The sequence below is a fragment of the Mixophyes fleayi genome, chromosome 6 (genome assembly GCF_038048845.1).
Source record: "Mixophyes fleayi isolate aMixFle1 chromosome 6, aMixFle1.hap1, whole genome shotgun sequence".
NCBI classification, from domain to species: domain Eukaryota; kingdom Metazoa; phylum Chordata; class Amphibia; order Anura; family Limnodynastidae; genus Mixophyes; species Mixophyes fleayi.
In genome coordinates, this window is record NC_134407.1 from 155,243,370 (window position 1) to 155,315,458 (window position 72,089).

Here is a 72,089-nt window from a genome sequence, read left to right on the forward strand (position 1 = left end):
TCCGCTACATAAAAAAAAAACCACTATTGTAAGTGAGAGCCACCCTGATCTCACTGTCTAAGTGTGCTCTGCCAGCTAACAGAGCATATTGCTGCAACAATTACACTAAATTTTAGGAAAAATAAATAAATATAGAATTTCTTTTTTTCATAAAAGTAAGCCCAACTCCCTTGGGCACTTAATTAAAACTGGAGAGGCTACAGGGGGTTGCCAGCATTGATACATTAACAAAGTTAGCCTGTTCAGTGCCAACTTCACCTCCACTATCACAACCCATGGTAGCAGTGTCCCCCAGATGGGATGAAAAATAAATGTTTGGTTTTTTTTCTCTTTAAAAATACCACAGTTACTGCGTTCCCCCCCATTACTTTGGGGTCAAATAAAAAATATAAATGCCTGCATTCCGAGGGATAATATAGCAAGTAACACAATGCACGGGGCTGTGATCATACGCAGAACATTAGAATGAATTATGTGAAGTATTTACATTTATTCATTTTGGCAACAAAATGCATGTAACAGTATCTCCAGCTTGTAAATAATGCACCAAATTATATGTGTCTATGCAGTTGTACTGTGTTCAACGGTTAGGGATGAGAGCCACTGACATGCAAATAACTGATTCAAACAGCTGTTGGTTTACTATTTTGAATGTTGTAGTATGAGGACTGCTGCTAAATGTTTATTCTTGCAGTTGGTTCTGAGGAGTGGATTACGAGAGTGACGGGAGAATTCAATTACATGTAAAGTACCATCAAGCCTTGCAGGATCTTAGGGTGGTGGAACAGTGCTGATTTACTAGCTGTAATACCTGGAAGTGCGCACACCATGCAAAGCTCTCACTGACTTTTTATTGGAAACTCCTTTTTCAAAACATCTGAAATCATTAGATTACTCCAAACAAAAATAATCCCCAAAATACCTAACACCTGCCAAACTGGAAGCCATTTTGGACACAACCGATGTTTAAGACTACAGCCAATCAACTCACTGTGCATTGGTGACATTGCTGCAGCACAATGTGCTTCATGGTCCTGTAGTGTCACTTGACATGGGTGGTTGGTTCAACTTACAAACTGGCTGCCTGCACTGTAGGCAGTGGACAGGTAAACTCTAAAATTCAGAGTAGATAAAGGTAACACTGAAGTGAAGTTCAATTTGTGAATACTGCTATGCAGAGCACTCCTTAGAACACCAAATGCACACTCTTATTTCATTGTTTAAATTTAAATACTAGTATGACATTTCTGTGGATCAAGTCACAAATATTTAATTGTGTGTGCCCTTTCTCCAATATATATATCTCTTACTTGTTTGCCCTTACAGCCAATTTGCTATTATTCTTAAGATGTACATTCCAAGCAAACTACTTTGTGATATTCTGTGACAAAGCATGTCTTGGTAGGATTTTACAGCATCAGCTGTAATATCAGTCACAACAATCTTTTCTTTGTCACAGGTAGTAGACATAAAAAACTAAATTACAAAAAAAAATGCACATGTACATCACCTTTACAAATAATTATAAGCTGCCTTTAGATAAGGGGTGTGTATTTCCAACAGGTTAAGGGTCCTTTCAGTTAGCAAATACCCTTTGCTTTCCCACGCACATGATTGACACCTGTGTAGAAACAAGCCTTTGGCCATTTTGGAGAAGTGACCTGCCCGGAAGGTAATGGTGGTGTATGAGATAACTATACAGTGCTATCCAGGTTAACAAAGAATTTCTAGAAAAAGATCTAGTATAGTGTGCACTCAGTCTCTGGGAAAAGAAAACACATTTAGAGTGAGAGGACGCTGTTGCCAACACCAGTGCCAGCTCTGTCTGCATCAACTCAAATGGTTTGGTGATAGATTTCCTTGTGCACCTACAATAAGTAGGACCCTAAAAAAGGTCCGTGCTGTGTAAACATTTACAGTATTTGATTCCCCCCAACCCCTCCATTTTTTCTTTAAAAGTCCCAATCATCCACATCCAAATGCTCCAGGTCAGATACCAATCCCATCATAGCCTGGGGGGCCAAACTCCTGGCTCCCTCAAAGTTGGTGATAGGGGACACAGGACGTAGTAACTCAGGGAGGGCTTCTGATGCTCTGCGCCTTATCTGTGAGAGACATGGCAAATATTTATTGCAGGTCAACCTTTTAATATTACCACCTCCCACCAACATCCACAGCTACAGACTAATTGCTAAATGGAATGTTACGTATTCCCCTTAAAATTCGCTTTGGCATCATTTATGCAGTGTGTTGACAATTACCTGTTTGAAAAAGGAATGATTGAGCAGCGCGCTAGCATTTGGCCTGCAAAAGAGAAAAATGGGTCATTAAAGGTCAGCAGTTTCCCCTCTTGACAAGGAGATGATTAAGTTTTAGTTAATCATCCACATGAATGACAAAATATTGTGACTTGCAATGGAAAAACAAAAACCTAGCTACCAACAGTACAAATGAAAGATTGGCAGATTTTGCTTAGGCTGGGTACACTCCAAAAAATTTCTCCCACCGAGATATCGTGAATGATTTTACCAACAACTGAAAGTCCCAACCAGTGTGTCGATTCATGTGTACACAGTATACACGTTTTAGAAGATTTACCTTCAGATCTGTGCTCTTCATCTGTCATAACCATCAGCTGAACAGATCATGACTCTAAACTCTACGGAGATCTGCCTACACTGCTGGTCGTGAGTGCATACACACTGCAGAATATGCCAGACATCAGTCCATCGTTTAGAACATCAAATCAAACGATACGCTTTGGAACGATAAAAACATAATTGTGGGAGCTTACACACTAATGCAATATCGGACCGAACGGTCATTTATTGTGCGATTTGGCACTATAATCGGATGAAAAACCTGTAGTGTGTACCCATCCCTTACACTTGCTACTTTAGAACACACACCTAAATAATGAATCTATTTAGTAGTCAGTTATGTTTAGTTCTCACACTACCTACAGGTTCTGACAGATGCCTTGCTCCTATACGAGTACCAGTTTCGGCAGCATAAATCTAGCATATATGTCTTCTAAAAATCCTATATAGCCCAGTTTGAACAGACAGTACATGTGCTTACACAAACCATTGGTTTTTCCTAGAGATCTATAATGTTAGACTGCCAATTCACCTGAGCTCAGGGTTCCTCTGTAGACATTGCTCTACCAAGTTATGGAAATGTGGGGAAAAACTGCGGTTGTAAGGATGCATGCTGGGCTCCCCATTGGATGGACGACAAGAGGTCCCCTCTCCAATGCCAGAGTCTGCTCCTGAACGAGAGGTCTTCATGGTGAGTTCAGCTGCTGGGATAGTAGCTGTGTCCAGCAAGCAGGGCACTGTGCCATTCAACTTTTCTAGTAGCATCTAGGGAAGGAGAAGTGATTGCAGAAATTAAACAGTTCAGCTGTTGAGACTTTGCTGAGAAAACCAAAACCATGCTGTGTATGGACTCCATTTCCTCACCTGCGTAGCTGGCATGTCTTTGAATGGCACGTGGCCATTTGCCAACTCACACGCCGTGATCCCTACACTGTAGATGTCAGATTTGGCATCATATCCCTGTAGGTTCTAGGAATAAATAAAAATAAAATTAAATACACGCTTACAACTAAACACAGTAAAAGCCAAAGTATTTACTGACCCATATTCTCACCTGCTGCAAGAGTTCTGGACTAAGCCAAGGGAGGACCCGGGAACTGTGCTTTGGGAAGTCATGAACGACTTTAAGACGCTGTCCATGGTTTATCATGCTAAGAATGCTGCGCAGGCCAGAGAGATACACCTTCCCGTCCACAGAGATCAGGATGTGACTGGCTTTTACGCTCCTAGAAAGGACGCAGGTATTAGGGGCAGTGTGACTAAATTGTAAGAGTTTGGGTAACTAAGAGCAAGTAGAAAAATATCCACTATTCTGGAGCACTGATTTATGGATAAGCCATTTTATAGACCAACAAAATATGCACTGCAACATTACATCTGGATGCTAAGAGCTACCAAGCTTCTACTGTCCTCAATGTTCCAAAACATCTGCACGGTCACTTCCTTGGTTTCTGCAAAATTTTCGATATTTTAGGGATGAAAATATCACAAGATAAAGGAAGGGGTGATGGTGGGGAAACAATCATCATAACGTGAACTAAAATGTTTGTTTTTTTTATTCTGAAATTAGCAAAGTTTTGATACAATATCATTTCCTCTCTATCTTACCTGTGTACATATCCCATGTGATGTATGTAATCTAGGGCTTTCAGTACTCCAAGCAGGATGTAGGCAATTGCCAGCTCGTTCATGCCATCTGTGAAGTGGGTGCAGATCAGGTCTTTGGCTGATCCTGTGAGGAAAGCCACCCGTTATACTGTCAGCATATCGAGACATGTTCCCAACAGCAGCCTAGTGTCAATGTAGTCATTCTACTATGTTACTGGTTGTATTCTTATGTTATTGCTGTGAATGCTGAGTGTCTTACAATAAATAATGCTTTATTAAAATGTTACGATCTCCAACACACAGGAGAGGCAGCCATTTTGTAGCCGGAACCAATATTTGGGAGAATGCCTGTTAAGTTTCTAGCGTCTAGTGTACAGACAGGTTGCATTCTCTTGAATATTGTTCAGGACACAATACGGCTGTATGTACAATGGTTCACTTTAATGATTAAGCTGTACTTATTTTTTTTCCTTACCATGTGTCATGTATTCTACTCACCATATGCCATAAACGGTGTGACCACCCAAAGCTCATTATCTGCTATGAATGTTGCTCTGTAAGGGAGGATGTTGTGGTGATTGAACAGCTTTGACACGTGGAGTTCAGTCTGCAAGAACAGTCAATATCATGGGTAGGAGAAACGTATTCCCTAGCAACAGCACAGATTCACCCTCTCAGTCAACACAATATGCAAGACCATTCTGCTTTTATTGTTCTGCATTTACTGATAAGGATTTTTGGGTAGTATTCACTGCTTGGCAAATTAGGGTGATGGAGGTTATACTGACAAAACAGTATATTGTAAAATTACATAAATCTAGACAGAATGACTACTATATAAACAAAGGTTAATATACTGTGCCCTTGTGGTGTTCAGGAATAAGTTTTAGTAGATACATGTCATACATAGATACAGTATGGGTTACCTATTCTTGACCATTAAGATTAGATTTATGTTAATCCCAATATTTCCTACCCAGTAGATCTCGCCTCTATTACCATAATATTGCCACCTGTAGCCCACCAGTTTTGAGGAACTACATACAATTCCTTGTCTGGCTAGTAGGGCATACTAGACAAGTGTTTCTCAAACCAAGTCCTCAGGACCCCTAACAGTGCATGTTTTCCAGATGACAAGGGAAATAATTATACTACCTGTGGATCGGTTACAATGTGTCCGTCAGTAATGAATACACCTGTGCTAAAGCAAGGAGATATGAAAAACATGCACTGTTAGGACCAGGTTTAAGAAACTGTTCTAGATATCCTGAGGTTGCCCACATTTCCTCTATAGGCTGAAGAAATAAGGGCTTAAATGCTCCTATATCACTACATAAACAGCTAGCTTATTTCACCACACCCAGTGTTTAAGTTTACCTGTAAGAAAGCAACCATGTCATTAGTACAGGATTCCATATTAATCCTTCTGATACACACATATTCTCCCAATGGTTTGTAACGAGCTAAATTGACTGTCATCAGGTCCTCAAAGCCTTTTCCTGAGTAAAAAAAAATAGTGTCCGTGAATCATATGAATCAATCAACACTTCATTGTATGCACTCAACAACAGTGATTTGTGAGGAACTGTGAAGCCAAAAAGGCCAACAAAACATTTTCTATTTAAATTATTTTTTTCAACAATAAATTATTTCCAGAACCAGCAACTGTTCTACAATCCTAAATATTTTGACCCTGGAAATAGAAGGATCCAAACTGTACCTCAGCCACAATTCTGAATTTTCAAACCACACCAAAGCATATTAAATTGTTAAATGGAAAATATATCATGAAATTACTATTGTTTATTTGTATAGCACCACCATATTATGCATGTAACATTCACATCAATCCCTGCCCCATTGGCGCTTACAGATTAAATTTCCTACCACCCAAACAAACTAGGGCCAAGTTTTGGTAGCAGTCAATAACTATATTTTGTTTTAAATCTACCCTAAAAAAAGGGAATTATTCTGAGTAGTTAACTATATTCCTCTGCGCTAGTAGCACGCTCAGAGGAAGCAGCCATTTACTGAAGTAACAATGTCAGTAGTTTCTAGTGAATGGATAGGCTTTCTCCACTACATGCACTTTAGTATGTGAGGTAACTGTCATGTCAACGCTCAGATGAGACTATTTTCCATGCACCGCAGAGGCAAAGTGTCCCTGGAAACTAACACCATAGGACAGCGGTTCTCAAAGTGTGTGCCACGGCCAGGGGACAAAAAAAACAACTTACCAATCTGGCGGGGCCCAACACCCAGCATCCTCGTCACTGAATGTCGGGTGTGACGTCATCACGTCCGACATATTCCGTGAGAATATATAAGAGAGAGGAGGATGCTGGGTCCGGGTGCCGCCGCATTGGTAAGAATATTGCAGAGAAGAGAGAAGAAATAGAAGAAAGAAGGCCGAGTATGGTAAGAAATGGAGGGGAAGGTGAAAGGACACAGCATTGGAGGGGCAAAAGAATGAAGGAGGGGGCGTAGTGAGGATGAAGAGGGGCAAACAGTGTGATGATTTTTGTACAAGTTGTTTTATTTTGTTTGATCTTATTACTCTTAAATTCTTTTCCCTTGGATTTATGTATATTATTTTTGCAAACAACTTACTAAGTATTTCTGTCCTGACCTAAATACTCATTACGTTATTTTGACTCAAAACTTAAAAAAAAAACACGGGACTGCTCGGTAATTATTTTCAATGGCTGCCTTGAAAAAATTATGGTGCCGCGAACTTAAAAAGTTTGGAAACCACTGCCATAGGATATTTACAGCAAATCACAGTAATGGTACAGCATTCAAAAAAATAAAGTTTGCTTATTTTAAATAATTTTTTTAAAATTTTTTTTTCCACTTTACAAACTTATAGTATAATAGTCTCTTGGGATTCGATGATACAACGGATTTAGGAGGTACATGTAGCAGTTTAGCTATACAATCCTCACTCCTACAAAAGCATATGATATCAATGTCCCTTCCTCATGTGAATGGGAACAACATGGGAGGAGACAACACGGCCGTTAGATTCGGGGAAGAGGCTCACAGCACTGCATCTATATGGGAACCTGGGGAAATGCCAGTCCCCAGGTACTTAGCATTCAGTGCTGTAGTGAGGCTTGATAAATTCCTCCAAAAACTGAATGTTTACTGAAAAGATACAGAAACATCACTTTTGGATGAAGGTATCATGTCATTTTATGTTTTCAATTGGTAAAGAATAAGCTTTGTACTTGTAAAGTGAAGCTATTGTAAAAATGCAAACACATATAATAAAAGAATATGGGTAAACAGGTGTTTCATACTGTGAAACAGGAGAGCCACCTTTGCTGGCATGATTATCTCCATCAGAGTGATGGTGCTATATTCAATATACCAAGAGTAGAAACATAACAACACTTTCCTTCATAGCACATCCAAATATTGTTGTTTTATTTCTATTTTACAATTAGGGATATTCAATGAATAACCTTGTATGCTAGCATCTGGAATAAAACCATTTTGGTCATATCTGGTTACCTAAATCTACTAAAGTTTTCAGCCAACCAAAATAGCTGCTAATTGCAACCAGGGTCAAATCCATTTACTATTGATATTGAAAGACTGCAACTGTGCAAAAAAAAATGATTCACAATACACTATTTAATGATAAAGAGGAGCAACAAAGCTTAATTAAGGTTGCGCAATTTGTTTTTTATTCTGCATTATATTACAAGTCACATTAAACCCAGGAGTGCTAGTAACTCCAGACAGCTGAGAGTTGGTGTGGACTTGCTGAGCTAATTAGAACTGAATGGCAAATACTGCTCAAATGAAATGTGGAAAAAGGCATTGCTGAATTACAAAAAAACACACTAACAAATCCTATATACTAAAAAATATCCAACACATATGAAGACAAAAGTTCAATATATATATTATACATTATACAGCTCAAATGTTCTAAATATACAGAACAAGAAGGGTAATGTACTTGGCTCTAAAGGAATTGTATTCAGTTACAGATGGTGTCAATGAGTCTCAAATCCAACAGGAATAAGGATGCGGGTACTTGACAGAAAAGATGATTATATCAAATATAGTTAAACACATAAATAGACATTATGAAAAACAAGGCTGTTACATGAAAATTGTATCACCACCCAGGAGACAGACGGCACAGTCTCATAGTATTAGCAAGTAATGTTTTTGTTGTCTACTCCCATAAGAAATTCTGGCCAATAAGCAACACAAGTGACTAAAACCCTATACTTTAAGATGGAAACGGTGTCTGAGCTCATAAATGGCTGATTAACTTTTTCATAATGCCTTAACTTGTATTCCAAACTACATACATATCATTACACCAATTTCGTATTCCTGAATACTAGCTCACCAACTACATGTTTAATTTTCTGCTCTGCCACAAGCACTATAAGCAGTGAGGGGGGTCACGCTATATTCAGCAGATCTTGTAAAAAGAAAAGCATCTCCTGTCACTAAGGCTAGGGTAATGAGAAGGTGAATTCTGTCTTCAACAATCAATCTAATTATGTGTTGTTGAACGGTTCAAAGTGAACCTATTTACATGCAAGAAGTGTCATTTCCCCCCCTTGGTCAGATACAGCCACTTACCTATGATAGTGAGCAACTCATAGCAACTACTGTCCGGCGTGTATATCCCCATGGTGTCTGGACTACGACAGGATGCTATAGATTCCACGCTAGCTGCTTCATTGGTCTGATGATTGGGCAGGAGAAAGATCAAGATGGAGACATTAGTCTTATGGTTTATCATTGGAGGGAATGGCTTGAAATGAAATGGAAGAATAATGGAGATATTGTCATATTTGTAATTCATGAAAACAACAATAATATAAAACCCATAAGTTCTTGAAAAATGAGTACAAACAATACTTTGCATTGGAACAGATACAAGTGTTACATTAATGAAATGTAAAGGCATACAGGAGCTGAGGATTAGAAAATATGTTCTAGCTCAGACATAAGCAATAGGAGGCTCTGCAGCTTTTGTTGTTGAACTACAAGTCTCATAATATCCTGCTGGCCAGCAGTGCCTGCCTCTGCAACGGAAACACGTGACCTACAACAATGAATGATATGCATGCTCAGTCTAACACACAGGAATACAGACAATGAATATATATATGAATGGGTAATATGTTAAGGGGAAGTAATAACATCCAAGTGATTTTCACTATATAATATAATTGAATTATTTGCAGCTTTGTTACTAATGACTTTACTGGAATGCAGCACCTTATATTAGCCAATAGATGGGACTCATGCGATGACAGTCTACAGAAAGCATTTGACTGACATTCATCATAGAGCTCACCATAGGCAGCAGTATAACTCTTGAAAGGTGCATCACAGAAATGGTAATACTTTTGTATCAATCAGAAGGAATAGCACCAACATGTATGTACTAACAGGCATGTGTTCCACTTTAAATTGGAGCTTAAATTATATATCTAAACAAGGCACAGGCAGATATTTTGTAGATTTAGAATGTAGCCTAACAATTCACTAAGAACCTGTAACATCACAGAAGCATTCCATGTGCCACTAATCATGAGACTGCAGCCTAACAATAAAATTAAAACTTTTAGCAACAGTGATATCACTGGTTACTATGCAGCATTCCAAGCAGGATCTGCTTAAGTTAACAATATGTCAGCTTCTACTGTGTGTAGCTGATGGGTGCACTTTAAATGTATTCAATATTACAATAGTTGGGAAATACCGCATGCTGGTCAATAAATACATATGCAGCAGTAACAACACATACATCCAAATGCATTACAGTGGCTGCAACACTCTCCCCGTTATTGGACTTTATTAAGTACAACAATAAAAAGAGCTGAGAAGTTTTACTGACTCCAATAATAACCACTGTGCTGGCTATAATACATAAGGCAAACATATGTATACACATACACCAATCATGCATACACATGTATAAAAGGTACAAAATGCAGATCCTGCATACAATGTATTTGCAATATAAATGACTACTACAGAGATAGTGCCAAGTTTAACATAGGAGAACATGCTCATTCACCTGCAGACCTCTCACAATAAACACACCCACCTACTGAATGTAGAAGGTAATATAAGCATTTCTCAACAAGGTATTAGGACTTTGTTCTCTGACCTAGAGCAATACCAGCACCAACATCTTAATAGTTTCTTACACAAGGTCAAATACTAGAACAGCCTTTGTTAAGTACAACTGCACCTGTGAGCTCCAAGATGTTGAGAGTTCATGAGAATGAGATGACAGACGTCATAACAGTACAATACAGGCAGCATTTGTGTGAGCACCACAGTCTGATCCCAGCAGCTTCATCTATTGGAATCTGTCACTTTACCAAACCTCATGCAAAGATAGAATAAAGGAACCATTGCAATACATTATAATGGTTTTCCATCTTCAGTAACTAAGTTATTGAATTGTATGTGCCCTCTTGCAACTTTTATGAAACACACTGTTTAGATTTTTGCCTCCCTTCTGCGCTTTTTGTCCATGAATTTGTATAATTAGGTAGGTGCTCACTTTGGTTTGCCCTGAATATGACACAGCTCTGTTGTGTCCTTGATAATGTATCCAAAAAGCAGCTGTGTGCTGTATTCCAAGAACATGAAAAGCAATAACTCTGCCTAATCACATAAAACATGGCTGAAAACAATATTTAGATGGAAAAAAGTAGTGCATTTAGTAAAAATTGCACATGGGTATGTAACTGTAAAACTGACTGTACATAGGCCAGCTCTACTTCTCGGCGTGAATGAAGAGATCAATGTTAGGTTGGATTGTTAAACTGGATAAAAATAAGTCATTCATTCTAACATTTATTCATATGCTCAACAATGATCCGGCCATCACCAAACAATGCAGTAGTTTTCATGCCAAACATGCTACGGTATTGGGCCAAGTGCCAGATTTCTGCTTTACTATCATACTCTGAAGAAATACAATTCGGCGCGAGTTGTCTCCGGAAAGTCAGCAGATGCGCCTCGCGCCGATGTTATAGATGGAATCTCTGCTTAAAAGTCAGCGGCGATTCCTACCGTAATTGCCGACAATGTGCACAGCGTGAGGTTTACGCGCCACATCGCCTGAAATTTAATCTCTCCCTGTGTGTCAGCATTAAACTTCATATGCCAGAACAGGTGATTTCACATTATCCAATTGCAATGTGCTATGAAATATGCTGGCCCTATGTAAATATATGTTAATAATAATACATGTAACCTTCCTATCTATGTCACTACAAACTATTATCATGTTATCAGCCATTATAGACAATTGGACCCTATGGTGTCCTTCAATAGTCTTACCACATGCATTACTTAACCTACTCAGGATGCCATGGGTGCTAACCTTTCATAAATCTCTACAGAAAACTCTGAAAGTCCTCTGGTGTCTAACACTAGTACATGCATGAGGAAGTTAGAGCATGGGAAAGGATTGTTTAAATGTCAGAGAAGTTTTAATAAAGGCCAATAAGAACAAAATTCCATTTATCAATATTCATCACAGGCCCAGCTTGACATGCATTGTATGTCTTGTGAATATGAAAGCTATATACATCCAACCGCAGAAGTAGATTTATTGACCAAGATCACAAACTGACTTGATTATAGACCATGAACAAGGTTGAAATACTCATGTAATTTACAGGCCATATTTGAGCAGAGTGCTAAGGATAAAACTCTGCCCCACATCAAAGTGCCTCCATGCCACACATACAGACACATGATGCAGAGAGAGAAAGTCTCACTTACTTTCCTTCGAGAGTCCCCTATATGCGAGTCTGGAGGAAGGGAGAGGAGGATCCGCTCAGCTTAAAACAGCACATTAATAAGATATAAGATGCGCCTCTTTACCATATGAATTACCCTTGTATGTACAACACATTAGACAGAATAAGTGTAGCATGCATAGTGGTACACTGCAGCCTTTCTTGAACTAAACAGGTTAAAACAAATTAATCTGGGAATAAAGAAGATTTTTGCCCCCCTAAAAAATAAATAACAGCAATATTAATAGACAAGAGGATACTCCATATACTAACTTTCAAGACCATGGGCTATATTTACTAAGCTGCGGGTTTGAAAAAGTGGAGATGTTGCCTATAACAACAATCTGTCATTTTGTGATTTTCTGATCAGATTCTAGTTATTTATTTAGTACATTCTCCAAAATGACAGCTAGAATGTGATTGGTTGCTATAGGCAACATCTCCACTTTTTCAAACCCGCAGCTTAGTAAATATACCCCCATGTGTTTGACAACATAAGAGCAGTCCAATTGTCTCCTTGTTTTCTCCAGGATGTTTTTTTCATTCATTAGACTACCCAAGTGAATTTAACTTTATTTTTCATGAGAAATATCAATATTTTTGGAAGCATATTGGAATAAATATCACTTTATTTCATTGGGATTTTATAGTGTGTGAAATATATCTAAAAAAAAAAAAAGGAAGTTAACTATGGTTTTGACCCTTTTTATTTTTATGCTGTTAGTGGAACACCACACATTATTGCTAAATTTATTTGGAGACTGTATATAAATGGTGTGGCTGTTTTTTTGTTTCCCAATTTATTTATTTTTTTTACTTTTAATATAAACAGCATGCGTTTACAGTGACCATTAAGCTCCAACATTAGCATGTGTTAGCATTAGGGCCGGATCCTTTCTAGACAAAAGGCTCAACCTCCTATACTGAAACTCCAGTTATGACTTCACCAAGGTTTCTGGGAGAGCAGAGGGTGAGTCAATCATTTGTCTGCAAAGTGTTCTATATTCCATTATATGCAGGAGTGGTCTAATGGGGGGGAACCACTTGTTATAATTCCCGGCAGTTATACAGGAACAAGTAGCTGCCAATAACAGCCCAGTTCTGGTGCAAGTGGTCCTCTTTGCAAACGCTGCCCAAATTACTCCAGATGTAACTGTACACCCTGGTGCATGAGAGTACCGCCAGTAAGGGGTGTACATTTACACTCCCAGTGCAAAAAAAGGAGTAAGGATCAAAAATAACTTACCTCCAAAAAACTCCAACTCCCTCAAACCATCAACCAGGATTCTGTCTGAAACCCAACGCTGTTGAAACAAAGCAAGGTATGTTAGTCCTTAGCACTGAGGAGAGTTAAAAGGAACTTGTGACACAAAAAGCTTGTAAACCAGTGGTGGGCAACAGGCAGTCAAACAAGCTTTCAACAGTGGCCACCAGCTTTATGCTCCCAATCTGACTTTTACGCCTGCTTTATGACATAAAGCAGGAGATGACTGAATGGGAGCACCTGGCCTCCCCATTACGTGAACTCCTTACCACAATGCAAAGGTCACATAGCACACCCAATCAGTGGAGGAGGCAGTGCAGTGTATTCTACAAAATGTGGTTTCCCTCCTCTGTGGGCTTCGGCTGTGAAGGTAAGCCATTTTTCGGCTGTAGTTTAACCAGTTAGTAGGGGCATGTGAAGAGGTCTGAGTGGTATGCAGGGAGTTTTATCGCAAGTGAGGGTCTCGGTGCATGTGGTGGCATTTTGTGGCAAGTGAGGGAATTTTAGAGCAACTGAGTGGTATGTGGGGGCATTTCGGCCTGATTTTTCAATATTACAATTTGATATCATTAAATTATTTCAGAATCAGTGTTCTCCCTGACACCTATTTCCCGGGTGCTCCATCTGGCTGTTGTTACTTCCCACCCGGCTTTTGGAGCCCAACAGAGTTCTATTATAATAGAATAAACCATTGTTTTTCCTATTAGAACAGGCACTATGTGAGCACTACAGTCAGCAGTGTGTGTTAGACCACTGATCACAAGTCCTGGCAGGTGTGGAATAACCCCCAACATTTTTAAATATTATTGCAAAGTATTACACTGCCCCCACCCGGCTGGCAAAATTTTCTGAGGAGAACACTGGGAGTGCTCACTGATGTAGACTGTAAAAGGTTCTAGGGTTGCATTAACATATTGCAAAAATAAAAAGTGCACAGTTAACCCACAGCAATTTGCTATCATTAGTTTAACCTGTACTGAACTGATAAAAGCTTACTGCTGATTAGTTGCTATTGGTTACTGGACATTAGCAGTCATCCACCATGTGAATTGCCTTCATTGTAGCCAGAACTCATTTGTCCTCTGGTGGAATAAAATTATATTCTTATAAAAGATAACTTACAAGAAAAGACATGGGGCCCTCTTTATGTTGGATGGATGGTCAGAAGCCATAAACTACAACCTGTAGACAAAAGAAGTGACTGATTAGTTCTTATACATATAGCTTCCAAAGAACAGTTATAGCACATTTATGTTAAAACCAGAGCAATTGTAAACATGGAAGAATAAGCCAGTTTTGAACAATTCTACATTACCATATACCTGGTAACAGTAATTAGAAGCTCATGATATTTAATTCCTTTATCAACTAATGGAGGGAGAAGGATTGGGGGACAAAACTATTTCTCATTAACTGCTTTCTGTAAAAGCATAAAAAAAGTTTATATATTGCAAAATTAAAAGCACAGATGGTCTGCCAAAAATCATTTAAAATGTTTACCCAATAAAAACTGATCCAAATGTCAACCCTTACATACAAGATTGTCAGGTGAAAAGAAAATAATTAACAATCATCAAGTCCCATGTGACAAATAACAGATTTTACCTTGTCAATTATTCTACTACAAACATGCAAACACAAAGAAAATATGCGTGACAAAGGAAGTAATCCCTTACTGCTGCCATATACATAAAAAAGGTAATTTGAGTGAAGTTCTGCTTATCAAATGCACTCTTTTATTATTTTGTTCATTAGACGTACTAGTAAAACCTTTGTAAAATTAGTCTGAAGCATTAAGGTTCATGTTACCATCATGCCAAGGAGATAAGACATCTACAATGATCTCAGAGAAGCAATTGTTGGGTTAGAAGCTCATGTCCAACCACTTTGAAGTCTATCATTCTAATGTGAGAAAGATTATTTGTAACTGAGAACATTAAGTGCAGTTGCCAATCTTATCAAGAAGGCTCATCCCAGGAATTTCACCCAAAGATTAGTACATATGATGTGATCTCAATATGGTGAATGTTAACGTTCATCACTCCCATCAGAAATACTGAACAGATATTGCTTTCATGCAGCTAGTAGCAATCCCCTTCTCTCCAGAAAAACAAGTAGTAGTACAGCTTGCAAGGTTTCTAAAGTTGCTTGTGAATGAAACATAAGACTTCTGGAACAGTGACCATGGACAGACGCAAACAATGTAGAGTTGCTTGGTCTTAATGCACAGGGCCATGTTTGGCAAAAATCAACAATGCATATCACCACAGGAACCTCCTACTGTAAAAACAAGGTGGTTTAGGGGTAGTATTGTAATTTTAGTCACAGATCCTGGAAGCCTCTTAATTCATGAATTCCTCTTTATACCAGCACATTTTGGAGGAAAGTAAATCTAACCCCAGCGGGTAACTGTATCAAGCTGCAACTTTCTGGCAAGTTTGAAATGTGGAGATGTTGCCTAAAAGCAACCCATCAGATTCTAGTTGTCATTTACTTAGTACACTCCACAAAATGATAGCTAGAATCTGAAAGGCTGCGAGTTTCTGGTAGGTTGCAACTAGGGATGAGCGCGCTCGGATTTCTGAAATCCGAGCCCACCCGAACGTTGCGGATCCGAGTCGGATCCGAGACAGATCCGGGTATTGGCGCCAAATTCAAAAGTGAAACTGAGGCTCTGACTCATAATCCCGTTGTCGGATCTCGCGATACTCGGATCCTATAAATTCCCCGCTAGTCGCCGCCATCTTCACTCGGGCATTGATCAGGGTAGAGGGAGGGTGTGTTAGGTGGTCCTCTGTGCTGTTTAGTTCTGTGCTGTTTAGTTCTGTGCTGTTTAGTTCTGTGCTGTTTAGTGCTGTGCTGTTTAGTGCTGTGCTGTGCTGTGCTGTGCTGTGCTGTGTTCTGCAGTATCAGTCCAGTGGTGCTGTGTGCTGTGCTCTGTCCTTCTGAGGTCAGTGGTGCTGCTGGGTCCTGTGCTGTGTCCTGTTCAGTCCAGTGGTGCTGTGTCCTGTGCTCTGTGCTTCTAAGGGCATAGTTATTTCCCCAATATTCCCCTGTGTTTAAAAAAATAAAAAAAAGTTTTTTTTATAAAATACCAAAAACTACTTTAATATTTTTTAATTACCACAAAATTTTCACAACCAATCCTGCAGTATAAGCCCATTGGTACTGCAATATTACCAAGTTCACACATTCAGCAGTAAAAGTCCAGTGGTACTGCAATATTACAAAGTTTACACATTCTGCAGTATCAGTCCAGTGGTGCTGTGTCCTGTGCTCTGTCCTGCTGAGTTCCGTAGTGCTGCTGGGTCCTGTGCCGTGTCCTGTTCAGTCCAGTGGTGCTGTGTCCTGTGCTCTGTGCTTCTAAGGGCATAGTTATTTCCCCATTATTCCCAAGTTTGTAAAAAATAAAAAAAAAGTAAAAAAAAATAAAAAATTAAAAAAAAAAAAAATATATATAATAATTATAACCAAATTTGCAAAACCAATCCAGCATTATAAGTCCATTGGTACTGCAATATTACCAAGTTCACACATTCAGCAGTAAAAGTCCAGTGGTACTGCAATATTACAAAGTTTACACATTCTGCAGTATCAGTCCAGTGGTGCTGTGTCCTGTGCTCTGTCCTGCTGAGTTCCGTAGTGCTGCTGGGTCCTGTGCCGTGTCCTGTTCAGTCCAGTGGTGCTGTGTCCTGTGCTCTGTGCTTCTAAGGGCATAGTTATTTCCCCATTATTCCCAAGTTTGTAAAAAATAAAAAAAAAGTAAAAAAAAATAAAAAATTAAAAAAAAAAAAAATATATATAATAATTATAACCAAATTTGCAAAACCAATCCAGCATTATAAGTCCATTGGTACTGCAATATTACCAAGTTCACACATTCAGCAGTAAAAGTCCAGTGGTACTGCAATATTACAAAGTTTACACATTCTGCAGTATCAGTCCAGTGGTGCTGTGTCCTGTGCTCTGTCCTGCTGAGTTCCGTAGTGCTGCTGGGTCCTGTGCCGTGTCCTGTTCAGTCCAGTGGTGCTGTGTCCTGTGCTCTGTGCTTCTAAGGGCATAGTTATTTCCCCATTATTCCCAAGTTTGTAAAAAATAAAAAAAAAGTAAAAAAAAATAAAAAATTTAAAAAAAAAAAAATATATATAATAATTATAACCAAATTTGCAAAACCAATCCAGCATTATAAGTCCATTGGTACTGCAATATTACCAAGTTCACACATTCTGCAGTATCTTGTGCTACATATAATGGAGACCAAAAATTTGGAGGATAAAGTAGGGAAAGATCAAGACCCACTTCCTCCTAATGCTGAAGCTGCTGCCACTAGTCATGACATAGACGATGAAATGCCATCAACGTCGTCTTCCAAGCCCGATGCCCAATCTCGTAGTACCGGGCATGTAAAATCCAAAAAGCCCAAGTTAAGAAAAAGTAGCAAAAAGAGAAACTTAAAATCATCTGAGGAGAAACGTAAAGTTGCCAATATGCCATTTACGACACGGAGTGGCAAGGAACGGCTTAGGCCCTGGCCCGTGTTCATGACTAGTGGTTCAGCTTCACCCACGGATCTTAGCCCTCCTCCTCCTCCCCCCCCTACAAAAAATTGAAGAGAGTTATGCTGTCAGCAACAAAACAGCAAACAACTCTGCCTTCTAAAGAGAAATTATCACAAATCCCCAAGGCGAGTCCAAGGGTGTTGGTGGTTGTCAAGCCTGACCTTCCCATCACTGTACGGGAAGAGGTGGCTCGGGAGGAGGCTATTGATGATGTAGCTGGCGCTGTGGAGGAACTTGATGATGAGGATGGTGATGTGGTTATTGTAAATGAGGCACCAGGGGGGGAAACAGCTGATGTCCATGGGATGAAAAAGCCCATCGTCATGCCTGGTCAGAAGACCAAAAAATGCACCTCTTCGGTCTGGAGTTATTTTTATCCAAATCCAGACAACCAATGTATGGCAATATGTAGCTTATGTAAAGCTCAAATAAGCAGGGGTAAGGATCTTGCCCACCTAGGAACATCCTCCCTTATACGTCACCTGAATAACCTTCATAGTTCAGTGGTTAGTTCAGGAACTGGGGCTAGGACCCTCATCGGTACAGGGACACCTAAATCCCGTGGTCCAGTTGGATACACACCAGCAACACCCTCCTCGTCAACTTCCTCCACAATCTCCATCAGATTCAGTCCTGCAGCCCAAGTCAGCAGCCAGACTGAGTCCTCCTCAATACGGGATTCATCCGAGGAATCCTGCAGCGGTACGCCTACTACTGCCACTGCTGCTGTTGCTGCTGTTAGTCGGTCATCTTCCCAGAGGGGAAGTCGTAAGACCGCTAAGTCTTTCACCAAACAATTGACCGTCCAACAGTCGTTTGCCATGACCACCAAATACGATAGTAGTCACCCTATTGCAAAGCGTATAACTGCGGCTGTAACTGCAATGTTGGTGTTAGACGTGCGCCCGGTGTCCGCCATCAGTGGAGTGGGATTTAGAGGGTTGATGGAGGTATTGTGTCCCCGGTACCAAATTGGGTACCGGGGCCACCCCACTATGCAGTCCAGATACTTGTTTGGTGGAATTCCGACACGTGGAGGGTTTTTAAATTATATTGTGGCCTCGGTACCAAATTGTGTACCGGGGCCACCACACTACGCAGTCAAGATACTTGTTTGGTGGAATTCAGACCAGTTGAGGGTTTTATTATTATATTGTGTGGACCACTCTATCTATACCACACTACAACTCTATACCACTCTATTTCCTACTTTAATTCTATTTAATTCTATTTCCTACTTTAATTCTATTACTAATTAATTACCATAAAGAGGAACAAAAAAAACCAATTTTACCAAAAGTATAATATGACTTAGACTTACAAACACTACACTTTAAAGATCGTGCCTTTAAATGAAAAAGTCAGTCTTCATTGCACGACTATGTGCAACAGGGACATTTTTTTGGGTTTACAAAGTCAAACAATAACACTACGACCCTGTCTGTCTGGGGTCTGTCAATGACGAATTGTCTGGAGCATGTTTGGAGGAGGTATTGTGGCCCCGGTATCAAATTGGGTACCGGGGCCACCCCACTATGCAGTCCAGATACTTGTTTGGTGCAATTCCGACACGTGGAGGGTTTTTAAATTATATTGTGGCCTCGGTACCAAATTGTGTACCGGGGCCACCACACTACGCAGTCAAGATAGATAGATGCGTATTGCGTATCATAGATAAAGTACATTCAGTGGTGTGGGGCAAATTGAAAAATATTCCAAATGCACTGACATTATCAAAAACAAGAGGTTGTCACACGCTAAAACTCCAACATGTATATGATGGAGAGGATGGAGGAGCAGCCGTATGTGTAGTGTAATGCAGATCTGTTGAAGGTTTTTTATATATTTTATTGTGGTGCCCAGTGCCCACTCCTCTACGCAGTCCAGATACATTTATTGGTGCGAATCATAAAAGTTCAGGGTTTTTAATATATATTGTGGTGACCCACTCCTCTACGCAGTCCAGGTACATTTATTGGTGCGAATCATAAAAGTTCAGGGTTTTTAATATATATTGTGGTGACCCACTCCTCTACGCAGTCCAGGTACATTTATTGGTGCGAATCATAAAAGTTCAGGGTTTTTAATATATATTGTGGTGACCCACTCCTCTACGCAGTCCAGGTACATTTATTGGTGCGAATCATAAAAGTTCAGGGTTTTTAATAGATATTGTGGTGACCCACTCCTCTACGCAGTCCAGGTACATTTATTGGTGCGAATCATAAAAGTTCAGGGTTTTTAATATATATTGTGGTGACCCACTCCTCTACGCAGTCCAGGTACATTTATTGGTGCGAATCATAAAAGTTCAGGGTTTTTAATAGATATTGTGGTGACCCACTCCTCTACGCAGTCCAGGTACAATTATTGGTGCGAATCATAAAAGTTCAGGGTTTTTAAGATATTGTGGTGACCCACTCCTCTACGCAGTCCAGGTACAATTATTGGTGCGAATCATAAAAGTTCAGGGTTTTTAATATATATTGTGGTGACCCACTCCTCTACGCAGTCCAGAAAGATACCTTGTTGCAACGTTTTGGACTAATAACTATATTGTGAGGTGTTCAGAATACACTGTAAATTAGTGGAAATGCTTGTTATTGAATGTTATTGAGGTTAATAATAGCCTAGGAGTGAAAATAAGCCCAAAAACTTGATTTTTAAACTTTTTATGTTTTTTTCAAAAAAAATCCGAATCCAATACCTTAAATCCGAACCGAGACCTTTCGTCAAGTGTTTTGCGAGACAAATCCGAACCTCAAAAATAACGAAAATCCGGATCCAAAACACAAAACACGAGACCTCAAAAGTCGCCGGTGCACATCCCTAGTTGCAACCAAATACATTTACTACCAGATGGTAAATGTATCAAGCTGAGAGTTTTCCGGTGGGTTTGAAAAGTGAAGATGTTGCCTATAGCAACCAATCAGATTATCGCTATCATTTTGTAGAATGTACTAAATAAATGATAGCTACAATCTGATTGGTTTTTCAAACCTGCCTGAAAACTCTCAGCTTGATACATTTATCCCCAGGTCTCAGTTCAGACCTCAACCCCATTGAGATACTGTGGGCAGACTGCTGTGCATACAAAAATGCACTGAAACATCAATTAACTGAAGCAGTGTTGTAACAAATAAGAAGCTAAAATTTCTGAAACTCAAAGTAATACATTCAAACTCATACAGAAAACAATTACTTCAAGTTACTGCTGCTAAAGCTGGTTCTACAAGCCCCTGCATCATGGGGTGCATTTACTTTTCCACACATGGCTTCAAAGTAAAATATTGTATGGGTCATTTGTCCCTTAACTAGATTTTATGAAATTTTAGGACTTGGTGAGGACTTAATGGTTGTTAATTATGTCCCGATATGTCAAATACAAGATATGTAACATAAGAGTGCACTTCTTCTTCTCATGATTGTGCATAACATTGTATCCATGTATGTGTAAACAAATAGTTATTGCTGACACTAGTATTTATGTGCAGCCAATTCGCAATGTGCACCTCACACGAATACATACACCGTATATACATCAGCAATAACCAGTTACCATGCAGTGACTGTACAGCTACATATTACCAGCACAGCCCATCAGACCAAGCTATGCTGGGACTTGTAGTTCCACAGTGAAAAGAAACCAACACACACAGCAGGGATCCTCCATATCAGTATACACACAATGTACAGGACATTACACACCCCTACTGCTATCTGTCTCACCGCCGCTGCCAGTGCGCCCGGAAACGTTGTTGGAATGGGCCGGGCGTTCGGGTGGTTACCGGCCTCACCTCACGTCACTTCCGGTGCGGCCTAGGATTTAGAGGTTGTGGCGAGAGAAGGTAAAGAAGCTGGGTGAGGTTGTCAATGTACGTGTTATCGTGATATTGTGTATAGTAAGTCGCCTTTATTTTCATGGCGAACAGTTATATTGAGTTACTTGTTATATATAATATACGGTTGTATAGCATCAGTGATACCGTACTTATAGACTGTATACATAATATATGTCATTAGTGTATAGGATCAGTGATACTGTATGTATGGGCTGTATACATTATATGTCATTAGTGTATAGGATCAGTGATACTGTATGTATGGGCTGTACACGTTGTACATGTCATTAGTTTATAGGATCAGTGATACTGTATGTATGGGCTGTACACGTTGTACATGTCATTAGTGTATAGGATCAGTGATACTGTATGTATGGGCTGTATACATTATATGTCATTAGTGTATAGGATCAGTGATACTGTATGTATGGGCTGTATACATTATATGTGTCATTAGTGTATAGGATCAGTGATACTGTATATATGGGCTGTACACTTTGTACGTGTCATTAGTGTATAGCAGGCTTGGCTAACCTGTGACACTCCAGGTGTTGTGAAACTATAAGTCCCAGCACGCTTTGCCATTATGTAGCAGCTTATTGCTGGAAGGGTATGCTGGGACTTGTAGTTTCACAACACTTGGAGTGCCACAGGTTAGCCAAGCCTTGTGTATAGGATTGGGGACACCGTATATGTGGGCTGTAGACGTGTGCAGGATTGGTGATACTGTGTATACTTTTTATATCTGTCATAATCTGGATGCCATTGCATGTGCACCTGTCCCCCTCTCAATCATTTTGAGAGACAGCTGCGGTCCTTTAGCATGTATTTGGACATGCTAAATTGGGGGCTTAGAACTGTATGGTTAACCATTTGTGTGACACTTGATGTGTGTGATGTACTTGGGTAATATTGCATAGATGTAGCAGTTGACCAGTTTTTGAGAGCTGGTTTACTTTTTCCTGTTTTGCTTATTCTAAATTTAAAATGTACTTGAAATACAGATGCTTGTTTTCATATCTTTTGGGCCAGTGGGATCAAAATGAATTCATAAGCCATTCAGTTAAATCTAGAAACTAGTGGGACATCTGTAGTCACCAATGGTAATTGTGTAGACACCAACAGTAAATTTTAGGCTACCTGGCTGTGAAGTTTGGTTCTGTCCTTTCGTAGAATGACAAATATCTTTAAAAAAAAACAAAGCCTTATTTGGTATTATTTGATGATGCCTAGATATTCTAAAATTATCAGATTGGATTATTTTATACACATGCATGTTGTTGTTGAAATTTCCATTAGGAAAAGCGATGGGGTATGCAACACCAATATGTAAAGAGCCTAATTTTATTGGAGAGTTTGTATATGTAGTGCCTTTATTGTATGCATATAATTCAGGGTTTGGAGGTATTTGCATTTGGTTCAGTCTGTGAATTTACTTCTTCTGGATCCTAATTTCCCAGGGTCAAAGTGGTAATTAAAATGCAGCAAACTGGTTAATGGTTGATCGGCTTTTCAAGTACCTCTACTTTGTGTGTTTACCACTAATAACACTTTGCTTTGCATACTTTGTTAATCTGAAATGTACTTTGCCTTTGAAGTCACATACTATAACGCTAAAGATTGATACATACTTGTATGTAGAGAATTATAATTCTATGGCAGTTTCCAGGGTAGTGTAGGACACAGTAAGCAACAACAGGATTTTCTTCATAAGGAGATTACATATGGGGGGGGGGACCCTTAACTGTTTCTGTGCCTGTCTTTGAAATTGCTTTTTAAAGAGCATCTGTCTCTCGGGTGAGAGACAGATGCGCATGATAGTTGCCTAGTGGCCAGAAACTATACCAACTGATGGGGTTGGAGAGGTTATTTATTTTGTAACAAGTTTCCATACACGTGGTATTAAAGTAAAAGTACATCACTGCAGATTTCTTAGGCTTGCAGTAAAGCTTTTGCAGTTGATGGAATGCCCTCTTCATTACTGTGTTGTAAAGACTAACAATTTTAAAATGCAATTCGCCTTATACGTTGTATATGTTACTAATAGCTCTTTTGAAAATGATATATGTACAATTTCAGGAGCTAATCTATCAGAACTAACGCTATCTGATGTGCTCAATGCTATGTCAATAACTAGGGCCCATCTATCTGTGTCATAAGCACTTTGTCATCAACCATGTCTCCTAAGTCAGTAGAAACAGAACACTTAGGTATGATGAGGACCCTCATACAAGAAAAATCATTCACCATTTTGTTCTCTTCTCATTTTCCTCTTTTAGAGATTTGTCACAGAGAATGTTCCCCTTTCCCCGCTTGCTGTTCACCCTCCTCCTCCTGCTGGTTGCCAGCTCCAGTGCCAAGTTCCAAGAGTTTGATGACGGTGATGATGTAGCTGAGTATGATGACAATGACTTTGCTGAGTTTGAGGATACTGTAGATGAGGCCACAACCATGCATCCTCCCCACCAGCTGCCACCCGATGAGGAAGAAGAAGAGGAGGAGGAGGATGACGAGGAAGCCACAGTAGAGGTGGAGGGACAGGAAGAATTTGAACTAGATACAGAGGGACAAGTAAGATCTTGTAAATTTTATCACTGAGATTAGAAATCCCATTTAAAGTTCTAAATGTATTGACACTTATGGAGAGGCGGCAGCCATTTTTTTTCTTGTTGTTGTCAAACTTATAAATATAAAAATGCAACCATCATTTCGCAAAAAAAGTGTCATCAGTTAGTCATGAGCCACAATATGAGACTCTCTCCACTGTGTGTAAGCAGTAGGAACCTAAAGTATGGCACTATAATGTGGAGATAAGTTTTGCCTCATCACACTGTAATTTTTAACTATGATTGAAGACATGCAGAAAGGATTTTCATACGTTGATCAGGTTGGGATAACTGATGCTACAAGTCCAGAATTGTATGGGCAATAAGGTTGGTTATTTTTTGGAAAGATTTGGATTATGCTGTGATTTTTTTGGGGTTCGGCTAACTGAACCTGATGTTGCTAACATTTTGGCACAAAACACACATTTATCACATCCTCATTCATTTGTAATATTTTGCCCGCTCCTATGTAATTTATCATATGCAAATTAGCATCTGTATTCAATTTCGTATTCTGCAGAATAAAACTATTCTTAGTTGACATATCTATATAAAAACCATAGTCTTTCTCTATTATGAAAAGCAGACGAGTACTCTTGTAAAGCTATTGGTTATTTACCTTTATGGTTTGGACTTTACTATGAATTGGGCATTTTATATAACCTTTTCATTTATTGTTTAAAAGTGTTCGTAATATAAGTATATAACACTGCACTGCATGTACTTTGGGGTTGATGTGGCTTTGGGGGGTTGCCGATTGTCTGAAAACAGTTTAGGTAAGTTACAGTTTACTAACTTATCTGTACAAGTATTGTGAAAGGTAAAGAATGTAGTTGAGGGATTATTTTAGAAGAATTGCTTATTAAGTAAGGAGGAATATGGTATAGTTGGCTAAAGCAGAGTCAACTGTGAATGGTTGTAAGGTTCACATTAGGCCATTAAGTATCCAACATGTAAAAATAAGTCATGGGTATTATAATCTGAAAGGCCTAATTATGTAGCCACTACATAGCTTATTTAATAAATTTGTGCAAATAGCACTGATATGCTTTAACCAATAACAAGTGATCAGAATCTGGGTCTGTGCTCGGGGATAATAGTGGACAGCCAGGTACGCTTGTGGTGCAGTGGAGAGTAACTCTAGTAAGTCACCGTGTGTGTTTGCAAATTTAGGACACTGATTTGTGTTTAGTCTTGCACGTTCCCGGTGGCAGACAACTCTTTTTTTAAATAGGTATATGGTATGGCTCATTCACATAGTGAATCACTGTGAATGGTATTGGTGACTTGTGTATTTTACATTGATGCACACCACCACTTAGATCTGGTTTGGCAAAGGTTTATGATGTCTTTAAATGTTTCCAAGAGCAGAATCTGAACACTATGGCACTCTGCAATGCCATAGCAGAGCCGTAGACGTCGGCATCATCAGGCATGCTATGGCGAGATATGTGGGGGTATGAGAAGGCAAGAGCAGGGTGTTTCTTTACAACATATTAAAAAACAGTTGTCTTTAAATGATGATAAATCCTTTGACACTGGCTGGAAAACTCTTTTGCCCAAACCCCATTAGGAATTAGCTGACTCCCAAACCAAATCCTGGATTCCATGCATCCATAAAAACAACATATTTGCCAGTGCAGCTGATCTACTTTTTAATGTCAACATCATTCTTGGAGCCACTAATCCCATCCCTATGTCCCACAGGAAGGTGACACAGACAATGAGCCATATGATGATGAAGAGTTTGAAGGTTATGAAGACAAAATTGATACTGGAAGTTCCATCAAGAGCAAGGATCCTATTACCATTGTGGATGTAAGTCCCATTCAAAATGTACAGAAACCTTGTTCAGCATTATGGGAAATGTCCTTGATGAGCCTCCCTGCTGCATTACATATTGGTGTCTTATGAAATAGAACATATAGTCACAGGCTACACAAAGCACTCTGCATTTCTTCTTCATATCTATATAGTACATACATATAGAGGCAATGGTCGAAGTGGGGCTGTATATGGGGGTATGACATAGCGCCACTTTTCCTACTTATTCACTGTAAAGATTTCATTCATTTTTTCCATACCACCACTTCTAAATTTCCAAGCATCAGATAAATGACCAAATCTGCACTAAAACCATAGCAACCAACTAATCTGCAATTAGGTTTTCTGTTTAGCGCAGGTTAGACAATGAGCGCAAATGTCTGATTGGTTGCTATTACTTGTATTTTTTGAACAGTTTTAGTAAATAACATACTCTACATGCTCCGTATTTAGCTGGATTTAATGTTGTGATCTGACCCCCTCTGCCTGCTAGGTTCCTGCTCACCTTCAGAATAGTTGGGAGAGCTATTACATGGAGATACTAATGGTAACTGGGCTCTTGGCATATATCATGAACTACATCATTGGTAAAAACAAGAACAGCCGTCTGGCACAGGCATGGTTCAACTCTCACCGCGAGCTTCTGGAGAGTAATTTCTCTCTCGTTGGTGAGTACTCCTCTCATGGTCCATTATTGCGTCTATGGCATATTTTAAAGTACAGCTCTTCCCTAAGTACAGTGAATAGTAATTTTGTGGGCTGAATCAAAGTGCCACAATAATTGCACTCTGGTTTTATTTGAATACTAATATTAAGCTTCATTCACTCATACTTTCATTCACAGTGGCTTAGTGGTTAGCACTTTTGCCTCACAGCACTGGAGTCATGAGTTCGATGCCCGACCATGGCTTTATCTGTGTGGAGTTTGTATGTTCTCCCCGTGTTACGTGGGTTTCCTCCGGGTGCTCCGGTTTCCTCCAACACTCCAAAAACATACTAGTAGGTTAATTGGCTGTTATCAAAATTGACGTGTGTGTGTGTTAGGGAATTTAGACTATAAGCTCCAATGGTGCAGGGACTGATGTGAATGAGTTGCGGAATTAGTAGCGCTATATAAAATAACTGATGATAATTCATCTTTAAAAAAAATTGTTTAGGATATGTAATGGAGAATATATTTTATGGAATAACAAAAAGGGATATATTGTGCTCACCACAACTATTAAATTAAAACTGGGGTGCAATAATGGTGTAATATAATTGTTATGGAAAGCACAATGTATCCCTATTTCTGCTAAATATGGAGCTTATGACCAAACACTGGTTTTAGCTCCACTCCCCCTCCAGCTAGTGTTAGATGATTCCTTTTGTTTCCAATAAATGCTGCCATTGCTTGGGATGTAATTGCTCTGAAAAGCTTTGGGCTTCTAAGACGTGTCCCATTTGTAAAATCATAGCAATAATTGTGTGGAAATTCTGATTTAATTTTTTTTAGTTGCTAGTACGGACTGATCAGAATGAGAAGACTTTGCCGTCAGTTAGCCATCTTAATATGAATGATATTAATATGGCACTAACCTATCCTGTTTTTTTTTTTTTTTTTTTTTTTTTTTTTTTTATAAATGCATTGTGTTAAAGTGGATATAAAACATTGAAAATGTATTTGCATACCTTCTTCAATCAGTTCAAGGATCTTTTCTAAAATCATTACAAGTAGTGTGCAGCAAAATTCATATGAAATTGTGTGGGGGAGGGGTGCAAAGTTAAAATACCTTGCTTTGCAAAATCTAATACAGCAGTTGGAATAGTTTTGAAAGATTCAATAACATTTTTCAATTAAGCCATGCAGTCTCCTAGAATGTCTGTCCAGGATTGAAACAGTGGACCTCGAGGTTCATTTATTACAAGAAGATAGCCATAATTAATTTACCCGGCTTTCTAGGGGTTGCAGACCAGCCTCTGCCTAATCAATTCCTACTATTAAATTTACCCCTTTAACTCCAACCATAAGGTATACGCACCCCAGCTAAAAGAAACAATCTTGCTTTTTATTGTCCTGATTACTCCTAGAGGATATAACTCTGGTCTTTCCTCTGTGTGTGTGTGTGTATGTAGGTTTTACTCTTGCTCCTCATAGTGTGATGTGTAGTGTGGCTTTTAAGATAAGATGGTAAAACTGCAGTTTAACACCACAATATAATGTCTCCACTCATCATAGGGGACGATGGGACAAGTAAAGATGCAGTAAGCACTGGGAAACTGAACCAGGAGAATGAACACATCTACAACCTTTGGTGCTCAGGACGACTGTGCTGCGAGGGCATGCTGATTCAACTCAAGGTGCTGTCATTTACAGTATAGCTTTCTGCCTGAAGATGTAGTGAAAGCTTAGCTTTTTAAGCAGAGTGGTTTTAACGTGATGAAATGCTAATCTTAACCTGTCAGTATTCATTAAGCATATATGTAATAGAACTGCAACAGTTTATCGCAGTCTCAAGTAGCCTGTCAGGCGAGAACGAAGTCTTCACTAAAGGTCCAGATATGCCTATTGATAAAAAAACAACTTCGAATGATGTACTGTTGTGGGGCCAGAGACTGGCCTCTCCTCTAATAGATGCCCTACTTGCACATATAGCCAGTTATAACATCTTTGTAGAGAAATATATATTGTGTAGGTGTTTTACCTTGTTTCTTTTGACCTTTTGCAGTTTTTGAAACGCCAGGACTTGCTTAATGTGTTAGCTCGCATGATGCGCCCAGCGTGTGATCAAGTGGTATGTAATGAAATGGTTACTTATGCTGGACTGTAAGCCATCTCATGAAGGGAGAGAATAAGTTTGCGTACGCTAGATAATAAACTAGACTGACACCCCCTCCCCTTCCCCCCGAGTTGATCCAGATTTTCGCTCCATGTAATAAGCGTCATTATCCCTCCCCTTTTTTTTTTTTTTTTTTTCTCTGAACTGTTTTTGTCTGCCGACTCACCTTTTTAGAATCATAATTTTTCTGCATTATTCTTACTGCTGTGTTTTGCTTGTTTTTGTTCTTTTTAGTTCTTTGCTACTGGCACCTGTAGTAGTTTAATAAGAAACATGGTCCTCCAATGTAAATTTGAGCAGAAAGGTGGTTGGCTCAACCAAACAAAGCTTTGATGTGCAAAGCTGAGCACAGAGGAGTGTTCTTCGTGACTTCCACACCCTCTGCATAATTACACCACTTCACTTGAAAAGTCTGCGCATTGTAGCTATTTACATTAGGAATTTGAATGCACACTCTGTCCCCATATACAAATACGCAGGAATAGCACCTTTTGAAAAGGCCAGTTCCTTAAGTGGGAAATGTCCGCTAACTATGCAAAACATTTATGGTTTTATATGGACCTTTCATACCCACGTAAAACCACATTAGTGTAGCAAACTACTGAAAGGTTGCTGATCTAGTTTAGAAAGTTTGGACAAATGATTGTCCATTCTCATTTAGTCATGGTGACATTGCTTGTCTTGCCTCCAACAATCCATACAGATACATTTCCATCACTGATGAGATGTAGACCATACGACTAGATCTGTGAAGCTTTGTGCTGCACCACATGTGTGTAACGTGATACACAAAATGTTATTTCAGATGTATTACTTGGCTTAGTAATCAACAGGATTTGATATACTGTATATTATTGTCCCGTTTTGGGCTTATTTGCTCTTTAATACATATTAAATCAATTGCAACTGTTGCCATGACAGTAGTTTTGCTCTTGCATATTAAGACCTACACACTCCTGATTCTCCACACTTTGTCTTCCAGCAAATAAAAGTGATGATGAATGAGGAGGACATGGACACATACGTGTTTGCTGTTGGGACTCGGAAGACCCTTGCTCGGCTGCAGAAAGAAATGCAGGACTTGGTAAGGTTATCAGACTCTGAGTATGAGGGTGTACAGAAATTTGCCTGCCTGGATAGTGTGATAAAGACCTGGTAATATGTCTGTGTTTCTGTGTGCAGAGTGAGTTTTGCAGTGACAAACCCAAGTCTGCAGCCAAGCTGGGTCTCCCGGAGTCTCTAGCCATTTTATCTGAGATGGGAGAGGTGACAGATGGTGTCCTGGACACTAAGGTACAGACATTGTTGCTACATCTACCAGCTCTTTTCCAGTTGCCTTTCTCCTTAGCCATCTAGTCATCATATTTTCTTTTTCTCTTCCACAGATGGTTCATTTCCTAACGCATTACGCTGATAAAATTGAATCCATCCATTTCTCGGACCAATTTTCTGGTCCAAAGATTATGCAAGAGTAAGTACTCTTATCGGTCTCCTTGCACAAATACTTCTAATGCGTTTAAAAGCCTTTTTCAAATGATGAACTGCTTTTTCTTTTTAAAGTAAGTCAGTCTCCTACACAGAGTGGAGACGGCCTTTTGTTAGGCAAATTTACTAGAAACGTTCTCGTTTAATGGCAAAGGAAAGATACATATGGAACAAATGCCCTGTATCCTCCATTGCTGCCTCACACTCCTGGGGCTTTGGGTTAATTTCTAGCCAGGATGTTATCTACATTGCATTTGTGCGCTCTCTCTCTCTCTCTCTCTCTGGTTTACTTATGGGCACTTTTTGGTTTCTGTAAACATACTGGTAGGTTAATTGGCTTCTGTATATATTACCCTACCTGTATGATTGTGGAAGGAAACTTGTGTGTTTGCACACATGATTGTGAGCCTGTGGGGACTTAGAAACCTGTGTCATATGTTGCTGTTGTGTTGGTTTGTTGAATATTAATTTAGCCCCACAATGTGTTGGATATAGGTACACTTTATGTTCATATATGTTTAATGTCCTGAATGTATGATTTCTGAATGAGAGATGGTAAGCCTTACCAGGAACTAAGCCTGTAGACTGTCATTATGAAAGCTAAATTATGAAAGCTAAATATTTTCCAGTTTACAATTTTGTTACATTTTTGTGTTGTGTATCCAGGGAGGGTCAGCCTCTCAAACTGCCAGAAACCAAGCGGACTCTTCAGTTTACATTTAACGGTAAGAGCAAGTGGATTGTGCTCTAGATGCTGGGTGTGGGACAAGTTATGGTCAATGGTGATTCTGGTGAACGTCTGATTTTTCTAATATTTTTCAGTGCCTGGAGCTGGAAATGCAAGTGTAAAAGACATGGAATCCCTTCTGCCACTGATGAACATGGTGATTTACAGCATTGATAAAGTGAAAAAGTTCCGTCTGAACAGAGAGGTGGGTGACCTATGGCAGACTTCCATTAGAGTAGGCCACCAAAACCTAATGTTTTCTAGGTTTGCACGACCTGAACACTGTGTCGGCTGACTTTTATATAAGCCCCCATCCGCTATTCCTGTACTAACAAATCGTACAGGCTTGTCACTGCTGTATACAATCGCACAAAGCCAACTCATAGCTTATAAACCTCTGTGCATTAACTTCAGGGGAAGCTGAAAGCTGATAAGAACCGTTCTCGCGTGGAGGAGAACTTCCTGAAGCTTACACATGTGCAACGCCAAGAGGCGGCTCAGACCCGCCGCGAGGAGAAGAAGCGAGCAGAAAAAGAGCGCATCATGAATGAGGAGGATCCTGACAAGCAACGGCGGCTGGAGGTAAGCAAGGGGGTAATAAAATGATAAATTGTATTTACAGTTTATCTTGCAGTAATGTACAACTGTACAGTCAGTAATTGAAGTGTAATAGAACACCACAGCAATTTAATTTTCTCTATATTTTCCATTATTACAAGCAGGGAAAATAGACTTCTAGTATAATACCTCTGTGAATGGAAAGCTTAGTCATGTGGCAAATGAATGTTCTAACGGTTGAATAAAATGTTATGTTTCAAGTCTGGCTACTAGAATACCGTTGCACTGTATGTAGCGAGGAGTAAAGCATTTTGTGACTGGACATATAGGTTTCCTTTCTTTTACTGTCCCACAGACCATGGAACATAGAGCTCGTCTCTTCATATTTTCCCTTTAGCCACCTCTTGAATATTGTTATATCTGTGTGGGCATTTCCTGTGCTTATGAAGTATATGTATCAGTGTGCACATATTTGTTTCTACATTTGCAGTGTTGGGGTGAATCTTATAAATTGGCTCTATGAAGCCTGCTTGAGAGCATGATGGGTTCTGTGGAGCACATACATTTTCAATTGATTTATGTGTCTGATTTAGACTCCCCTTATGAATTTTCCACAATATACTGCCATTGCTCATCTGTCTACAGTTTGGGCCTAGCTGGCAAGTCTACCATATTTGACCACTAATGATACATTTATCTGAGTGGACATGTATATATGGAGACCATGCAGTGTGTTTAATCACTGTCGGCCTTTGTTTCCTTCCCTCTGGTTCGGAACCATTAGACAGTAAAATTAGAGCACTCTGCCCGCATTAGGGTAATAGTGAGCGATGCTAGCTGGGATGCATTGCGTCCCTAGTAGAAGTCAATGTTGCTCAAGGATAGGGGAGACCTGTATAAACTTCCTCCTGCACAACTGTGGCACCCATTGCCAATATGTATGTATGTTTTATGTAGATGTGTGTGTGTATAGCCATATACCAGTCCTCAAAACTGAGACAACCCATCCTGTGTGACATGGAGGCGTTTTGTATCAGTACGTGCAATAATGTGTAAATGTTATACAGAATGTAGGTAACCTCCAAACCCAGAAAAAAAATCTGGACACACAAGTGAAATATATCCTTGTCCCTAGTAATAATTAGTCATGTCATCCCTTTACATTTTGACTCTAAGTGGTGTCAGACTGTGATAAACATGGCAGACTATTTCATTTATTCATACATATCACTTCTCTACTTCATTCCTACATTGCAGTTACTGCAGCCAGAGATTACACTGCCTGTAGGAAAACTGCTCAGTCCTAGGAATTCTAAATGGCCCGATCTTCGCATTCGGTCACAAATAAATACAAATCTTTACACAGTAATGCTCTGTAATTGCTTTCATTCCCTAGACACAATAATTAAATAACACACACGCTGTAATACCAGGTTTTTAGTGGCAACAGGACCACTATACCAAATACAAATAAGTCAAAACAATCATGAAATGTTAATGTTAGTTTGGGTTCATATACTACTTCTGTATAATAAGGAATAAACTTTGAAATATGGAAACATTAGAAGTCCACCAGGAATACCATGACCTATACAGAAACTTGAGGGATTTTAATACTTGTAACTGCCTTACCCTAATATACTTTATTCATGGACAACTCAAAGCTTTTTTTATCTCTCTATAACTCGCCCAGGAAGCTGCTCAGCGCAGGGAACAGAAGAAGATGGAGAAGAAACAGATGAAAATGAAGCAGATTAAAGTGAAGGCCATGTAATATGGTCTAGCTACTCCAGAGCCTGTCCCATTAACCCCCACTCGCAACTTGGATCAGGAGAGGAGGGTCAAAACAGAATCTAATGTAGCAACATGATCAACCATTACTTACCATTTAATTGTCTTCTAATTCATAGTTATTCCTTATGGCAATATAAGGGTGAACTTTTATCCATGTTCCTGCTGGCTTGGTGTCCTGTTCTCCTAGCATCACTTTGTGGCCTGACCTGGCTCTACACCCAGAAAATGCAGGGTGCCCTTCAGGCACTGAGATAACAAAGAACATGTTCCTGTGTGCGTTCAAGAAACTCTGCTTTAGGGGTTTTCAGGCCAGAGACTGCCTGGCTGTAGTCATAACACTTAATGTGCACCTGTCCACTGTAGTGGAGAACACAATTTTGTTATTAATTCAGCCTATTAATTGCCTAGGAACAGTGACATCACAGACTTGTAATATCTCAGTGATGTCCCTAGTGAATTGCACAATGACTGCCTCTAGATGTCAGGTACACTTTTTAAATATTTACTCCAGTACCATGTACTCTCTTCCGAGGACTGTAACAATGTTCTGTTTAGATCCTGTACTTCTCTATGAAAATGGGGTGTTTCTAACAATCTCTTGCTTGGACTATTGAGCCCTTGTCCTACACTGACAGGCACCTCTAATCCATAGAAGTTAGGGAAAGGGATGTTTGGACACGAACCACAGGAAATCATTCTCCTATCTCTGCTTGAATTTGGACCCATAATTATGTCCGTCTTAATGGTTTATTGGACAGCTCCCTCAATAAGAATGCAGTGAACAGGTATTATGCCCGAATGTAGACCTTTTCTGAGTTATATGTAATGTGCTGTGCCTAAGTTATCCGTAGTTTCTCAGGAGCCGATTCAAATATCCATGAGGTCCCAGAGTAACAGTGTGTCTATTTTACTACATGATGTTGTAGATAAGCATCTTTGCTTGGGATCTTTCTAGAGGTGCACGCAACGATGAGTGATTTTTTTTTCATTACCGTATCTGCCTGTAAAGCATGCAGTGGCTAGGTTACTATGGAACCTCACGGCTAATTGAATCTGCTGCCCACACTGAATATGGTGTCATTTTATCTGACCACTACCTTGTTTTGTTTCAAGGAGGCTTTGCAGTTGGGTTTGAATTTGCTTAGTGACTTTTGGGGCTGGCTGTAATATTAATCAGACACATTCTCAGACACTTTTGTTTTCCCATATAAATGACCCCAAGAATGATACAGTTGCTGAAGACACACATGAGGATTTTTTTTTTATTTTTTTTTTGTTTGTTTTGTTCTTTAAGCCTCCCTAGTGTGCAATATATGAATAAATATCTGCTGCAAATGGCTTAAAAACTATACCAGCCTAAGACCTTCAGCCCCTCTAACTGTATTCCCAAAATATATTCACTCTTCCATTACTCAGTTGTCCTAAAATTGACATTACCCTTGCTACAGATTTTAAATATAGGAAATATATTTTCACACGGTCTTCCCAGATGAGATAGTTCTTTCCACAACTCTACAGTATCCTCAGTAGAGAGGATAACTTGTAATCCATATAGAAACCGCTGCTCTCTTATTTCGGGGATATCTCTGATAACTTTAAGTGTGTAATCTCAACCGTAACTTGCAATAGAAAGTACATTGGGGTTATTTTTCACCCTATAGAAAAGATACAGGATCATTTTTTAATGCTCATTAAAGTTTGTACTTCAGTTCTAGAGTTTAATAACATGTTCCCCAAGATTTTATGCATATAATATAAAAACAAAAAAAGTATTTTAAGTTATTATAACATATTTGTGAAAGCTATATCAAACAAAAAAAAAGTAGTATTATTGATAGAGCCTACCTGCAGGGGGCAGTAGTAAGTCTGTGTGTGTGTGGATTACGTATGCTCAGTACTGTGAAAAGAAAAATGCTTTCCTTTTGGCCTCAAAGTGCACCTTTTACCTACACACAATATAGGCTGCCATTGCTGGAACAGTAATTATGAGAATGCAGCCTATGAAATCATTAGGACCATGTGACCTCACTGAGGCATAGAGCCTGTTTATTCCAAATTGTGCTGCTGTCAAACTTTATTCATATACTGTACCTAATCTGATCTAGGTACGGTCATACTTTAACCATATTCTAATGCCTCCTAATCATATTTTGATAATCCTGAATTCAGCTCTAGCAGTGGTAATCCATACACACAAGTGCTGTGCTCCATCTGTTCAGAAAATTCAGTAGGCTACAGTTTTTTTTTTTTTCTAATCTAAGCAAATATATGGTCTCAGTGAGACCAATACCCTCTTTCTTCTTTAATAGTAAAGTACCGTTGTCTTACAGCACCATAGCTGAGAGTTATGTACAGGAAAAATCAAGTTTAGTTGTAACAAAGTAACACTAAGGGGATAAAGCATATAAATCAGAAGCTATGCAAGACTGAAATAGTTGAATGTTGCAAAAAGATAAATTCCTGTTCTCTAATCTGTGTCAATATATAAATTAATGACTATAAACTAAAATAAAAATGTTGCTGAGGGTTAGGCCAGTATGTGAACTGTGTAACTTAATGCTGTGATTCTATTACAAGGTTAAAGATCCTGCTTTAAATTATGGGTGATGATCTAATCTGTGTGACAATAAGAAGTGTGTCTACCATTTTCTAATACTGGAGGATAATTTGGTATTAAGGGGATTGGTCAATTTTTTAGATTACTTAAATTTACTGGTATGTACATGCCCTCCTGTAACTTATGCTAAATCAACATTTTATCTTCTAGTTTCCTTCCACACTTTTTTCAAATATAATGATATCATAGGACAGGGTTGTTTTTGTAGCATAACACAGCTCTAATGAGACCAGATTATAATTATATCTGAGGACAGTAAAAAACAACTCTGCCTGATAATAAGAGACGGCTGAAGAGCACAGAATGAACTTCTAGAGATAAATCGGTGTATTTCATAACACTTTCAGGATGGTGTGTATAGATAATAAATTAAATAAATTTTCTGAACACGGAATCCCCCTTTTTAATGCCTTTAAGGTGCTGTCCAACAACGACTCCTTTTAATCTTCAGTTAGCCATATATTGAATGAATTGCATGATTATTTTCTGTGTTCTAGTCAAGGAGCAGCTGAATACTGTTCTGAGGATCTAGGGGGTAAATGTATGAAGCTCCGGGTTCTTCAACACCCGAGAGTTCGGCGTCTTCAGCGCTTTAATTTCCCTTTACAAGGCAGCGCCGCTTTAAATTTAAGCGCTGAAGACGCTGAACTCGCGGGTGTTTAAGAACCCGGAGCTTCATACATTTACCCCCTAGTTGGCAATGATTATACCAGTTCTGTTAACGCTAAAGCTACTGACCCACTTCTAACCCTGAATTATTTTCTTTTTTTTTTAAAGAAAGCTCATTGTATAGGAGTTTGATTGAGTGAAAATGTTTAGCAATAAAGGAGAGGTAATCATAAATTTAGATACTCAGGAACCCAACATCCAGTTGCTGCATTCAAATACAATTTGTTGTAGACAGTATGTGCTGGTTATTGTATATTTTATCTTGCTGTGATTAGCCTTCTGTCTGCAACATTCTATTTCTTTCCTCATCTGAGATTATGTGGCCTCTGCGGATGCATGGCAGCTATTATCCATCATTCTGATTTTTACCTGGCTAGTCAACATTAAAATGGAAGTAATAAAAAGAGCTACTGTTCTTTGTGTTTTGATTTGGGTAAGTGGGCAATTTTAATATCTAATTCTGTTGGGGAAAACTGAGATGGAAAAGGATTTCAGAAAACTAATTTAAAAAAAGCTGAGTATCCACACACAATGCAAAGGCTAATGCATTCTGGGGATGCATAAAAATGGGGATACATGCAAACCATATTGCCATTTAGACCACCTTATAAATTTGGGTTACAGTTTTGGCAACTCGCTGTAAGAAAATATAGGACAGCTTGAGAGGTCATTCGAAGATGAATTCTATAAAGGGGAATGTAAGAGTCAAATTATAGAGAGGATAGAAAAAGTAGGTTTGTTAATTTTAAGGGGGAGTGGGTACCTTAGATGTCGCTTAATTTATGTGTGTAAATATATCTGAGGTCAATACAAAGATTTATCTGTTTAACTTTTCATAACAAGGACCACACTAGAGTTCACAATCCACAATAGTATGGGGTTCCTTATTGTAAGGGTGGCTAAGCTGTGGAATTACTCATCACATAAAGTGATTATGGCAAATTAACAGACATTGACCATGAATTTGGATTCCACTCTCTCAAGGAATAATATCTATAATCAGTAGAAGACATAGGAGTAATTAATCGACTAGTGCTATAGTGGAAAATGTCATACAGTTTTTGATGGGACCGTACAAAATTTACTTGCAGTGTAATTTAGGAAAAGTGATGTAAGTTGTGTGTAAGCAAAATGAAATGCGCAAACAGTGTTGTAAGGCAGAGTTTGTTCTCTTTGCAAGCCCATTGTGGTACACCATCTGCTCAGAAAGCAACTGTTAATCACCTTGTTAGAGCCATATTCCATATGGTATTGTAAAACATAACCTAAAATATATGTAATGACGGGAAACTACTTTGCTTTTTCAAGAGCCAAAACATACTATCTGGGTTGGTGTCGTATGTTATATGCATCTTTCACACTGCTGAAATTCTTGTGACAAGGAACTGTCAGTGTGTGTAGGCAAACAGCGGTTGAAATAAGTATTGAACACATCAACATTTTTCTCAATAAATATATTTCTCTTTCCATTGCGGGACACTGCGAGACATTGGGGTATAGAAGTGGGTGTGGAGTTTTAGGCACTTATCAACTTCTTTGATCTCTACTCTCCTCCCCTACTATGCCCCTCCTCTCCTGTGGATACCCCAGTTTTTGTCTGTGCCTTAAGAGTTAGGACACTTTGGTATAGGCTCCTGCCTATACCTAGTTTTAGATTGACACGTTTTTGGTTTTTTTGTTGTTTTTTAAATTTTATTTTACGAAGGTGGCACGCGGGGATTGATCCTAGTGATATGTCGCGGGGGAGATGCAGGGATCCGTCTCCCCCTGCCGACGGACATGCCGGCAAGCCCCCCTCCCCCTAGACAACGAGCATCGGAGGTCTAGTGCGCACCGCTCTCCACGAGAGGCAGCGCAGCCAGTGGAGGGGACAGCACACACGCTGCCTGGGCACAATAGCACAGTGTGTGTGCGATAGGCGCCGACAGCCATACCATAAGTGCGCTGATCGGCTTCACGGAGAGGCGGCCATTTTGGGAGCAGATCCGGAGGAGGAACTTTCTTCCACCCTCATCTTCCTGTTCCTGCACGGTGATCGCCATATTGGATCTCTCTCATCGTCGAGCTGCACGCTGCTCCTCTCCTCTGCCTCTGCAGCGACTGGTATTCCTCTGTGTTGAATGTCTATTTGTATTGCCATTGAAAGCCTGTTATAAGTTGTTCACTAGAAGATTATTTAACACTGTACAGGGATTGAGTGCTTTTACAAGTTTTGTGACCTAGTATTTAGACTTGGTGTACAATCTTGCTGTGCTGACTAGAGACTCTATTCAGACAAGTTATATCTGTGAATTGTGTTATCAATTGTTTAATACTGTAATACCGTTCAAATATGTCTGACAAGGAGACCACTAAATGTAAGGGATCCTCTGGGGTGTCTGCGGTGCCAAGTGTAACACAAAACTATCTGTTGGACAGCATAGCCAAAATGCCCTTTGCAGCGATTCTGAGGCCGGAACTCAGGAGTGTCCTGCCCCAGCACAAGAACCAGCAGCCACGGAAGAGCCGCTATGGATCAAGTCCCTGGCCTCAGCTATGGAGAAACTCACCAGTGTGATGCTGCGGGCCACAGAGGTATGTGAATCACACTACTGCAAACACACAATCGCTTCCCATAGGGAACGCAGGCACATCCTCCCAAAGCTTATTCACTCAGAGTGAAAAGCGTCTGCTCTCGGTTACCCACAGGGCCAAGAGAGTCATTCCGGATGCGGACCAAGGACGCGATCCGGATTCATTCCTCTGGGGATTAGAGCTGGATACACAGGAAGAGGACTCGGTTAGCCCAATAGATTCTGCCTCGTCCAATAATGTAGATAATCGTATTTTGGGTATCGGACATACCTTAGGTTTCCCGGACCCTGAACCCACAGCCCCCTTGGGGTTCACCCTGTTCAAAAGAACCAAAGCCCAGGTGGCGGCCTTCCCACAATCTCCTCAGATGCTGGAGATGGTAGCCGACGCTTGGCTTAGACCGAGTAAACAGTTCCTGATGCCAGGCAGATTTAAAACCCTTTATCCCCTTCCGGCAGAAGACTCAATTAAATGGGAGGCTCCTCCCAGGGTTGACACACCTGTTGCCCGGTTGTCATCTTCCTCAGCCATCCCCACCCAGGAGCGAGTGTCTCTCAGGGACCCAACAGACGAAAAGTGCGATCACGCAATCCGTTTTGCCTACATAGCATCAGGTAGCAATGTCAGGTCCACCATGGCTGTGGCCTGGGCCAACAAAGCTTTTCAGCTGTGGGCGGAGCAGTTAGTCACTGGCAACCAGAACAACACTCCGCGCGCTGAACTTCTCTCTCTGGCCGAACATATCCAGGAGACCCCTGACTATGTAGGGCTGGTGTCACGGGCACTAGGAGTCTTTACCCAGGGATCACCAGATGATAAGCTTACCAGAGGAGTATAGATGGTAATATGGTACTCTGGTAGCGGGGTGATCACGGAACAGGAGACAGCAGATGATAGAGATGCTCAGGAAAGTCTATGACTAGCAGCACTGGTAATATATATGTAGTAATACACGAGGAACTGAATGGACAAAGGACACGTGAGGGTAGTCAGTGGTCTGCGGTAGCAAGTTGTACCACTGCTATAGTGAGGAGGAATGTCCAACAGAAACGAGGAGGTGATGAGAGTCAGCGGTCTGCGTTTAGCAAGTTGTACCACTGCTATGTGAGAGGACACTGGAACAGGTGACACAGGAAACAGGAATCAGTGGTCTGCCTCTAGCAAGTTGTACCACTGAATATATATGTGAGGAGGAGCACGGGGAGAGACTGCAATACAGAGGATACACGGGCACCTTGAACTTGATCCACAATGACATGCACAATATAGTAATGACGAACAGCACTGCAATAATATAAAGTCACAGAAACTATCCGGGCAACAGATAACACAGTCAATGATGGCAAAAGTCTCAGCGGATAGTAAGCTCCAGAGGAGAACAACTCAGTCCAGCAAGATATGCAATACACCAGCACAGTCAATGAGAAGTATGCATACCGTGGTTCAGGAGCAGGCTGTCAGACAGGAGTGCAGAGATACCTGAACGGCTGGAGGCCGGCAGGATGCGAAGTCCCTGGAGGGTGAAGCGGTAATCAAGTAGGTGCAGCGCACAGGTAGGTAGACCAGCAGGGATAGCACAAATACTCAGGAAGCAGTAGTATGTAGAACTGGACTCCTGGAAGACCCTGAAGAGTAGCGATGGTCTAGACGAGATGAAAGCAGTGAGGCGCAGATCCGATGCAGACTGGTGAGTAGACACCAGCAGGAACACTGAGAAGCACGGAGAGCGGATCAGCTGCTGCAGACACGAGCGGAACCGAGGAGTAGCAGCCAGCAGGACTCTGCAGGCACACGGAGGTAGCGGATAGAAATCAGCAGGTGCAGCCACGATGAAACACGGGAGAGTAGAGCTGAGCTGGAACTGTTGAGCACGGAGAGCAGCAGATAGGAATCAGCTGTTGCAGTCTCGAGGAAACACAGGAGAGTTGAGATGAGCTGAAGACTGTAGCGCACGGAGGCAGCGGATAGGAATCAGCTAACAGTCACGATGAAACACAGGAGAGTTGAAGTGGTCTGGAAACCACAGGAATCAGCAGCGCTGAATACACGAGGAAACACAGGAACACCTTCAGAGGCTCATGGGAATGAGACTCCAAGATCAGGCAACGAGGTATGGAACTCAGGTGCTATAAATAGGGAGTGTTGCCTGATCAGCCAATTAACTAAAGGGACAGGTACTGAAGGTTTGAAAGGGCTGTGCATGCGCAGACCCTCAGGATGGTGGACGGCCACGGTTCCTAAACACACGGGAAGAAGCACTCACAGTCTGGTGAGTGACAGCTGGCAGACATCGATGCGGTGTCCGTCAATGCTAGGATCGGCGGATTTATCATTTCATACCGGCGTTTCTTATGGCTATGCTCGTGGACCACGGATGCCGATTCTAAAAGAGCCCTAGAAATTTTGCCATTTTATGTGGTTAATCTGTTCGGGGCAGAGCTGGAAAAGGTCATTGAGGTGGCCACGGGGGGTAAAAGTAACGTTCTCCTAATGGGATCTCCCAATCCACATCGGGGACGCTTTCGATCCTTTCGCTCCTTCTCCCGGGGCGAGGCAGTCCGCCAAGAGGTCAGTTATCTGCACCCAGGGCAGGGTATAGCAGAGGCGCCCCTAGGCTTGGAGCCTCGAGGCCAAATGAAAAGCCCACAGCATCTACTTCCCAACCCCACCCAAGATTCCGTGGTTGTGGCACGTCTCCTTTATTTCCAACGGCAATGGTGGGCAGCCACCGTAAACGTGTGGACAAGGGGGGGTCGTGTCGCGGGGCTAGATCATGGACCTAGCCCAGCCACCCCCACAGAAGTTCTTCTCGTCCCCTATCCCCTCTTGCCCCCTCAGACGCCAGGCACTTCAGAAAGCTATTCTAAAGTTACTGGGAGCCGGTGTCATTGTCCCCGTTCCAGCGCAGGAAAGAGGTCAGGGGTACTACTCCAGTCATTTCTTAGTGCCAAAGCAGGACGGATCCTTATGACCAATCTTAAATCTGCAGTCCCTAAACAAGCAGGTAATTACCCAGAGATTCAAGATGGAGTCCCTTCGGACGGTCATCGCAAGCATGGAGCAGGGGAGAGTTACTAGCATCCATCGACATCAAGGATGCCTACCTGCATGTCCCCATATGGGACCGTCATCTGGTGAATTCCTGGGCAAGACTCCTAGTGCCCGTGACAGGCGGGAATTCTGAGACAGAAGGGAGACCCAATAGTTTCCTATCTGGACGATTTTCTCTTGACGGCTCCGTTGGCAGAACTCTTAGCTTGCCATATCCGAACCTCCATGCAGTTCCTGGAAGCCCACAGGTGGATTCTAAACTTACTGAAATCCTCCCTCATATTAGCTCAGCGAAGGCGCTTCCTGGGTCTTATGTTCGACACGGTAACCCAGAGAGTCTACCGCAAGCCAAGGTCAGCGCCCTCCAGCGCAGGACCAGGACCTTGTTGGCCCGACCACATGTATCCCTTCTCAGCTGCATGAAGCTTCTGGGAACCATGGTTTCAGTATTCGAGGCTGTAGCCTACGCTCAGTTCCATTCCCGCCCTCTCCAGCTAGAGATTCTCTGGAAGTGGTCAGGATCTCAGGAACATCTAGCAGGCAGATTATTTGCATGTCAACACCAACTCACTTATCCCTAGCATGGTGATTGACCACACAGAATCTAGCCAAGGGTCAGACCCTGCAGACGGGCCTCTGAACCTTAGTGACCACGGACGCAAGTCTGTCAGGCTGGGGAGGGGTAACGGGTTCCTTAAGGTTTCAGGGACTCTAATCGAAAGTGTAGTCTCCTGGGGAGACCAATGTCCTAGAACTCAGGGCGGTTCACAGGACATTGACAAGGGCGCAGAGGTTTCTAGTGGGGAAGCCTCTTCAAATCCAATTGGACAATGCCATGGCCTGTTATCTGTTTAAACTTAGGTTGGCACAGTCTTTTATTGCTGCCTAATTTATGATAGGTATCTGGCCTCTATCCTTTCCCACAAATGTTTTCTTTTCCTTTGATTAGCTGACCAATTAGCACATCTGTAGTGTATTCTTAAATTAGACTGACTACATCTTAGCTTCATTCTATGGGGAGACGTATGTGGGGTTAGACGTGTGTGATTTCTGCACTAAGTGGGATTTTCTTACAAAGTGGACGAAAATGCACAGTTAGACAACACAGTTGGACAAACATTGGACTACATTTGACTTGCTTTAACTCCCAGCAATAAGCAACATCTGCCACAGCCTATTTCTGCACTACTTGTCTATTTATATGGAATACTGCTAAGAGGTAATTCTTAAAATATCCTTGCTTTTTGCTTTTACCCCTTTTATCACAATGTTTCACAAATTGCTTTTCTTAGTCTCATTTCATGGCATGATCTTTAGGACTGTGTCATCTTTCACCCCTCCACCAACACACAAATTTGTTCATATTGCACCTGCATTACTCCACTCACCTCTATTTAACACCCATGAACTGTTGTCCTATTTATTATCTCTAACAAGTACAGCCTCCACCTGTCGCCAGAAAATAAAAGGCCACACATCTTACAATCCCCTTGCCTATCTTTCGCTCACTCTGCTTCTATTAGCTGGTGATATATCACCTAATCCAGGTCCCCCACACTCCTCACACACACATACATCAGAACACTACCGTTCTATAGCAAACCTCAAACACATCACCTGTCTCCCCTCTCTTCCCAAGTCCTTTAAATGTGCCCTTTGGAATGCACGCTCTGTTTGTAACAAACTTACCTCCGTTCATGATCTCTTCCTCTCAAAAAACCTCAACCTTCTGGCAATAACAGAAACATGGCTTATGCAATCAGACACTGCCTCACCTGCAGCACTTTCACATGGTGGCCTCCATCTCACCCACACCTCCAGACCTGAAGGCAGACAAGGAGGTGGGGTTGGACTACTTCTCTCCCCACAGTGCACATACACAGTTCTACCAAATGTCCCATCACTCACGTTCACATCTTTTGAAGTACATGCTATTCGCATTTTTAATCCATTCTCCCTACGTGTTGCGGTGATCTATCGTCCCCCTGGAGCACACCAACAATTTATTGAGGATTTCTCTGCATGGCTCCCTCACTTCTTATCTTCAGACATCCCCACCATCATCATGGGTGACTTCAACATCCCCATTGATAACCCACCTTCCAAAGCTGCTTCCAAACTACTCTCTCTAACATCCTCACTTGACCTCTCCCAGTGGATTGAATCATCTACTCATAAGGATGGCCACTGCCTTGATCTTGTTTTCTCTAGACTATGCTCAGTTTCTAATTTTATTAATACACCCTTCCCCCTCTCGGATCATCACCTTATCAGCTACACTCTCACCCCCACTGCTCTAACCTCTCTACTGTCTGACTCAACCAAGCCTCCTCATACTCGTAGAAATCTTAATTCTATTAATCTTCAACAATTTTCCACCTCTCTCCAACACCTTCTCTCCCCTATCTCTACATTCTCATCCCCTGAGATGGCAGTACCTCATTTTCACCTAACCTTAGCAACGGCCCTTGATCAAGTGGCTCCAGCGACACTTCATACTACACGTCGACTTCGATGTCAACCGTGGCACACCAAAGCAACACGAAATCTTCAAAAACTGTCCCGTAAAGCAGAACGTCACTGGCGTAAATCTCGAAGCTCTAATGACTTCTTCACATATACTTCTGTCTACCACTCCTATCGAAATGCTCTGGACACTGCAAAACAAACATACTTTCAATCTCTTATCTATGCTCAGGCTTCTAACCCCAAACGCCTTTTCAATACATTTAATCATCTTCTCAATCCTCCCACCCCGAACCCTCCATCTACTATCAGTGCTCAGGATCTTGCTTCCTACTTCAAGGACAAGATTGACAAGATCAGACTAGAAATGGTATCCTCTTCCTCAACAAGCCATCAGCTCATTTCCTTCCCACTACCCTCTGACACCCTTTCTTCATTTGACCCCACAAATGAAGAGGAAATTTCTACGCTCTTCTTATCTTCCTACTCTACCTCCTGTCCTCTTGATCCTATTCCCTCGCAAATTGGTAGATCCCTGTCTTCTGTGCTCATTTCACCTCTAACTCAAATCTGTAATCTCTCACTCTCTACTGGCATCTTTCCATCACTATACAAGCATGCAGTGATTACTCCTATTCTAAAAAAAACAAAACTCCGACCCAAACTCTCTCTCAAATTACCGTCCCATCTCTCAGCTCCCTTGCCCCTCCAAGCTTCTAGAGAGACTTGCCTACACTCGCCTCACACGCTTTCTTTCCGCAAACAACCTGTTGGATCCTCTTCAGTCTGGCTTTCGTTCTCAACACTCCACAGAGACTGCGCTGACCAAGGTTGTTAATGATCTGATCACTGCTAAGACTGAACGCCATTACTCTCTCCTAATTCTCCTTGATCTCTCGGCTGCATTTGACACCGTTGACCACTCTCTTCTCATACAAACACTGCAATCCCTAGGTCTTCAAGACACAGTTCTATCCTGGTTCTCATCTTACCTCTCTAATCGCTCTTTCACTGTTAATTTCTCTGGAGCCACCTCTGCTCCGCTTCCCCTATCAGTTGGAGTACCACAAGGCTCGGTGCTAGGTCCTCTGCTGTTCTCTATCTATACCGCTTCTCTTGGAAATCTAATAAGTTCCTTTGGCTTTCAGTATCATCTCTATGCGGATGATACCCAAATCTATCTATCCTCTCCTGATATCTCGACATCTGTGTTGTCCCGTGTAACTGACTGTCTTTCTGCCATTTCATCTTGGATGGCCTCTCGTCAACTCAAACTTAATCTTTCTAAAACAGAGTTAATAATATTCCCACCTGCCAACAAGAGCATACCTGACATTTCTATCTCTGTTGATAACATGACCATAAATCCCACCCCACAAGCTCGCTGCCTAGGTGTAATCCTTGATTCACGCCTATCCTTTGTTCCCCACATTGACTCTATATCTAAATCATGTTACATACATCTAAAGAACATTTCCAGAATCCGCACATATCTCACACAAGACACTGCTAAAACCTTAATTCATGCACTAATCATCTCCCGCATTGACTATTGCAATTCCCTCCTTACTGGTCTTCCCAAAAACAGACTCAAACCCCTAAAATCTATTTTACATGCTTCGGCAAGACTGATTTTCCTTGCAAATAGCTATTCCTCTGTTGAATCACTCTGTATGTCTCTACACTGGCTGCCTGTCTTCTACCGAATCCAATATAAAATACTTTTACTAACCTACAAGGCCATCAACAAAGCTGCACCAACATACATCTCCTCTCTTGTCTCAAAATATCTCCCAACTCGGCAACTCCGTTCTGCAAAAGATCTGCGTCTCTCATCCACCCTCATTACATCCTCCCATTCCCGGTTACAGGACTTTTTTCGGGCTGCACCCACTCTATGGAACTCTCTCCCTCGCACAATAAGACTCTCCTCTGTTCTACAAACTTTCAAGCGTTCTCTGAAAACCTACCTATTCAGACAAGCTTATAATATTCCTCAACCACCATCTTAACCTCACTACCTTTAGCCTGTTACACAATTTCACACAAGACAACTACCCCCGGAATAACATTGTTGTGTGACTGGATCATTTAGCTTATGAGTCACCCTACCTTTGCAGTCTGGCTGGGCCAAGATGCAAAATGTATACTTAACCTCATGTGTCAATCTCCCATTGTCCCATAGATTGTAAGCTTGCGAGCAGGGCCTTCTCACCTCTTTGTCTGTTTTACCCAGTTTGTTTATTAGTTTATTACGTTTGTCCCCAATTGTAAAGCGCTACGGAATATGTTGGCGCTATATAAATAAATGATGATGATGATGATGATGGTATACCTAAACCACCAGGGGGGGGACTCGCAGCGTGGGGGCCATGCGAGAGACAGCCAAAATCATGATATGGGCGGAGCGCCATGTACCCCAGGTTTCGGCCGTATACATCCCAGGCGTAGACAACTGGGAAGCAGACTTTCTCAGCAGGCAGAAGGTTCACCCATGCAAATGGTCCCTCTGCAAGGAAGTTTTTGCCCTCCTAGCAGAAAGCTGGGGCATGCCAGAGATCGACCTCATGGCCTCCAGGCTGAATCACCAGGTCCCCCTGTACTGCTCCAAGTCTCGGGATCCTCACTCTAGCACACGCAACGGATGCCATGTCAACCCCATGGCAGTTTCGACTGGTGTACCTGTTTCCCCCAATACCCATGCTTTCGCGGGTACTAAAGAAACTAAAAAAGAGCGGGTCCCCGCAGTTCTAGTAGCCCCTCATTGGCCTCGCAGGTCATGGTTCTCAGACATTCTGAGGTTGACAACGGACCCTCCGTTCCGTCTGCCAATGTGCCCAGCTCTCCTTATTCAGGGCCCCCTTCTCTGCCACGATTTAGATCATCTGGCTTTGACGGCGTGGCTATTGAGACCTTATTACTCACACTCACAGCCAAAGGGTTCTCGCATTGGGTTATTGACTCCATGATCAGGGCCAGGAAGTCATCCTCCTCGGCCATATATCACAGAGTCTGAAAAATTTACATACTTTGGTGCGAGTCAAGGGGTTCCCATATGTCCAGGTTTAGTCTGCCTAGACTGTTGGCCTTCCTGCAGGACGGCTTACATAAGGGACTCTGGCTGGGGTCCCTTTAAGGTCCACGTTTTTCAGCGGAAACTTGTGGCTCTCGGGGAAGTCCAGACCTTTCTGCAGGGGGTTCTTCATGTTCAGCCCCCTTTTACTCACCCAGTAGAGCCCTGGGCCCTCAATCTGGTGCTCAGGGCGCTCAGCCATCTGCCATTTGAACCCCGAAGACAATTTTTCTCTTAGCTAGCTCATCAGCTCGGAGAGTGTCGGAGTTGGCAGTGCTCTACTGCACCTCCCCCTTCCTTGTTTTTCACGCGGTTCTTCGCACCAAATCCTCCTTTGTTCCAAAGGTCGTCTCCAGGTTCCACCTAAATCAGGAGCTCGTGGTGCCGGCATTCCGCCCCCTTCCTCCTTCTCCTTCCACTGCGTCTGCCACCGCTGAGAGCGACTTGCTGTCGCTGGATGTGGTCCGTGCCCTCCGGTACTATGTCGACCGCACAGCCACAGTCTGCAAGACCAAGGCTCTCTTTATCCTGTACAATGTGCAGAAGCGCGGTTGGCCGGCGTCCAAACAGTCTATTGCTCGGGGGATCACCTCCACCATCAGACTGGCCTGTGTCCGAGCATCTCTGCCTGTCCCAGATTCGCTAAGGGCTCACTCTACCAGAGCGGTTGGCACTTCATGGGCGGCGCACCATGGTGCTTCGGCGGAGCAGCTATGCAAGGCGGCCACATGGTCATTCGCTAAGTTTTACTGGTTGCAGGGCTTCGCATCCTCAGATGCGAGCTTTGGGCGGAGAGTATTGTGCGCAGCCATTCCAATTCCCTCCCTTAGGGGCAGCTTTGGTATGTCCCCAATGTCTCGCAGTGTCCCCCAATGGCACGAAAGAGAAAAGAAGATTTTTACTCACCTTAAAATCAATTTCTCTTACTCCATTGGGGACACTGCGCACCCTCTCTTGCTCTGTAAATAGTCTGTTATGTGAATATGTATGTTTCTATTTTTTGCTGCCCTTCAGGGCGCCCCCTTCTCATACGCTTGGTTAGTCAAAACTGAGGTATCCACAGGAGAGGAGGGGCATAGTAGGGGAGGAGAGTAGAGATCAACGAAGTTGATAAGTGCCTAAACTCCACACCCACTACTATATCCCAATGTCTCGGAGTGTCCCCCAATGGAGTAAGAGAAATTGATTTTACGGTGAATAAAAATCTTCTTATTAAATGTGACTATTGTAATTAAATTTACATCAAATGTCAGCAACAACCCTTGCAATCCACACATGCAAAGATATCAAACCATAGATGTCCATAATTTTAAGTATTTTGTGTAATCATTTGAAATGACACAGGGAAAAAGTATTGTACACATGAAGAAAGGGAGGTGCAACACCAGCTGAAATCTATCAGTTATTAGAAAGCAATCCTGCCAGCTGGTCCACCACAACTGATGGCCTATAAGAAGGTACCTCATTACGAAGGTGTCACACAAGAACCATCTCATGATTGGTAAAAGCAAAAAGCTCTCTCAAGACCTTTGCTACCTTTATTGTTGCAAAACATACTGATGGCATTGGTTACAGAAGGATCTCTAAACTGCTGAATGTTCCATGGAGCAATGTTGGGGCCATAATCCGGAAGTGGAAAGAACATAATTTTACCATAAACTGGCCACGACCAGGTGCACCTCGCAAGATTTCTGACGGGAGTGGAATAAATTATCAAGAGTTGTCCAAGGGCCACTTGTGGAGAGCATCAGAAAGATCTGGAATTGGCAGGTACAATTGTTTCAAAGAAAACAATAAGCAATGCAGTCAACCGACATGGCCTGTATGCACGCTCACCACGCAAGGCTCCAGACTCCTTTGCTGGAGAAAAAACATGTTGAAGGTCATTTAAAGTTTGTTGCACAATATTTGGACAAGCCTGTGAAATACTGGGAGAATATAGTGTGGTCAGATGAAAGCAAAATTGAACTCTTTGGATGCCATAATACACACCATATTTGGAGGAGAAATGGCCCTGCACATCACTCCAAAAACACCATACCAACTGAAGTTTGGAGGTGGGAACATTATGGTGTGGGACTGTTTTTCTGCACAGGGTATACTGCATATGATTGAAGAAGAGATGAATGGAAAAATGTACTGAGATATTCTTGATTAAAATCTGCTGCCATCTACCAGGATGCTAAGGATGAATGGAGGGTGGACATTTCAGCAAGGCAATGATCCCGAATACACAGCCAAGGACACTTCAATTGGTTTCGGAGAAAGAAAATAAAGCTGCTAGAATGGCCCAGCCAATCACCTAACTGGAATCCAATTGAAAATATATGGAAAGAACTAAGATCAGAGTTCATAGAAGAAGCCCACGGATTTGAAGACAATTTGCGTTGAAGAATGGGTCAAAATCACACCTGAGCAATGCATGCGACTAGTTTCTCCATACTGGAGGCGTCTTGAAGCTGTCATTACCAACAAAGGCTTTTGTACAAAGTATTAAATTTCAGAAAACTTGTTTAATACTTTTTCCTTGTGTCATTTCACATTATTACACAAAACTTATGTTATGGATATCTATGGTTTGATTTCTTTGTATCTGCGGATTGCAAGGGTTGTTGCTGACATTTGGTGCAAATTTCATTACAGTATGTTATGGTTCTGTTCAAAACCAATTCCTTAATTAAAGCCATGGAGCCAGACACGTGATATAAACGTTTTAAACTGTTTATTTGCAAAAAAGTATAGTCCAGGGAAGGCAAAATAAATAGTAAACTGTTCAGGCTGAATGGAACAATAGATTTCCAGATCTTGGCAAATAACAGGTAAATAATAATGAAATGTAGCAAATAACTTAACTGAAACTAGTTTGCAGTAGTAGCCAGAAACATGCAGGTAATCCAGGAACAGAGACACATGAGCAGGCTAGGAACTTCAATGACCAGCAAAGGATTCTGGAAAAGGCAGGCATACATAGGCCACAGACAGGTGTGGATGATTAACTAGCAGTGCTAGTTAACCCCTGATGAACAGCAGCACCCCAGGAGAATCACAGGCACTGGGTAATATGCACACAGGGAAACAAGGCAAATAACACAGGCCAAATGCACACAAAGATACAAGGCAGATCATAACACAGTAGCCACATTAAATATATATTTACTGAGAAAAATGTTGATGTGTTCAATACTTATTTCACCTGCTGTATATTTTACACTATTACAGACTAGACACCATAGGCTACTTGAAAAGAAGGGAGCACCTCAGAAATCCAGCTGACTGCTCGTGCATGCACCCGGATTTAGAATAATAAAGGGACATTACTTTTAGAAACGAGAACACTTGGTATCTACAATACCTACCACCGCAATCTATTGAACCCCCTCTACTACTAATTCTTCTTTTATGCAATTGTTTATGCCTATTGAAATACACTGATAAGCTGCAACATTAAAACCACCTGCTTAATATTGTGTAGGCCACCTTTGTCCTCCAAAACAGTGCTGTACTGTCGAGGCATGGACCCCACAAATCCTTTGAAGATGTCCTGTGGTATCTGGTACCAAGACGTTAGCAGCAGATCTTTTAAGTCCTGTAAGTTGTGAGATGAGGCCTCCATGGCTTGGACTTGCTTTTTCCAGCACATCTCACAGATGGTTGGATTGAGATCTGGGGGAATTTGAAGGTCAAGTCAACACCTTGAACTCTTTGTCGTGTTCCTCCAAATTATTTCTGAAACAATTTTTGCAGTGTGGCAAGGTGCATTTTCCTGCTGAAAAAGGCCACTGCCGGGGGCGTGGTCTGGACGCCATAGCTGTAGGACGTGCACCACACCAGCTCCGACACAGCGTTGCCCCAAAACTCTCTTTTTGAGCGATAAATGCTCAAATTCGGCCACAAAAGTGTGGAATATAAGAAACCCTAACATCATAAGGGTCATCTAAGCCCTCTGACCTCTGGACAAGCCAAAACACCGTGACTGAGCTGCGGCCTGTCTTCCCGCCAACCCAGCAGGGACGGAGCGTGCACCCCTTGCTGTTTGCCCTGAGACACTCTGGGCTCTCAAATACCCTAGGTAACATTCCCCCCCCCCCCCAAAAAAATAATAAAATAAAAAAAAAAAAAAAAAGCTGACCCACCGGAGCGGAGCCTGCAGTGACAGGACAGGACACAATTTCCCAGCTCCACTTGATCAGACCCGACGCTGCCAGCAGAGTCACTGCTTGAACGGCAGCCCATCACTACCAACCGCTGCTAGGGTGTCTGCTCCCGCGACTTGGCCCTGGAGAGCCTACTCTCGTGACCCTGGATGAAGTCCCTTGCAGAAAGTTACCTGCAGTGAGGTCTGTGTTCAGCGGAACGGCCCGGCGCTGTCCTTCTGTCTCCTCCCTTTGACTCCCTGCATCTGCTGTGCTGAGATCTCCTCCGGGGCAGAAAGTAATAGGTCCTGCATGACTGGATCACCTATGTTCTCCTGAACCCTTCAGTGAACAGTGAGTACTTTATTTTCTTTTCCCAAGTGGTTCATCTCCACCGCTGCTCGGGTCAGCAATCCGATTGAACAGATCAGATCGTTCACATACTCACAGTGTGGGATTCTGCTGCCACCCAGTGGCTACTTAGAGAAATTACATCTGCATATTAAATTTCCTGCTATATTATCAGCACCCATGACTTACTGATATACTGCTGTACAGTAGCGAGAAGTTTGATGTAAATCTTCAATGAGCCCGTGAGCCTGAGGGGTCAAGATGATTTAACCGGAATGCTTCAACCATCTCTACATACATGACCAGAGTCCTTTCTCCCTTTTCTACCCCCTCCAATTTTATTTTTCTCCTCCTCTGAGACCTGAGAAGAACAAAATTTACATAAAAAAGAAAAACAGCAGATTCTAAAATCTTGAAAAGAACTTGCATTCATAATGACATCTAAAAACAGGAAGCACGCTGGAGGAAATACAGCTCCTATATTCATATCCGCTTCTAAGAAGGTGTCAACTTCCTCACGCCATCTGATCAATCTCGCTCTTCGAGTCCCACCTCTCAGCTGGACAAGGCCATAGATCCCACAGTTCAGGCAGCTATAACTAACCTAGCGCATGACATTAAACTTACTTTCCAGCAGGAACTTAAGAAAGCAATTGTTGAATTCAAATCAGAAATTGCAGCTCTCGGCACTAGAACGGACAGTCTTGAATCAAAGACGGATAATATGTGTCGAGCTCAAACGTCCTTTGAGCGAGAACTAGCGCTGCTTCGCTCTGAGGTGGACTCGGTGAAAGAGAAACAAGATGACCAAGAGAATAGATCTCGGCGAAACAATTTGAGGATCCGTCATGTTCCAGAGTCGGTTGTCTCCTCTTCCATACCTGACTTCCTCAATAGCCTTTTCAAACATTTGCTTCCAGTTCTTCAAGACAGTGAAATTCTGCTGGATCGTGCACATCGAGCTCTCAGAGCTAAACCAACTGCTGATCAAAGACCGCGAGACATCATCGTACGTCTTCATTATTACCAAACGAAAGAAAAAATTCTTAACGCAGTTAGGTCCAAAGACACGATCGACTTCCAAGATATGCAACTTCAGATATTTCAAGATTTGGCTCCTTCCACTATCCAAAAACGCAGAGATTTACAGCCAGTGACGCGAATACTCCGTCAACACAACTTCAGATATAGATGGGGATTTCCATTCCAGCTACAAGTGTTTGCAGGGAACTCTATCCTATATGCCAAATCCTTACCTCAAGGGCAAGAAATCCTTGCTAAACTCAAGATTCTTCCAGACCCCACCTCATCTACAACACGTAGTAATTCCTCAAGATCTGATTCAGCACCTCCTCCTGACTGGACAACGGTGGAACGACGGCCTGCAAGATCTCCTGCGGCTCCAGACTGACCGAACTTCTGAAGGCCTTTAATAGGATCCATCCTCCTTCATTTTGGACTCAGGTTCTCACACACTGATTACCTAGTATCTTTTCAAGTTACAAGAACACTGTTGTCTTTTTTCGTTTAGCTACTGGGCAACCACCAAGGGCACCTAATAACCGATTTGCCTTTTGTTACATGCACCAGGTTATTTACAGTTTACAGATTATACCCCCTTGTGGGATTTAGAATTCAAGGGCATAACAGTATTGTTGGTGCCCTGGTTTGGCATCACCAGTTAGTAATGTTGTTGTCATTGTTACAGATTTGACACTACATCATAGATTGTATTGTTGTATTGTTTTTGTTTTTCTCCTCTTTTTCATCCCTCCTTTATTTTCCTAAATTTTCGTTCTCTAATTTTATTTTATTTTTTACCGCCCCCCCCCCTCCCTCTGGTCAATTACTCACTACAATAATGTTCTAGTGACACCAGCCAACTGAGCTGGACAATCTTTCACGGCCCCTCATATGGCCAACCAATACCTCACTAAATTCACCACCCCCCACAAGCACCCTTAGTAGTATTGCAATGTATTTTTTTCATTGTGTTATTTCTATGATAGCCCTAACAGGGGCTCTCCTCTCTGAGGGTTATGGCCTATTTAGGCCTCCTTCTCATCTCTCCTCTCTTCTTTCTCTTACCTGTGGCTTCCTTCCTTGCTCCCCTTCCCTCTCTCAAATCACCAAGTGGACTGATGCTTATTTTTGTTCCCAATTTGTTTATGTTCTAAAAAATTTCTTGCTGATATTACGTAGGATTCACACCATCTACAACACCCATGGCGCTCAAGGTGCTCTCGATTAATGTCAACGGCCTGAACTCCCCTACTAAACGTGCGGTGGTCTTGGGAGCTTGCAGGAGAGAGGGAGCCGATATAGTTTTCCTCCAGGAGACCCATCTCACAGGACAGCATACTCGTCTCCAAAGTAAGCTTTATACTCAAACGTTTTTTGCCTCTGCGGATTGCAAGAAGCGTGGAGTAGCTATTTTAATACACAACAGAGTTCCCTTCCTCCTAACTAAATCACATTCTGACCCAGAGGGACGTTACCTGATTTTGATAGGCACACTCCGCTCTGAACAGGTCACTCTTATCTCTCTATATGCACCAAACCAGGGTCAAAGCGCCTTTTTCTCAGATGTGTTTAATCGTATTGGGCGCCTTGCACAGGGTCATATAATTCTCGCTGGAGATTTTAACACCATCTTACACCCTACATTAGATAGGTCCTCGGGTTCTTCCAGCCAAAAATCTACTTCTTCCGTAAAAGACTCCCAGTTATTATTAAAATGCATACGCAATTTATCGCTACATGACACCTGGCGTCTGAAAAACCCTGATGCAAAAGACTTTACACATTACTCTGCCCCACACGGTAGTTACTCCCGCATAGATATGATATTTGTCTCTCATCCCCTCACTCAAACAATATTAGAGGCAGGAATCTCCCCGCTTACCTGGACAGACCATGCCGGAGTGCACATCACCTTTGATTTAATGAAATTAGCTCCACGTTCTCGTCGTTGGCGTCTTGACGACTCCCTTTTGTTGGCCCAATCGACTCGTCAAGAAATTAAGGACGCAATCAAAGAATATTTTGAGTTAAATACTTCAGAGGAAATTGCCCCAGGCATTTTATGGGAAGCCCATAAGGCTACCATTCGAGGTAGATTGATAAGTAAAAGTTCGGCAGCTAAAAAACTAGCATCTCAAGAAATTAATTCCCTTGAGCCCGAACTAACATCCCTTCTTGATCAACATAAACTCCACCCATCCACGACATTACTCACACAAATTTCCGCAGTAAGAGGCCAGCTAAATGCAATTCTTTCTCGCAGAGCAGCGAATACTCTCAAAAAATTAAATCAGCAATATTACGAAAAGGCTGACAAAGCCGACTCTATGCTCGCTAACAAACTGCGGCAGAAAAAATCTCGAGGACAGATTACAAAACTCAAAAAATCTCCTAACTCGCAACCTATATATGACCCGGTGCAAATCGCTCAAGAATTCCACGATTATTACAAAGCTTTATACAATCTCCCTGAGACCTCATCCTCTGTCGAATCTCTTGATACAGAAATTACATCTTTTCTGTCATCTCTCTCACTACCACATCTCTCAGACACTGATATCACTTTCTTGAACGCGGATATCACCCAGACAGAAACAATCTCGGCTATAACAATGATGAAATCATCATCGGCTCCAGGCCCAGATGGATTCACGGCACAATATTATAAGAAATTTGCCAGGGACCTTGCCCCACATATGACAGATTTATTTAACAACATCTTAATGGGTTCACCTTTTAACGAGGCGACAACCTTGGCCACTATCATTGTTATACCAAAACCAGATAAAGATCCTACCTCCTGTCCGAGTTATAGGCCTATATCTTTATTAAACGTGGATCTCAAGATCTATGCCAAAATTTTAGCTAACCGCTTGAACACCCTTCTCTCCTCCCTGATTCACCCAGATCAGGTCGGATTTATACCAGGCCGCCAAGCTATAGACAACACCAGACGGGCTATTGACCTCATACATTCTATCCACTCTGGTAAATTACCGTCATTGATCATGGCACTTGATGCCGAAAAAGCGTTTGATCGCATCTCTTGGACCTTTATGTCTAGAGTTTTGGGGTCAATGGGTTTCTCTGGTAAGTTTCTAGATGGCCTGTTAGCTTTATATCAATCTCCTAGAGCAACGGTGGTGGCCAACGGAGTCGCCTCTTCCCCCTTCTCAATTTCCAATGGGACGCGGCAGGGATGCCCACTATCCCCTTTAATCTTTGCCCTGTTAATAGAACCATTAGCGGCAAAAATCCGATCTAACGGGGCGATACATGGAGTTAAAACAGGGAATCCGAACATAAAATATCATTATACGCCGACGATGTTCTTTTGACTCTCTCGGATCCCGCTGTTTCTCTTCCTCCCCTTCTTGCAGACATCAAAACCTACAGTTACATCTCGGGATACAAAATCAATCCACAAAAAACAGAAACTCTTGATTTCTATCTCACAGAAAGTATGAAATCTTCTCTCACTCAACAATTCCCCTTCAAATGGCACCATAAAAAGATAAAATATTTAGGTATCTACATAACTAAACAATATAGTCAGCTTTTCCAAGCTAACTATCCTAAACTACTATCCCAAATTAAATCTGATTTAGAAACCTGGAGTAAAAACCTAATTTCCTGGATAGGACGAATCAATTCAGTTAAAATGAACATTTTGCCCAGGTTGCTATATCTCTTCCAAGCCCTTCCCATACGCATCCCCCCTTATGTATTCAAATTTTTGCAACACTACACTTCACAATTCATATGGGGTAGAAAACGTCCAAGAGTTCGGCTCCTTGTCCTACAAAGGTCGACGCGGGAGGGCGGTCTGGGAGTCCCCAATTTTAAAAACTATTTCTTGGCAGCGCAACTTGCCCAGTGTATTTTATGGAACTCCCCGGGCTCCTCCAGAGTTTGGGTCTCGATTGAAGCTGAGAGCCTGGGTATTTCCTCCGCCTCCTCTCTCCTGTGGCTCCCTCGCACTAAACGTCCTCGGTCCGCTCTTATTCACCCAATTGTATCGCATTCGCTCTCTCTCTGGGACCGGGCAAACACTAAGTTTAATCTTGCCCCGGCTCCTAGTCCAATTGTTCCTCTTTTTGATAACCCAGATTTTCTACCAGGTCAAATAGTCTCGTCCTTTGAATTTTGGAAAAGGAACGATGTTTACTATCTTAATAATATCACTACAGGCGCTTCTTTTCCGTCATTCGAAGACATAAAAACCAAATTCAATATTCCCAACACTTTTTTTTTTCAATACCTACAACTAAGAAACTTTCATTCCACCACTAAATCATCTTTAAGAATCAGGCCGTTGACCTCATTCGAGTCACTTTTCCTCCGGCGATCTTCTACCAATGGCCTTATATCTCGGCTATATGGAGGGCTGAGAGTCCCTGACTCAGACACCCAAGATTCCCATGAGCGAGCCTGGGAGGAGGATCTGGGGGGTCCCTTGGATGGGGAAGATTGGGATGAAATAAAAGCCAACACGGCCTCTAGTTCAATCTGTGTGAAGCTGAAAGAAAATGCCTATAAGCTTCTTTATCGATGGTATTTGGTCCCGACCAGATTACAAAAAATCTTTCCGGACTCATCCAGCTCATGTTGGAGAGGATGCTCGTCAGAAGGGTCCTTCCTCCATATTTGGTGGCAGTGCCCCAAGATTGCCCCATTCTGGTCGGAACTACGGAACTTCGCATCTCAGATTCTGCAGATTGACATCCCATTCTCTCCCAGATTTTTCCTTCTCCCACTTGGAATTCCATCCGCAACTAAACACCAAACAAAAATGTTCCGCCACATAGTTTCTGCAGCACTATGTCAAATTGCCACTAATTGGAAACAACCCACCGCGCCCACTATGCAGACAATTATTAATAGAGTTTGGCACTCATACAAAATGGAGTTTATGACATGCTTATTGCGCAACACCTCTAAATCTTTCAATAAGGTCTGGGAACCTTGGATGTCATTTTTTCAAATCCAAATTCCTTTTGCCCTATGACTCCTCTAAAACACTCCACTTGATATCCCTCCTCAACCCGCTACCTTTCCCCCCCTCCCTCCACTTCTCTATTTCTTGCTCTGCTTTCTTTCTCTTCTCTTCTATTGGCGGTCTGCCACACCGCCTCCTAATCTATTTTGCCCACTTTTCTCTGACTGACCTCCTTTCTGTTTCTTTCTTCTTCTATCCCTATAGCTAAAATTTGGTCAATCTCAATATTCTCATTATGATACACAATGTTTGTATTAGTTCCTGAATGTGTATAACCTGACTGTAACAGATTTTGTCTTGGACTGATGTTCATTATTGACCTTCTCAAAAATAAAACTTTTAAAAAAAAAAAAAGGCCACTGCCATCAGGGAATACTGTTGCCATGAAGGGGTGTATATTTGGTCTGCAATGACGCTTAGGTAGGTGGTACGTGTCAAAGTAACATCCACATAAATGCCAGGACCCAAATGCAGTTGTATCCGGGAAACCAATTCCACCCTTTGATCTATTTTGTCTATGTTTAGCATTATGAATCCTTGGTCTTTTACCTCGCCAAAAAAAAATAGTAAAGAGTTTAGTGCACTTGTGTACATCTGATTTGGTAAGACAGAGTGGGAGCATCTGCAACAGGTATGTTAGTTTGGGGAACATAACAGACTTGATCACCTGCCAAGTAATGATAGTGGAAGATTTTGCCAATTATCTAAAGTGGATTTTAATTTTCTGATAATAGGTGGGTAATTAAATTTGTATAGATTATCCAGAGAGGAGGGAATGAATATACCTAAGTATCTAAGTTTTTGAGTAACTAAACGAAAGTTTGATATAGCTCTAGTTTGTTCGGGGTTCATTATTCCATTTGCTGTAGGGAGAATCTCAGACTTGTGGAAATGAATCGTATACCCTGCAAAGATGCCATCATTTTCAATTATATTAACAATTGTGGGAATAGATTTCTCTGGGTGTGTGACCACATCATATTATCAGCAAATAACGCTAATTTACATTTTTCTGAGCCGATATGTATACTTGAGTAATCAGGATATTCTCTAAGAGTTATAGCTTATGGTTCTAAGGCTATTGCAAAAAGCAACGAGGACATAGGGTATCCTTGTCGCATGCCTCGCTGGATTTTGAATGGTGACAAAATGTGGCCATTTGCAATTATTTCTGTCTGGGGGTTATGATATAGAGTTTGTATCGTTAGTAGAAAAGCTTCTAGAAAACCAAATCTCCGTAATGATTCAAACAAATTATCCCATGTTACTAGGTCATAATAAGCCAGAATGATCTTTGTGTATAATTTAGGGTAAGATAAGTTTCAGTCTTTCAGCTAGAATTTTAGTACGGATTTTATAATCAATGTTAAGTAAGGAAATTGGCCTGTAAGATCCCGGCTCTTCTAATTGCCTGTCCTGTTTAGGTAGGACCCTAAGAATGGCAGAGTTAAAATGTAGGGGTAACGAACGACAATCAATCACATAGTTAAAGAAATTGGTAAGTGGTTCGGTTATCAGATTTGATAATATTTTGTAAAACTCACCGCTCAGACCATCAGCTTTAAAGGGTTTCAGGTTTTTCACCACATTGACAACTTCCTCTACTTGGATTGGAGCTAGGAGAGAATCCGCTTGTAAATCATTAATGCAAGGAAGATAATTTTTTCCCCAGAACTGCTGTTTAGAAGCAGTATTGATCGGGTCCTGAGAATAAAGATCTGTGTAAAATATTAAGTATTTCTTTTCCATCAGTCGATAGGGAACCAGCACTGTTTTTTTAATGCTGTAATAACTATTGGAGTTCTTTCCCCTTTTAGTAAGCAGGGGCGCACGCAGGATTTTTAAATAAACTATGCGCAGCAGCTCCGTTTCGTGTACACTGTACTATCCAGCAGCCGCGGCGCTGTCAAAGAAGCATCCGCGGATGCTTCTTTGACAGCCCCGCGGCTGCTGGATAGTACAGGGGCACTTCTTTAGTGGAGGGGAGGGGTTTCTGGAGACCCAGAAACTCCCCCTGCGTGCGACACTGGTAAGTTAGATAATAGACGGATATTTTTATTACCGTGTTTATAAAACTGCAATTTAGCAGCCTGGGAGGTTCTATCTGCCATTTTAGCAATTCAGTTGTTAAATTGCGTTTGTTTTTGAGTAAACAAAAACTTGTTTGCTGGGGAAGGGCTATTCTTCATGTTTTGATATGCCCTTGTAAGGTCTCTCTGCGTGTCTAAGTATAATTTAGTGTGTGTTTTTATCTGCTGACTCGTATAGGAGATAATACGGCTTCTGAGCACCGCCTTAGCTGTCTATCAAAATAGAGCTGCGTCAGATTGATGGCTCTCATTATTAAACAGGAAGTCATGCCAGACTTCGATAAGCATATTTCGGAATGAAAGAGAATTAGATAAATCGGGAATTTCCAATGTTTATGTGTTCCTATTTTACTTGGACTAACCATCTCTGGCCATAGCATGGCGTGGTCAGATAACGAGATGGTGTCTATGTCCGCGCCACCAAGAGTGGGTAAGAAAGATTGGGAAACCAATATATAGTCAATTCGGGACAATGTACAATGTGATGCAGATAAACATGAATACTCTTTTGAAGTGGGGTTTAGTAAGCTCCAGTAGTCTATCAAATGTAATTGGTCAGTGATGTATTTCATGCCTACCTTGGGCAATTTGGGTAGTCGTTTGCCCCGTGCAGATGTCACCTCCCTATCCATATCTGTAGATGATATCTGTAGAACCATATTAAAGGCTCTGCCTACTATTATGCTTGAGTCTAAGAAAGGGTATATCGTTTGGAAACAATGTTAAGAAAAAATTGTCGTATTTGTTGGGTGCTTACAAATTACATAACGTAGGCCTGAACCCATCAATAGTTATGTCGATGATTATATACCGACCCTTACGGTCTTGGGTCTGTGAATGTATTGTATAAGAAATACCCTTTCTCAACAAAATAGCCACGCCACACGATTTAGGGGTAAAAGAGGAGTAGGCAATTATCTTGTGTTGTAATAGGTTAAGTTTTTCATGTTCTTTATCTACCAGATGCGTCTCCTGAAGTAGAATGACATCAGCCCTCTCTTTTTTCAGGTATGTAAATAATTTTTTTCACTTCACAGGGGAGTGAATGCCACCCACGTTCCATGAGCACACCTTCAGACTATTTCTGGAAAGAGCTGACATATTTCAACTGATTATAGCTATGCATAGAATAAGAATTAAAAGGCATGGCTCTGTACTCCATCGTTGATTCATGAAAACTCACCAAGAACATCCAACCCCCCCTCACCACCGCCCCACATCAACAAAAGTGTAAACAAAAGTTGATTCAGGAATTTGCGAACTAACAATAAGAATAAAAAATAAATATAAAGTAACAAAGGAGACATGCTCCTCAAGCATTTTCGCTTAGTTTGAAGGTTAAAACACAGCAAGCTGGTTAAAAACCCTATATAAGTATATGAAAATACAGATACAGATCTGAGTGACATAGATCCAACATATTTGAGCTAAATCGAATCAAATGTAAAGAGATGTAGTAATTACAGTAAACACATATTTTAATTCAGCATTAATTGAATGTCCCATACGATTGGATGAGGGAGGGAAGAGAGTCAATAAGATTCCTCTAACAAAAAAATGGAGAGCAGACGTTGCAGTGGGCTCTCATCCAGGCATAAACGTATTATCTGCAAAAAAAACAAAAATGTTGAGTAAAAAGGACGAGACTAGAAAAGTAGAGAAGGAAGAGGATGGAGAGGGAGTCAAACGAAGAGTTGGCAAGAAGAAATTAAGGGAAGACACCAGGTGAAATCTGCATCCTCTTTCTCCAGGTATCTCTGAGCATCAGCCACTGAGGTGAACTCTTGGAAAGTATTACCAGAGAACAGGTGTAGTCTGGCTGGACATATTAATGCAAATTTTCTTTTATGCTGAATTAGGGAAGAGCAGAAGGGTGAAAAGTCTTTACGTGCTTTTGAGACTTCTGCAGAAAAATCCTGAAAAAGGTATAGACGTTTTACTTCCCATGCGATGTTGCCTACTTTTTTTTATAAGCTGACCATATTTCAACTTTCTGAGCATAGTTGAGGCATTTAAATATTACAGCCCTTGGATGTGTTGAGGTGTCTTCTCTTGTCGGACCCAATCTGTGAGCTTGTTCTATTAAAATAGGGCCTGAAGATTCCGGAATATTTAGAAGAGTAGGTAACGTAGTAGAAACAAATTGTAGTAGTGTTAGGTTTCTGCGTGAGCAATTCTCAAAATCATCGACTCTATTCCATGGTTGGTGACGAGATTTAGTAAGAGTTGCGACTTGCTCTTTAAGGTTTGTAAGTTCTTGAAAGAGTGCACCAATTTGAGCTTCATTTGTTTTCGATCTCTGAGAATTCTGAGTCACTTGTTCTTTTAACTCATGAATGGCTGTGAAGAATTTGTTTGACTGCTCTGCAAGCAATGGTTCCATGGTTTCCTTAATTGCTTTTACTACCTCTACATAAGAAACATAAGAAACTGGACCTGCAGAGGAATCACTCCTATTTGCGTTCGATTAAGTATCGTCTTTTTTATTTGACTTTGATGGGGTAGTGCTAGTTTCCATCTGCTTTTTCTCGTTCCTCGCTCTCTGAGGTTTAGCTGTGACAAAGTTTTCCATCTCCGCATTTATTGACATGTAGAAATTTTTAACAGGGAATGAGTGTTTTACAAGGTTGAAATAACATACATTCAGAGAATATGAGTTCAATGAGTATCGCTGAGACCACAACAGGGGTTGGAGGGGCAACCTTTCAATTACATGTGTATTTGTTGACTACAACGTTAATGGCTTGTGTATTGATGTTAACTCAGATCTAGGTTAATGTGCTGATGTAGCACACAATTTGGCCACAAGATGGTAGCAGTGTTCTGAGTGGAACTCTATAAAATATGGTAAATATACCTTTTGGCCACAAGATGGCAGCGAGACTGTAATAGAGATCTGGCTTCATTGTAGAGATTTAAAATGGAGGCTATGAAGTTTATTGTAATGAAGTTAGTATGGAAGTTATCTTAATAATAATGGTCTGGAATTTCCAAGGATATTCCTATGCCTTGGGGTTAGGTTACAGATATGTCAGGTTATCTATGACAAAGAATGAGATATGCAGTCGGTGGTGTGACAGAGACTTGTGAAAAGTAATATCTCCCAACAGCTCACCTGTGTCCTACGTGTGGGATAATGATATGTCACAGGCACCTCACTTTTATAGGATGCCAGTCGAGTGCTGTAATACATTCACCTGCAGTGAAATATAGAGCCTGCAGGGGACTTCGGCGTCTGATCATAGATTAGAGCAGGAACCTACTCTTTCATGTAGCCGCGCTGCGTGGAGCAGCAAGGGGCCTTGGGCACCCGATCTGTACCGTTTCGGTGGCCGATCAACGAAGCAGACAAGAACGTACAGGTAGATGCTGGCTTTCCATCCTGGAATCAGGGGTTGATGTATTGAGTCAGTAAGAACAGGCGCCACGGAATGGATGGTGATGCGGGCACAAGACCCAATCGGATTCCCCGTCACCTCATCTTTTCTCTTTCAGATTCCCTCTAGACAACGCAGTAGCCTCTCTGCATCGGCGAGGGTTGTGTATCATCAGAGGTAGCCGGCTGTGCGGCTCCTGCTCATGAAGTGTGGGTAACGGGCTGCGTGTCTCCTGTGCTCTGCGTCGTCGACGGATCCTCATCAGGTAGGTTAGTTGGCTGAGGATTTATCTGAGCCAGTGTTTCGCAGCAAGGCTGGCTCTTTAGGCCCGGGAGAGACCTCGTGAGGAGACATGAGGTAGGCCCCAATACAAAGATTGCTTTTTGGGTCCCCAGCAACGGCAAGCTGGTTATTCTGTTCCTAGAAGATCTAGGAGCTATGTCCAAGCTGCCAGAGCAATTTTAGGGGAAGTATATTCCAGTTTTTTCAGCATTTCTTGGTGAAAGAGCGGGAGCTAATGGAAAGCACGTCTGCTATAGATGGCTACCAGGCCACGTCCCCCCTTAGGCCTGTTTACACCACTCAGCGGTACCCAGGGCCGGATTAATGGAATGGAGGCCCCTGGGCTAAGGGGGCCCCCATTCCCCCGTGAGGTCCCCCCGTTAGCAGCCTGGCCCCCCTGTTAGCCGACCACCCCTCCCCCCCCAAGCGCTTACCTTCTCCTGTCACTGCAGTCCTCCTTCCGCGGCGCGCTCTAAGCTGCTTATTGAGGAGATCTCGTGACACTCTCGCGAGATCTCCTCAGTAAGGAGATTACTGAGCGCCGGAGAAGGAGGACTGTAGTGACAGAGCTCAGCATTGATTGGGCCGGGGGCGCCCCCGTCCCGATCAGTAATTCTGCGGAGCTCTGTCAAGGGCCCCCTGGATGCTTGAGGCCCCGGGGCTGTAGCCCAGTTAGACCTCTGGTTAATCCGGCCCTGGCGGTACCATATCACCGTACATCTCCCATCTGGTCGAATGCAGCATTCTATCCTGGGACAAACGTGACTTCTGTCTGCAGTACTGCAGGCTGCCATCTTGGGTGAGACATTTGCTTAAAATCCCGCTGAGTCTGAACATCTGATCTCATCCATCAATAAGCTTCCTCTGCAGACTATAAGAGTCTTCCCTACACTCAGCAAATTGCCAATGCAACACTTTCCTAGTTCCTGGTTCCAGACTTCCATAATTGCTGTATGTTTGCTGCTTCATTCTGTCTGCTGTATCCAGATCTCAACCATCAATCCTTCAAGTAAATTCAGCTTCACCCTGTTTGCTGTTCTATGGATTTCTACCATTAACCCTCTGAGTGAGTTCAGCTTAATCGTGTATACTGTTATATGGACTTTTACAATAAACCCTCTGTGTGAATTCAGCTTTATCCTTTTGCTGTTATAGGAACTGCAAACCATTAACCCTTTGTTTGAATTCAGCTTCACTCTGCCTGCTGAAATAAATACTTTGGCTATTTATTCCTCGTGTGGATTCACCTTCATTCTATCTGCTCGTGTACAGATTCCAGCTGTTATCTTCTGTGTGGATCCTCCTCTCATCAATCTATTCCTGTCTCTTCAACTGGCTAGTAGGTTGTTGTTCTGAGTCATCCACTCTCTGGAGCCATCTCTGTGTCTCAGGGTACCGACTTCCAGTTCCAGGCCTACCTCAGATCTGAGTTCCGAGTTGTCCCTGGCCAGCTCCAGGCTTATTCTGTTCAGGAGGTTGCCACCCCCTGTATAGTCTCTGCCTGAGTTCTGAGTCTTCCCAGTCCCAGTTGTGGTACTATATTTGTCTGATTCTCTAAGTCTCTGGTCATGGGCTCAGGTCCCCCCTATTCCCACATTCCAGGTTCCAGTCATTTAGTCCAGTATTTAGTCCAGTCCAGCATTCCTCCTCCTAATATCCAGTATATGGGATTAGATCTAGCTCAATGAGCAAGACATTCATCCGGCTTCCCAGTTTCCTCTACACTCCAGCTACAGATAGTCCCGAGACGGATGCCAGAAACCCTATTGCCGTGACAGCAGGGCAGGATCCAGATACTCCTCTGTGATTTAACTGTGGGCTTCAGGAGCTAGCTCTAACCTTGCGGGAGCTATTTTGTGGCGGAGAGCGGGGATCCATTACCTTGCCCAGATTTGTGTGGATAGCTATTTAAAATTCTTTGCAGAGCTGAGGACTGAGTTCTCAATACCCAACTCCCAGGTTTTTCATTATCTGCAACTTAAACATGCCCTTGTATCCCAATTTTGGTAGGGTATGCCACTGCACAGGATGGGATGGCACGGCAGTTCATGACTGCCCTTACTGTAAAGAACCCCTTCCTTTTCTGGTTGTGAAATTTCCTCTCCTCTAACCTTAGGGCGCGTGTCCTGTATATAGTCCTTGGGGTAAAAAGTTCCCATGAAAGTTCTCTGTATTGACCCTTAATGTATTTGAACATAGTAATCATATCTCCCCTTAGATGCCTCTTTTCTAAAGTAAACATGCTTAAACTGGCTAACCTTTCCTCATAACTTAATGACTCCATACCCTTTATCAATTTTGTCGCCCTGCTCTGAACCCTTTCTAGTTCCAAATTATTTGTTTTATAAAGTGGTGCCCAGAACTGTACTGCATATTCAAGATGAGGTCTTACCAAGGATTTATACAGTGGCAAAATTACACTGTCTTCCCTTGCATCTATGCCCCTTTTTATGCATGCTAATACTTTATTTGCCCTTGCAGCTGCTGCTTGACATTGAGCACTATTGCTAAGTCTACTGTCTACAAGTACTCCCAAATCCTTTTCCATTATAGATACTCCTAAATTAATTCCATTTAATTTATAGATTGCATTCTTGTTTTTGATCCCTGAATGCATAACCTTACATTTATCTATGTTAAACTTCATCATCTTCCTGTCACTCACCGGACCGTGAGTGCCTCTTCCCGGACATTTAGGAACCGTGGTCGTCCACCATCCTGAGGGTCTGCGCATGCGCAGCCCTTTTCTATACTTCAGTGTATACCCCTTTAACTTAATTGGCAGATCAGGCAACCTCCCTATATTAAGCACCTGTGGTCACTACCACGTTGCCTGATCTTGGAGTCTCATTCCTCATGAGTCTCTGAAGGTGTTCCTGTATTACTTGTGTATTCAGTGCTGCTGATTCCTGTGGTTTCCAAACCACTTCTACTACTGTGGTTTCCATACCACTTCTACCATCAACTGTATCATCAGGACTGTTTACTCATTGCTATCCGCTGCCTCCGTGCACTCCAGCTTTTACCTCACTCACCTGCTTCTCATCAAGTCTGTTTGCTGATTGCTATCCGCTGCCTCCGTGCACTACAGTCTCCTGCTTGCAACTCGCCTGTGTTCAACATCGTGACTGCCAGCTGACTACTATCCGCTGCCTCTGTGCACTACAGTCTCCTGCTTGCAACTCGCCTGTGTTCAACATCGTGACTGCCAGCTGACTACTATCCGCTGCCTCCGTGCACTACAGTCTCCTGCTTGCAACTCGCCTGTGTTCAACATCGTGACTGCCAGCTGATTACTATCCGCTGCCTCCGTGCACTACACTCTCATCTCATCTTTGCTGTGCCTTCCTCGAGACTGCCGCTTTTCATTACCATCTGCTTCACTTCGTGATCTACAGCTCCTGCCCTGCGCTGCACTCCTGTTTCCCATCGCTGTTGGTTCCTGTGGTTGCTACTGGTTACCTCCGTGTGCCGCTGAGTCCTGCCGCTGTGGTCAGCGCTATCGTCCATCTCCTGCTGATCCCCGCTCCACGCCTTCACGTGTTCCACTGGCCTCTACCCTCCTGTCAGCATTGGATTTGTATCTCTTCTACTACCCTCTGCTGGATCATCTCCATTCTCCTGGGTTTCCTATGAGTCCAGTTCCACGTGTTGCTGACTCCTGTGGATTCGTGTCCCTGTCGGTCTACTCACCTGTGCGCTGCACCTGCTAGACCGCTGCTTCTCCTATCCAGGGACTTCCTATCCAGTCGGCCTCCAGCCGCTCAGGTACCGCTGCAATCCCATCTGACTGCTACTGCTGAACCACGGTATGCATACTTCTCATTGACTGTGCTGTGTATTGCATATCTTGCTGGACTGTGTTTGGTTCTCTCTGGAGTCTGCTATCCGCTGAGTCTATTGCCATCATTGACTGTGTTATCATCGTGCTGGACTACTTCAAGAGACTTTCTAGATTGCAGACCTGATCAGTCATTTACATATATATATACCTATATTGTGCATATTACTGTGGATCGTGTATAAGGTGCCTGTGTATATCCTGTGTTGCAGTCTTCCCCCGTGCACCTCCTCACATATATATGCAGTGGTACAACTTGCTGATGTCAGACCACTGATCCCTGTTTCCGGTATCACCTGTTCCATTATCCTCTCACATAGCAGTGGTACAACTTGCTACCGCAGACCACTGACTACCTGGATACCTCCACTTGGATTCCATTCCTTCACTCAGACAGCGGTACAACTTGCTACCCGCAGACCGCTGACTCTCATCACCTCCTTGTTTCTGTTGGACATTCCTCCTCACTATAGCAGTGGTACAACTTGCTATCGCAGACCACTGACTACCTTCACGTGTCCTTGTCCATACAGTTCCTTGTGTATCACTACCTCATTATTACCAGTGTTGCTAGTCATAGACTTTCCTGAGCATCTCATCGGCCATCATTTCATGTTCCGTGATCACCCAGCTACCAGAGTACCCTATTACCATCTACATTGCTCTGGTAAGCCTACCATCTGGTGATTCCTGGGTAAAGACTCCTAGTGCCCGTGACAGTAAGATCAGGCCATGACAGACCCAGATTCGGAACCAACAGCTATAGAGATGCTGCGGTATCTGGTTACCCGTATGGAACAACAAGATGTTCGTCAACAACAGTTGCTGCAATGTTATCAGACTTTAGTCGCCCAAGTAACTTCTGTGCCAAAGGTAGCAGCCACTGTTGATCCTTCTGTGTCGTCATCTTCTTCCCCTGTGCCATCCCAGGTGTCTACTGCTTCCACGCTACACCTGCCTACTCCGTCAAAATATGATGGAGACCCCAAAACCTGTAGGGGTTTTCTTACTCAATGCTCAGTTCATTTTGAGCTCCAACCTCAAAATTTTTCTACCCATCGTTCCAGAGTGGCCTATCTTATTTCATTGTTTTCTGGACAAGCTCTCGCATGGGCTTCCCCTCTGTGGGAGAGAAACGATCCATTGTTACAGGATAGTGCCGAGTTTATTTCCACGTTCCGAAGTGTATTCGATGAACCAGGTCGTGTCATTTCCGCTGCATCCAGCATTCTCCGTCTTCGCCAAGGATCTCACACTGTGGCTCAGTACGTCATTCGATTTAGGATCTTAGCCTCTGAACTTCAGTGGAACACTGAAGCACTAGTTGCCGCCTTCTGGCAGGGGCTTTCCGATAAAATTAAAAACGCACTGACTTCACAAGAACTACCCTCCTCTTTAGAAGATTTGATCTCTCTTTGCCATCGTGTAGACCTGAGGTTTCGTGAAAGAGAACCTGAGAAAACAACTTCGGTTAAAACACCTCTTCTCTCAAATCCTCAATTTCACCCAGCTTCATCTCCGGTGATACCCATGGAGATAGGTCGCTCCAAATTAACTTTAGAGGAGAGGGACCGAAGAATAAAGAATAGACTTTGTATCTATTGTGCCGATTCTACGCATATGCTCAATTCTTGTCCCAGGAAATGCCGGGCTCTAACCAATACTGGGGAGATAAGGTTAGGGTTCCTGGAGTCCTCTCCATCTTCTACGAAATTAAAAGCCTGCGCTTTTGATGTTACGATGTCCTTTGCTACCAAATCCTTTGAGTCACAGGCATTGATTGATTCTGGAGCAGCAGGAAATTTCATTTCTAAATCCCTAGTGAATCAATGGTCCCTACCAGTGATTACTTTGAAAACACCGATTACTGTGACTGCTATGGATGGATCACGTCTCATCAATGGTCTCATCACCCAGAGTACGTCTCCAGTAACGCTTCAGATTGGTGGGCTACACCATGAAGAGATTTCGTTTTTAATTCTTCCTGTTACGACAAGTCCGATTGTCTTAGGCCTTCCATGGCTTCAATGTCATTCTCCCCAGATTGACTGGCGCACTTCTCAAGTTACATCTTGGGGAGCTGAATGTCATCATCGTTGTCTCTCCCAAGTGGTTTCATTCAAAAGACAGCATTCGTCTATTCCACCAGGTCCTCCTCCACAAGATCCTTCATCTACGGATCTGTGTGATAAAGTTCAGTCTGAACGCCTTCCTCCTCATCGGGCGTTCATGACGTCATCGGACGTTGAAGATGGATCTCAGGAGTCATCTTCAAAAAGTCAAGTGCTGGTGGTCTACGGTCACCATCCGTCTTTTCCGGAATTTCCTGCCCTCCCGCCCACCCAAGTTCCTGCGGTGGAGACTGTTTGTCAGACCTTTAAAAATATCTGGTCTCAGGTTAGAACCTGTTTAAAGAAGACATCTGTCAAATATAAATCTTTCGCTGATAAGAAGAGACGGGCTATTCCACCACTAAAAATTGGAGATCGTGTCTGGTTATCCACAAAAAATATTCGTTTGAAGGTTCCATCCATGAAATTCGCCCCTCGTTTTATTGGTCCATATAGGATCATTCAAGTTATCAATCCAGTATGTGTGAAACTCCTTCTTCCTAAGAGTCTTCGGATTTCTAATGCCTTCCATGTATCTTTGCTCAAACCTCTTATTATCAACCGTTTTTCAACTCCTCCCTCAGCTCCGCAGCCAGTTCAAGTCCATCAGGAGGAGGATTTTGAGATTACCGAGGTACTAGATGCAAAAATTTCGCGAGGAGTCCTCCACTTCCTCGTTCATTGGAAGGGCTTTGGTCCTGAGGAGCGCTCTTGGATCAAAGCTGAAGATCTTAATGCTCCTGCCCTTTTGAAGAAGTTTTACTCCAAAAATCCGGACAAGCCCGGTTCCAGGCGTTCTGTGCCCACCTTTAAAAGGGGGGGTACTGTCACTCACCGGACCGTGAGTGCCTCTTCCCGGACATTTAGGAACCGTGGTCGTCCACCATCCTGAGGGTCTGCGCATGCGCAGCCCTTTTCTATACTTCAGTGTATACCCCTTTAACTTAATTGGCAGATCAGGCAACCTCCCTATATTAAGCACCTGTGGTCACTACCACGTTGCCTGATCTTGGAGTCTCATTCCTCATGAGTCTCTGAAGGTGTTCCTGTATTACTTGTGTATTCAGTGCTGCTGATTCCTGTGGTTTCCAAACCACTTCTACTACTGTGGTTTCCATACCACTTCTACCATCAACTGTATCATCAGGACTGTTTACTCATTGCTATCCGCTGCCTCCGTGCACTCCAGCTTTTACCTCACTCACCTGCTTCTCATCAAGTCTGTTTGCTGATTGCTATCCGCTGCCTCCGTGCACTACAGTCTCCTGCTTGCAACTCGCCTGTGTTCAACATCGTGACTGCCAGCTGACTACTATCCGCTGCCTCTGTGCACTACAGTCTCCTGCTTGCAACTCGCCTGTGTTCAACATCGTGACTGCCAGCTGACTACTATCCGCTGCCTCCGTGCACTACAGTCTCCTGCTTGCAACTCGCCTGTGTTCAACATCGTGACTGCCAGCTGATTACTATCCGCTGCCTCCGTGCACTACACTCTCATCTCATCTTTGCTGTGCCTTCCTCGAGACTGCCGCTTTTCATTACCATCTGCTTCACTTCGTGATCTACAGCTCCTGCCCTGCGCTGCACTCCTGTTTCCCATCGCTGTTGGTTCCTGTGGTTGCTACTGGTTACCTCCGTGTGCCGCTGAGTCCTGCCGCTGTGGTCAGCGCTATCGTCCATCTCCTGCTGATCCCCGCTCCACGCCTTCACGTGTTCCACTGGCCTCTACCCTCCTGTCAGCATTGGATTTGTATCTCTTCTACTACCCTCTGCTGGATCATCTCCATTCTCCTGGGTTTCCTATGAGTCCAGTTCCACGTGTTGCTGACTCCTGTGGATTCGTGTCCCTGTCGGTCTACTCACCTGTGCGCTGCACCTGCTAGACCGCTGCTTCTCCTATCCAGGGACTTCCTATCCAGTCGGCCTCCAGCCGCTCAGGTA

At 42.2% G+C, this 72,089-nt stretch overlaps 2 protein-coding genes across 7 annotated transcripts; one reads left to right on the forward strand and one right to left on the reverse strand.

Annotated features, from left to right (window-relative positions):
- Positions 1 to 470: 470 nt before the first annotated feature.
- STRADA (STE20 related adaptor alpha) lies at positions 471 to 21,629 on the reverse strand. 5 transcript variants are annotated; one of them, XM_075176842.1, is made up of 13 exons: positions 21,545 to 21,629; positions 14,400 to 14,459; positions 13,260 to 13,317; positions 11,997 to 12,025; positions 8,820 to 8,925; positions 5,586 to 5,707; positions 4,707 to 4,815; positions 4,209 to 4,332; positions 3,655 to 3,826; positions 3,465 to 3,569; positions 3,133 to 3,365; positions 2,262 to 2,304; positions 471 to 2,105 (listed from the first exon to the last, which is right to left on the reverse strand). In XM_075176842.1, exons 2-13 carry the CDS (start codon positions 14,409 to 14,411, stop codon positions 1,953 to 1,955), a joined length of 1,266 nt encoding a protein of 421 aa, XP_075032943.1. In that variant the 5' UTR covers positions 14,412 to 14,459; positions 21,545 to 21,629; the 3' UTR covers positions 471 to 1,952. The 5 variants fall into 5 exon arrangements, 4 of the variants coding, with proteins under 4 accessions (XP_075032943.1, XP_075032941.1, XP_075032942.1 ...); XM_075176840.1 differs by having other exon boundaries at positions 11,997 to 12,055; XM_075176841.1 differs by having other exon boundaries at positions 11,997 to 12,055; positions 21,566 to 21,609.
- Positions 21,613 to 37,181, forward strand: CCDC47 (coiled-coil domain containing 47). Of its 2 annotated transcripts, none has more exons than XM_075176838.1 (13): positions 21,613 to 21,684; positions 23,958 to 24,249; positions 25,992 to 26,102; positions 26,602 to 26,776; positions 28,327 to 28,448; positions 28,817 to 28,882; positions 29,910 to 30,011; positions 30,110 to 30,220; positions 30,313 to 30,398; positions 31,079 to 31,137; positions 31,235 to 31,344; positions 31,554 to 31,721; positions 33,391 to 37,181. In XM_075176838.1, the coding sequence occupies exons 2-13, from the start codon at positions 23,974 to 23,976 to the stop codon at positions 33,469 to 33,471; spliced, it is 1,467 nt and encodes a 488-aa protein (XP_075032939.1). In that variant the 5' UTR covers positions 21,613 to 21,684; positions 23,958 to 23,973; the 3' UTR covers positions 33,472 to 37,181. The 2 variants fall into 2 exon arrangements, with proteins under 2 accessions (XP_075032939.1, XP_075032938.1); XM_075176837.1 differs by having other exon boundaries at positions 21,614 to 21,711.
- The last annotated feature ends 34,908 nt before the right edge of the window (positions 37,182 to 72,089 follow it).

Coding starts and splice junctions, on each gene's coding strand:
- STRADA (XM_075176840.1), bottom strand. Junction 3,827..4,208: donor CACATGGGATATGTACACAG/GTAAGATAGAGA, acceptor CGTCCTTTCTAG/GAGCGTAAAAGCCAGTCACA. Junction 3,366..3,464: donor AAGACATGCCAGCTACGCAG/GTGAGGAAATGG, acceptor CTCCTTCCCTAG/ATGCTACTAGAAAAGTTGAA.
- CCDC47 (XM_075176838.1), top strand. CDS start 23,974: ATGTTCCCCTTTCCCCGCTTGCTGTTCACCCTCCTCCTCCTGCTGGTT. Junction 30,012..30,109: donor AGAAAGAAATGCAGGACTTG/GTAAGGTTATCA, acceptor TTCTGTGTGCAG/AGTGAGTTTTGCAGTGACAA. Junction 30,399..31,078: donor GGTCCAAAGATTATGCAAGA/GTAAGTACTCTT, acceptor TTGTGTATCCAG/GGAGGGTCAGCCTCTCAAAC.